A 68,331-nucleotide genomic window follows, 5' to 3' on the forward strand; every position below is an offset into this window, starting at 1 on the left:
AAAATAAAAAACACACATCATTGTTAAATCAATACATTCATCGCTCCGCTAATAAACTAAAATATAATATTACAATATATTATTAAATACTTTTATAAGAAATAAATTTACTTATTCATAAAAATAATATGAAATAATAAATAAAGAGATGAAGTAAAATGTGAACGTAAAATTCATGTTTAGTATTATTTTCTAAACACAAAGTTATAATATGACTTTTTACTACTAATTATTTTAAGTGAACATAAATTTATCTTCTTGACTGTCAAAATGTATGTTTTGCGAATGTTTGTCAAGTTAAACCATTAACAAAAATAAACGAAGAAGTACTTATATTAATGTTTTAGCTAAGGAGTGCGTATATTACAAAGACATTAATTAACTGGATTTTTTTTGAATACGATGAAATTTTAACATTTATTAGGTAGTACAGCTAATAATTAATCAATAAATATTATGACTTAATTAAAATAATAAATTAAAAATTAAATAAGTGTTCTGTTTTTTATATAATATTTAAAATTTTTAAGGAAGCTTAAATTACATTGTAACCGACTAGCCGAGTCAAAAATGTAGATTTAATATGTTTATTTTTTACAAATATTACTATTAATGCCTAATGGATTAAGTTTAGTTGTACTTGTACAATATGAATATATTATGGCTATAAACATAAACTATGGTCTGAATCCCACTATAGTGTGTGCACTAAAAAAGTAAAACGATATTTTATATAGGTAGAGATGAAAATAATAAATATATCGAACCAAGTTTTAAGCAGTGATAAACTTAATGGAAGACATAAATCATTTTGAAGATAAGCTTACACGAAGCCTAAGTCTTATTTCTTGGGGATTTTGTTTTTTGTGAACTTAATGTTAAATATTTGGTTTTTATTATTTTATAGATTTATATTATATTTATTAAAAATAATCAAATAATATAATAATAATAATATTTTAATTTTTTTTTTGAAACGCTATCGAATTAAAGTTTATTTCTACATATTAGTATATAATTTATATCAGTTTTAAAATATAATTATTATGTTATTATGAATACAAATATATGATTTTTGTTTTTATATTTCAATTTATTGGTCGAAGACTTTAATAATAAAATAATGAATAATGATACATGTTTTAATTATTTTCTGAGGTACAATGAACAAACTACGTTAGATTAATTTAAATGGGTTCGAGTTTACCTGCTATTTTAAAGATAATTATTTGTTCAATTTTTGACCTAAACACTAATCTACTCGTGCGTTAGTGAAATATTATTGGGTATTTAATTTTTTTTAGATTCCGAGTGGAGTGATGAATATATTTGTTTAAAAGATTGGAAATTTAGAATAAGGTTATTCTAGTTGTTATTTCTGGAATTAATATAAATTGAGTTTACCTCCACAATAGTTTCTGATGAGCGTTTGAATATTGTATTGGTTTTACAATTATGTGTCAAATGCTTAGCTTTTGCAATTGAATATCTATTTTGGTAGAAAAGTGAACATAGTTGATATTTTGTGGGTCTAAAAGTAAATAATTCCCAGGACTTTTCTTAATATTTGATGAAAAAAAACTTACTCACTACTTCTCCCCTCTTTTCTATATAATATTTACAACCTATTCTGTATAAAACAATAAGTAAATGTGAAAAGTGTAAAAATAATAAACAAGTAAAACTATTGATGAAAGAAGCCACCCATCGGTGACACTTCTTTAATAATATTATAAACAAAACTATTTTATCTAATCATAAAATATAACCATTAACCACTGCATTTTAAATTGTACGAAACTAGTTTATAGGTTGGTCTTTATATATTAATATTTAAAAGGAGTTATTATTCCGGGAATTAATAAACACACATGTTGATAAATATTTTGTATTTTTTGTTATTCATATAATTTAAATATTTATATAAACAAAGAATAACCTTGGGATCAACTTTAACATATTAAGTTGAACTTTAATATCTTCTATAATATTACTTAAAGATGATATTATTGTTTGAAAAAAGAGCGTCGAAATAAAATAAAAACGGGTAAGTAGATGTCGCTCTATATTGTACAGTAGGTTACAAGTGAGTCACTGCAATAGATGGTGTTAAATTTGAATTCAATGATACAAAACCATTGTATATAAAAAACAATTCTGAACGATGACGATTGCCCACAATATTACTAATTAGGCATATTTTATGATATTATTGTGATTAAAGTAATTCATTTTAGTATTAGGCATTAGTCTACAACTACAGTAGGTTAAATTCATTTTTGCCGAAAAAATACATTTGAAAATGTCATTGCGTGTATAAAATACAAAAATATACTTTAAAAGTTTCATATACTCAGGAATAATATTTTTAAACTACAACAAAATAACTAAAATCGATATTCTTGGCTTTAATATGTAATTTCGTCCAAATTTGAGTTTAAAATGTCTGTAAAAAATAACTGCGTTTATATACTTTTTAGATTTGTTGGTTAGGTACAGTATATGATATATTTATGATCATCTTTATTTTAAATGTTCAATCCTTAGCTATAAAAATAGAAGAATTTTTAATTTTTTAATTACAATAATTGAGCGTATCAAGCGTATTAACCATACTAACTATAATTCCTACAATAGCTAATAGCCATTGTTGCCGGACTCAAGTAAAATATAAAAAAAATATACAAAAGTACTATAAACTATTATTTTTTAAAAAGATTATTATTACATAACGAATTGAATTCATTTTAATGATATTTGTTTAATATAAATTTAAATAATTTAATTTTACGGGGTGCCACCATAGGGTGACTTCCCCTCACGCCGATCAAACCACATCCCATTTACTTATTGTAACTTGTAAATACAGATTGTAAATATAAATTTTTGTTCAATAAAAAAAAAATAATTAATTTAGTAGACAGTCACAAAATTATTCATAATTAAATAATACCTGAGACTAATGTATAAAAAATATTGTATTAATATGAATATTCCGATAAATTATGTATTATAATTATACAGCAATCAAATCCCATAATTTTCCAATAATATTATATTTAAATTTTAACATATTATAATATTATATACCTTTTATTAGTCATTCTATTATCATCATCAAAGTTAAACTCATATTTTATAACGGATATATTATCTTACCATCCATTCAAATAATATTTTTTTAATTTTTTTTTTTTTTTATTGGGTAACCCGCGGCAACATAGGCCATTTGGTGTGGGAGAGGGCACTGTAGGTTTTTAAATTGGGTAGGTTGGTACACGTGTGTGTTATGTTTGGCAGAATTTCTAATGGGGCATCCGTAAGTTTCTGCCGTGCCCCGGGTGGGGGGATGGCGGCACTATTTTTTTAATTATCGACATAGGTATCGTTAAATAATATAAAACGATAATGTTTGAATGATAACATTCTGTGTTAAAAATGTATTATGAAAATATGATCAGGATGTATTATAATATTATGTATATTTTCTCAAATAATTTATAAAACATTTTTTTTTTTTTTTATAAATAGTATATTAAGTTAATATAGGTATTAAGTTTGGTTTTGATTTTAAGAGCTATTCAAAAAAAGAATAAACCTATTATAATGTTTTGAACATTTATTTTATTTTATTTTATTTATAGAAACGCGCAAGAACCAGGTAAAAAGGTTACATAATACATATAAGTATATACCATAATATAATATTACAATATAACAATATGACAATTATATAACAACAAGAATATAATATTATGTGCTAAACAAAATAATATATTAAAGAATTGACCTCTTCGTCAATAATTAATAATTTATTAAATGCAAGTAAACCGGCCACTCAAAATATTTTTTACGCACAATAATCAAAATAAATAATACATTTCTTGATTTACTATGTGTAGTATATTTATTTTAGTGTTATTCTAGTTGAACTATATTATAGGTACTAATATGATTAAGTGGTTTTTAGTTTAAAAATAAATTAATAATACTAAATTATAAATTATTATTCAAATAAAAATATCAGTCTTCGTCAAAATAAACTTTCATGATGATGCTTTAGTGTCTCACTTTACACAATATCAAATTCTAATTTTGATACAAAGGACATTATTGAAGTGGAAAGATAGGTATTGGGATACCCAATTAGCCTTTGAAGTGTATGGTAAAAGTAATTGAAACCATTTAGTTGAATAATGATTAAATTAAAATATAGATAATGACACAGGTATCCAATTTTAAGTTTAAAATAATACAATTATAATTATTAGGTACCTATTAAAAAAAAAAATAATTAATTGATATATTTTTTTATATAGTATACAGTAAACACATAATTATAATTTTTATAATCAGTCGTTTATTAATTATAACATATTATTTATTACAAAATGAGAATTAATAAGAAATATTATACTTCATATAAATCAATACAAAAATTAAAAATCAATTACCTTTTTGAGTTCTCCCATCACAGGTCTGTGTTAGTTAAACAATTTTAAATACCTATGAGATAACGGGAAAACAGTAGGAATAAAATATAGTTAAAAAATGAAAAGCAATAAATCTAATTTTAACTTGTATGTAATCTTCACAATATTTCAAAGTTTCAGACTACTCAAAATAATATTTTATTTTTTTGTATATAAATTATAAATGTATATGAATTATCGGTATATTATAATATTTTACAACTAGGTAGACTATATACTTTAATATAATGCACCTAAGCTATCTAATTTTTAAATATTTCAATGCTACATTCATTAATTACGAAAAATTCTGTAGTCGGCTATCAAGTATAATATGAGTTGTATGGTATTTAATTAAATCTTTCATCCTTCAAGTCTTCAGAGAACTTGTCTGTAATAATTAACTTAAAATTCTACACAACGTAATAGGTAATAGCTGAGGGTAGGTAGGTATGTCCTGTCTTACATTTTATCTCCATTACTTATCTCTGAATAGTCGTAGTTGAAAAATCTTTCTCCGGGAAATTACTGATATAATTAAGAAAAAAAAGGCAAAATGATTTACATACAAGTGAACAAGCATAGACTTAAAAATTAAAATATTGTAAGTGCAGAAGTAAAAATTTATCTTAATTAATAACGTTTTTTGAATAATGCATACACTTCATGGTTAAAAGCACGCTAATAAAATTACACTGAAATTGATTTATTTTTAAATGGAACTTTTGCGTTATAATTTACTTAATAATGTAAATACTTTTATCAGTAAAACAAAATACTTTTTTAATGAGGTGTCGCATTTTTATTAATGTAATTTATCCAAAATGATAATTCAAATAATTATTTTCATTTGGCATTAATTGGATCTTGATATTATTTGATTAGACAAATGTGTTAAAGACGTAGGTACATATTTCTAATTTCTAAATATATTTATATTTTTAAGTAAACAATTTTTTTTCTATAAATAAAACTTATAATATAAATCGTATTAAATGTTTTGATTTAAAAAAAATAAAACCAATGTTTTCAATCGAAGTACATTTAAAGAGACTAACAGAGTAAAAGGTGTATCATAGACTGAAAGTATGTGTTACTCCTTGACATGATTCTATGTTTTTAATACGAAATATTAAGACTTATTAATCAATACCATTTGATGCAACTAGTAATTTACTTGTAAATATGAATGAATATAGTATAAAATATATAAATAGGCAAATAAACCAAATGCTATTAAAGTTTGACTGTATATCTAAAACAAAAACATAAAAATATTATAGACCATTTCTTAGTCCATGGTGCGACGAGACAATAAAGATCTCCCAAATTTTCGTTTGTGTATTAATTTGTTTTATAAAAATATATAGGGAAAGAGTTATATTCGCATGTTTTAAAAGTTATAAATATCTAAATTTGAATTTACTAGGGGAAATTTGAGGGGAGACCTGAATTTCGTTTTGTTTTTTGAGTGATGGGATGAGGGTTAAACTATGTTGAGATTGTTTTGTTGCATGTTTTTATTATTTAAAATTCATTATTTTATAAGATATTAAATTATCATTTGAAGGTATGAATTTCCAAAAATGGCTGGTGAACATTTTTTTATTAAAAAAATATTATATAGGAATAAGTAACTTATTTATATACTCAATATTGGTATATTATTAAGGTATTGGCCATTGAGGTTACACTTAGTTGTGTAGATGGTGCTTATAGAAAGTTTTCTCGTTAAATATTTTAATGGTTGATACTATGGCAAAATTGTGTGTCAATCAAATAAATATTCTAAAATGAATCCCTATCAACAATTCAAACTATTATACCACTCATTCCATATTAATGCCATTGAGGGTAAAATTTAAAATTAGTATAAGTGGCCTGAAATATCTGTTATCTCGGTATAAGCATTTTAAAGCTACACCACCCCTAAAACTACACCCTGGCTATATATTTAAGGCGTTATAAGCTATATATTTGGCATCTTAATGTTTGTTATAACAATATTATGATGTCTTCATTCGATAACATACAGTTATCTAAATTTACGATGTTTATATTATACATTTGTACCTATATATTAACAGGTATTGCCAGAGTATATAACTGTACAGTGTATATATTAATATATTATGCATTATTGCATATATCTACGAACAGTGTCGTCTGCCATTGGCCAATCATTCAAATATATTTTTAATTATAATATTCTGCTAGGTGATAAAATCACAAAATCATTCGTACTGTAATGATAAATAATAGGTATTAGTGATAAATGATAATTTAAGAGTAGGTACAGGGAAAAAAACAGAAAAGTCACTTCTTTTAATTATTCAGTAAACCATAAAACACATTTCATACAAACTTTAATTGTTAATTAACATAACAAATTTAACCAATTCAACATCGGGTGAACTTATACATTTTATTTTTAATTGTGAATATTGCAAGATATAAAATAATGTAAGTAATAAATGTTATAATAAAATTATAAAACAATGCTATAGCAAATACTACAGTAAAAGTTCAAATAATAGAACTTTTTAATTAGGTTTAAATTTGCAGTTTGAAACATCAATAATTGTTTAGGAGGTTTTACATATTGTATACACGGAATTATATTCTATGGACTAGACTTGAATGCTCGAGGTATTATGTCTATGTTATGTTTAGTCTGACTTTCAACTGTTATGGTTGAAGTGCTCTCTACAAATATCGTTAATAAACTATAGATATTAACTTCTATAATATGACTGCTGAACCATTGTAATTATTCCAATATACAGACTTCATAAACAAATTAACTTATTTAAATTATTATGAACTGTTATAGGTTTGGTTAAATTGTAAATCAATAATTATTAACTAATAAAATACATTAGTTTTATTACATTTATATATTTTTTTTAAAATTGTAATAATTATTATCAACTGCTGTTTGAAGTTAAATTATATAAGCTTAGCTTATGTAGGTACCAAAATAATCAACATTTTTAAATACTAAATATTTTAGTATTATTAAACATTGGGTAGACTTCAATAATCTATACTAAATTATTAACACTAATAAATAAACGCATAGTATTTTTTCAAAGATATTTATTTAAGGGATGAACATTTTTTTTTTTTGATTTGAAAATAATAAATATTATGAAAATGTTTTCATATTTTACGAACTTATATAAACATGGGCATAACCTATTTTGTTCATATTAACCAGTAACCAGATATTAGAGAAGCTTTGGTGCATTAGTTATCGTAGTAGGTATTAAGTTTTATAGTGCCTACTTACAAGTCCTTTTTCTACTTTTAAATTACAAGGCATAATTCATCATAGCCACTAGGCAATTTTGAATTTATTATTATATATTATTATACTTTATTAAAATCTATATGCTTTTTAAAAATACGGTAGATAAAATAAATGTATTATTATTAAAATCAAATATAAATGTAAATCCATTACATTCTTAGCATCACTCAGAATCTTAAAAAAGTAACCAGTATTAGGAATCATAAACATTTTGCGGACCAATCAAAAATGTATAAAGAACGTTTTCAGTGTTATGAAGCAACTAGTTAGTAGAAAAATGATGGTCATATTTTAGAAAAACCTAACATTTCAGTAGGTCAGAGAAAAATATATTAATAAGTGTTGAGTGTCTCCACATTGGGCATCATTGTCATATGTCATTGCTTTGACAAATAATATAGGGATTGATCTTGGAGTGTAACACTTAATAAGGAGGTATTTTCTTGTAATACACATGAGTCATGAATTATGGTATAGAAAAAATAATTACCTCTTAAGTCTTAGTAAATTATGATCTTCGCTTCGATGTTATCCTTATGAAAGATTGCATTTTCAAGGGTTCCGTGGTAACGATGCTCGTTATATAGTCTATTAAAAATTGATTACAACACATTTATTTATATTATAACAGTATATGGTATATGAATGACTCTAAACAGTGTTAAATTTAAATTGGTTTCATGATTTTTTGGGAAATCTATTCAGAGATTAAATGTTTTATATGGCTTTAAACAATCTGCGTTTCTGCTGATATCGAATAAGTAATTGAAACGCAATAACTAAATAAATTACTACCGGGTAATGATTCTTAAAAACTACACTGCGTTATTGACTTTTATAACTTTTTTATCTTTTGATTTTCATCAGTATTTTTGGAAGGCGCTATTGAAAGTGTGAGTGAACTATAATTCGATTTGTAGATTGTGGAGAAAAGTAATAGTTTAATAAATATTTCTTTGTTTCTTCATTATATCTGATGTACCATATAAGTCATAACTATTGTAGGCGAAAGATTGTATTATAATTATTGGTGTCCTTGAAAAATTTAATATAATATATATTATATAAAGTGGTGTAGCCGTGTAGGTATATCATATTATAACAGTGTTAGTTGTATAGTGTAATATGATACATATTTTACTTAATGTGATAATATGTGTTATTATAATATGAATATTATTAAAAAAATAAATAAATATTTATTTTTATTATCATAATATATTTTATAACATTTACTTGATATAGATTATAGACAATAATAGACATATTATAGTATAAGTAAGTATTTTAACAATATAAATATTTATTCCGTAAAAATATTGTATTATTATTATTTGAAGCAGGTGAAGGATGTTAATATTTAAAAAAATAAATAAAGAAGTATTAAATAATTTCTTATTAGAATATAGTAATTAAAATATTTTAAATATTTTCGTTCGTAGGTACCTTTTTAAGTCAATTAAAAATAAGATTATGCCAACCATGTTATAATTAAAATTTACTTATGACCATTTTCCTGGAACATAGGTAGTATGTATAGTATGTTCAATATTCATAGATACAATAAAAATGTATTGTTAACAGTATTTCAAAAAGTATAAAATGAACATTTTGTAACTATAACGATTATTATTGCGTACATGTTTTATTATTCTCTATTTGTGTTTGAACAAAGTGGTAACAATAATAATTTTTGGCGAAAAGTCGCAGATGTTTAGTGCGACAGCCTACAACTTTTTGTCATTCAGCTTCAGAATTATTGTACATCAAAACCACATTTCCCAACAAATCCCCGGCCAAAATCCTACTCTGAAACTTGTGTCACTACTATTCTGCAAAAACCTATACTCAATTTAAACCTCACGTTATATTATCAGCTTTTTTCATATTGCCTGAACCAACAATACCGTCACAATGTGTGACAATGAATATTTTTGCTTTTAAAATATTCCATATATATGATTACATATAGATACAAAGCAGACAGACAGACAGTGGGAAATAATCTATTTGGAATGGCTTGCAGAACATTATAAATGCTTAAAAATATGTACATTTTTTAGGGTAATCAATAAAATATAAGAATATTCAGTCCTTGGTGATAATCAAATAACTTAAAATATAATTTAAAAGAAAAACCTTTTGAGAAGATCAAAGAAAAAAAAATATTATAGTTCCTTCTGAAATTCTGATAACATATTTTATAGTACAAAAAATACATAAATCTTCAACTTCGAAAAAGTTTTCTGGTAGCAAATTGAATCTAGCTTGTACCATTGGATGGATAAATTGCACAGAGTTTTTAAAAATAATCAGGTGAAAAAAACTATTACGAAAAAACTGTAACATTTTCGAGTTCTCAATTTTAGACAACATCGGTACCTGTAGTTTTTTTGTGGCAACTTAATAACTTTTAAGCTATTACTTATAGACAACCGTTGAAACTATACATTTTCACAAAAAAAATGTATATTGTTCAACTTTTTATGTTTTTATTTGACATATGTATATAATACAATTTTTGTTTGTGAGTAAAAAAGACTCTAAATATAATACAAGTCCTCACAGTTTTTTTTATAAGTGTCTGAGTTTTAAATTTTTTTGTGTTTGGTCATAACAGCAAATTATTCTATAAACATTTTTTACTGACAGACCATCACCGCTCAGAATTTTCTTTATTATGCAATTGAATTTAAATTTGACACAAGTCATAACAGTGCACACACCTACCTATACTATATAACAGATGGACTTCCGTGGTTTTTATAATCATATTATATTCATGATATGGGATAAAATTAAAGTTGATCGGTATGAATATAATATAAACCAAATACTGTATGTTGACCACAAGCCTGGAGTATGGGGGTGGGCAGTGGGGGGGGGGGGCGTGGTCTTTATCCCCGAAATATATTTTTTTAAAGCGTTCAAAACAGTTTTCAAAAAAAACAAATTAATTTTAGTGGGTATAGTATGTAATTTATTAATAATTATAAAATAAAAATGCTCTTAATTTAATATCACAAAAAATATTACTAAATGGTAATACATTTCAAATTGATATTCTAATAATTGAAAACAATATGATGTATGATACTATGATGAAGTCACAGATTTCTATATAGAAGTCAGTGGATAGTGTGGATGGGATTTGTACGCATAGCTGATAATGTTAATCATCTATGATTGTACGTGGTAATAATTTAAATTAGACATTTTTGATATATGCGCATGAGGTAATATCTAAAATTGTGTGTCCAATCCATGTTTTTATTATCTATGGAGGTATCTTAATTAACCTAACGCTAAAAATAGAATAACTGCAGCGTTTTCGGGCAATCATAATGGTTGAAGGGTAGTTACAGACGGAGTGGAGTTATTTGTACACTAACCTCTAACGCATTATTACATAATAATTTATTTATCAATCTTAAATATATATTTTTTGTATATTACAAAATTATACAATAATATACAATCGTTAAAATGTAGTGGTAAAATTATTTTGAAGCTAAAGTCCAGAGGAGGGCCCACTAAATGTATGTTGTCCCGGGGCCCAATCGATCCTCAATCCAGGCTTGGTTTACTAACATATTTAACAATTTACAAGAATTTTAAGTAAGATCGTAACAAAATAATAATGGCATGTGAGTACGTTAAAAAGTTTAAAAATTAAAACCACTATAATCAATCATAAGTTGTGAGTACCGTGGTTAAAATTACATTTAAAGAGAAGACATTCATTGTAGGCACGTGATTTAAATTAAAATATTTGTGGTAGGTATTGTTGTTCGTTGTTTTGTGTATAGGATGTCAACGCAATATTTTCTCTCTCAGACCTACGCGCTACATAGATAAAACATTTTCACCTAAAGTGGTTTTTATGATTTCGGAGTAATCTTATAGTAAAATCATATAATATTACAAAAATTATAGAGGATAATATTTTTGAGTGTTTGACATATCGGATTTATATTTTATTATTAATTGACTTAGTATTCGACTTTCAAAATACAATTTTTGGAAATTGAAATGATGTTTAAATTGTTTTGAGATAATTGAATAATTAGACAAACCCTCAAAAATAATATTCTCTACAATTTTTGTAATGGATGATTTTACTCTTATGATTATTCAAAGACATAAAAAAAATTATTCCGCGTAAATGCGATTTGTCTACGCTGCGCATGATCCAACGTGAGCCATCCTCTTATTCCTACTAATATTTGAAAATATAATTATTAATAATTATTATTAATTAGAGGAGCTTCTGAGCCTTTTTGAGCCCCTGAAGCCTTTATTATAGACAACATTTTTAGGTATTAACGATTGCTAAGAAAAAAAACTATATACGCGCTCTGGTGGATTATATTGCAATTACTCCGACGAGGTAACAACTAACAGAGCGGAGCGTAACGCGCGTCGCTCCGTAAATTGTCCTGCTGTAAATGTATAGTATTGCAGTTATTACTTAGGTAGTAGTATATATCTAATAAGTTATTACTATCAACGATAATATTATGTATGTAAATATAAGTAAGTTTGCATTTCTTTTTGTTTTATTTCAGTCTTACGTAAAGTTTTAAATTGTATGACTTTCTTGTACATAATTAACATAATGACAACTGCAACTTAGTTGTTAACTAAATCACTAGTATAATATTAAACTACCAATTTCTAATCGATATTATGTAGCTAAAGGTAACCAAATAGTTGCAGTGTACGCTGATAGATAAAAAAAAAAACATTCGATTCGATTCACAATAAATCTTTATTATGAAAGTTAAAATAATTTGGATTAAATGGCAAATCCTTGGAATTGGTATCATATGCGATGGACCTCAAATGATTAAGTATAATAAATAATAATGTATTCCACTCCTATTTTGGTTACTTCTAAAGTCTCACAAGGTGGCCATTTATCACCTAACTTATTTTTAATTTTCATTAATGATTTAGTTCTGCTTTCCGTAACTGTAATTACTATTACTATTTGTAGATGACCTAAAATTATTTTAAAAACTAACTAGACAATATTGTAATTTAATTCAACATAATATTTATAATGAGATTCTGAATAAGACTTGTTTTCTACCTTAACACATTACCACATATTTTGTCATAAAACAAAATATTATTGTGTGAAATTCGTAACGTAACAGAACTATCATGCTAAACTCTCCAAAACGGTAATAGTCGCGCCATCTGCCGTTCACACTAATCAGCACCACTGCTGTGTATTGTCATTATTGTTGTTACTTATATTTTTTGTACATAATAGTAATATTGGTTGATTAGCACCACGCACTAAGATAATATATTATATTGTATCCGTTTCCCGTAAATTGGGTTGGCGATAGTAGGTAAAATACCTAGGCGCGGATTGAGCCGGCGGGCTACCGGACACAACCCGGTAGGTCGTTAAGAATTCGAAAAATTAGGCTCGAAGAAATTTTCAATCAGTTATTTGGCCCGATCTAGGCGGACAGCCCGGTAAGTAATTTCTTCCCATCCGGCGCAGAAAATACCTACTAGTAATATTATAGTATTCAGTACCCAATATTATTTAGAATACTTTTGAAATACTTTTCCCAAAAGAATTTTATTGCCGTAATAATACTTTTTATTTACAATAATTGTATTTAAAGTCATTAAATCATATATTATGTTTTTTTCCGGAAAAAATAATACAATTGGTTTAATATTTAAAACAAAAACTAAAAAGTGTTTTAAATATCTTTTTCAGAATACTATTTCTTATCACTGAAATCTCCCGTCATCCGTCAACGAGTGTAGCTCAATTTTGTGGCATTTGGAGAAAGAAGACTGCAGATAAGTCATATTGTTCCTGCCGCAACGAAGTTTTAAGAAATAAGAATACAAATTATTAAATTAATAATAATAATTGTTTTATAATTTCACGGAATAGCTTTACACACTCACACACACACACACACATACCCACACACACCGCACCGGCTATGTCAATATAATATTTTAACATGGCGCCTGTGATTTGGTTCTATACCGTACGTTGACTTTGGAAGGAACCGAGCACAAACGAAGGGAAGCACAAACCAGCACAAACCAGCACAAACGAAAGCCCCGGGTTTAAACTCAAAATGTTGAATGGGCGGTGCCGGGGACATTGACCTCGTACGTTGTCTTGTGGACACCGGCGCAGTGTGTGCTAAATTATTATTATATTATAACATTTTTCTGTGTGTTGCAATAATAGTAAAAGTTTTATTGTTATATTTTTTGTGCCATCGCAGTGGCCATACGCGATTAGCCAGTTTCTGTTAATTTACTTATATTGTTTTACTAATGTGGGCCATTTATTATATAACAAATTATTGTTAGAGTGTGTGCTAATCGCCACTATATCACTGTTTTACCTTTGAATCAAATGTGCCCGAATGTCTACACTTATTTTTTATTCTTCGTATGATCAAACCGTTACTGTGTGAATCATATTGTATTATTTATTTATTTTATATTACTGTTTATATTATTATAGATATAGGAACAGCTGGCCAAACTGCAGTCCACAAATGTGAGTTTTTATTATTATTATTTACTTTTTATATTATTGAGCCAGAAGGGCCGTGTATTGGTTTGGTATACAAGCTTACAGCTTCCTTTATAATATATTAGATTATGAGCGGAGTGAGGAAGCTAGTAAATTTACAATGGTGTTTATTTTTTTAATTTTGTTTTATATCCTGTAGGTATACAAAATATCTACCAGAAGGAGTGCTTTGATTTCAACATATAGTACCTTATCTTTTAGCAAATTGGATCAAGATGGTACTTTAGAAAGGTCATTTTTCGATTTTCTCAATAGTTATTTAATGCCAGTAGAAGACCCGCTATAAATGGGATTTTAATTTCTAACGTTTTGTTTATAAAAACGAATAAAAAATAATAATACCTATTATAACATAAATTCAACTTACAGTATATAATAAATATTAACAATATCCAGACTTACCATCCGTCTCCGCTCAGAATCGTTTTTCTTATAGAATGATATTATATCATTGAATTCAAGTTTAATACAATTCTTTATACTTTAACTCACTTTTAACCTACTGTACAGCAGAGCGACATCCACTTATCTGCATTTTTTCAATTGTTTTTGATAAAAAATGTATGCTGGGTAAAAAATATTAAAATGTAGTCAAGCTATCTGTTTACATAAAACTCACGCAAGTCTGTACCAGAATTAAAACTCTATACCCTTAAGGGCGAGTTTCATCATGTAGAGTTAATGTCAGACTAGGCTGAATACTCAAAGTTACTACTTATAATAGAAATCTTTACTCCCAGATTTTAACCACATTATTTCTGAGTGATAACAAGCTAACTCTTAGTTATAACCACGATACTGTAAAATGTAAATGGATATTACGTAAAAATGTGTTATTTTTCTTTGACATATTATATTTCTGTACTATACTTATACATTTTTTTAATTTGTATTCTGCTGGGCTGTATTTATTATGATTATTTTGTGGAGCTACCAGAACCATCTTGTCTAGTATTGTAAATCAAAAATAAAAAGGGCTATTAAGATTGTGTATTTGACATAAATGTTGATGTGTTATTTAAATTAATTTTATTAAAATTAAAAATTGGTTTTGTGTAAAAATGTCCTTTATATTTTTTTCTTTACGCTTATTAAAACTACTGAAAATTTCTATTTTTACCTCTCTAATGTACCAATGATTCACTTTCCTATCAGATAATATGTTGAAATAAAAAATAGGAGCATTTTTACTGTCCCAAAAGTTGACGATAAACAGAAAAAAACACACACATCATTGTAAAATCAATACATTATTTTGCTACGCTCAGAATCTAATAAGTTATTTTTTAATTAAAATGTTGATTTATATCGTGCATACAAAATTATGTTATTTAAAAATATATGTTATACTTGTTATTATAATTGTGGCCTTTGGAAAATATTTATTTAGCACGAATAGGTACCTTCAAAGAGCGTTACTTATTCCCTATCACACCGTTTACAAGTTCCGGCAACCTTAAGAGTACACACTAAACCCACAATAGGTTCATTTTGGTTAGAATATATATATATATTATATTGACAATAAATAAATATTCAATTCAAACATATTTACATATGCCTGAATAGATAACTTTGATCTTCACAACTTGGCTAAAGGGCCCCAAGTGACTCTTACGGATTATTGCAGGAAGAAGGCCAAAATGCAAACAGATCCTAGAAGTAACCTCATACAAAATCTTCTGGTCATTGTTGACACTGAAATTTTACTAATAATAACTTCTGGCATATTGATTTCCTAGTAAATATCAAACGTGGGAACTCAATGCATTGTTATATTTTTATATTTTACTCTTCATATTATATTTAATTTACAACATATCTAATTAAAAGCAATGAATGTATTAGCTGGCTAACAAGTATAAATCTAATATTAAAACTTCGCAGTTGTATAAATAGGAAAAAATATTCATGCTTCATGCTGCTGTTGAGAATACCTAGTTTCATATTTTTTTTAACTATAGCTGATCTTACACGGCATTTTCCTAGACAAATTAAATGCTCGTTATTTACACATTATTTACACTAGGTACTCCTTTAAATGTAATCCTCACAGATTTTTAACATGGATATTTAATTTGTTTAACAAAAGTAAAATATAGGTCTGCAATTATATTCAATCATATTATGATATGTGTCCCAATGTCCCACGAGGAAGTGACCGGCCAGCATCATAACTTTTTATATTTTTTTTATTTGTGAGGAATTGAACTTCAACAATACCAAACCTACCGGACATTTGCTTATGTATCTTCAAAACTTTTCAATTTTATACCGTAATTTTTTTTTTTCATTTTAAAGATATTTTATTGTGCTATGACTTTTAAGCTAAATTACACAATGCTCAGAAAAAACCAGAAATGTAAAAATTATTTTTATATAAGAAAGAAAAAAGTTGTCAACTTGAAAGGAAATTACGTATAGGTAATACTCCAAATAATGCCGTATTAACCATAGTCATTATATTTAATTTATTATTCTACAGAATAACACCTAGAATACCTTAAACATTTTTTTTTCGTATCTTCCATAATTTTTGATAAACGTGAATGACTTTCGTGACTGTAATTATTATTGTCAATGGACAATTACTGGACAACGAGCTTAGATGAGGCCGTACTCACAAAGAGGTTCAATTTACGAAAACAACTTTTTTAAGGTAAGTATTCTAAGTATTAGTCCGTAGAAAAATATAATACAATTAAAAATAAGGCGTTATTCAAAGTCATACGCGATTTCTTTTCAATAATGATAATTTTTAACATTTTTTTTTACTTTTCAAATATAATAAAAATGATTTGTACGTTCCTGGTTTTGTCTGGTTATTGAGTTATTAGTAGTCCCCTCAACTTTTACTTCGCAAGTCGAAACCACAATATCTGTTTGTTATCCGTATATTACATTTCAATTAAAATATGGAGACTGTCTATATTTAAGATTTTATGTCTTCAGAATATTAACTTCATAAAACTCTGTTAATGGTAAACTACTCCAAAATGTATAATTTCGATGGTTCGATTGTTCTCTGGATTCAAACGTTTGCTGTTGAGTAATCTTAACGAACCTGAAAGGATCTGCTGGATTCTTAGAAACTGGTAACCAAATTTCCGAATTTCCTATATCTGGCGCTCTATAAAAAGTAAACGAAAAATATTGTTGATTACTAATTAATAATTATAAATGACTACTGACACCTGTAATATAAAATAATACATTTCGATACGTTCAAAGGCTAAAATTAGTTTAGAAACTGATATCAGATTTCAATAATATTCTTAACAATGATATTGTTAAGACACGGGTGGTCCAACCTTTTATAGTCGGTGGGTAAATTTACACTTTCATAAATACACTGAGGACCGTCAGAAGAAAAAAAAATTTCTCACCACGAGAATTCGGATTTGCTGTGGCTAATACAAATACGATACCTAAATACGTACGAAACGAGCTGAACTTAACCATGGTTATTATGGACGTTGCTCATTACACGTATACCTACGTTTTATAATACTTTTTAGTTTTTTTTAAAAAGTTATCTAGGGGTAGGGGGCCAAAAAAAGACATCGAGGACCGCATGCAGCCCGCAAGTTGGACCACCCTGGATTTGATAATAAAAGTCAAATAATTACCCATTTTTAATAAAGGTTGCCCAAATATTAACCATAGTTTTGATCATCTTTGTATCTTCTTCATTGTCGTGAACAGAGAAACCATTCATGTTTAGTAAATATATGATTTCATCACAATGAGTTACGTCTAATTGTGTATTATTTACAATGAATTAATAATTCTTTGTTACACATATAAATTAAAAATTTGTAAACATTCTAAAGTATGTAACTTACTTGATCCACGGGAATATGATTTTGGATCGAAACTAGCTATAACAGAATAATTACCACTGTATCCAAATTCATGAAAATATACAGGCGCTGTATTCTTTGCAGCAATATGCTGAGCTGCTTTACTCACAGCATATCCAAATGTTCTATCTGAAATCATCTGAAGAATGTTGATATTAGATTATTATTTAATACACATAAAAACTCTTAAAAATCAAATTTACATTAACAAAAAAATACAAATTAAGCAAAAATTATATATATAAGAAGTTAAGAAATTCTAAAAAGACAAAACTAAACGAAATTAGAAAATATTCATAATTATTATTAACAAAATTATTTAAATGCATATTCTGTCAGTCATATATCGTCAGTATAACTTTTTGTTCGTGTTGATAAAATATATAAATATTGATATTATTTGTTCTTAAAGGTACTAAATATTTTTCGGTTCAATGGTAAAAACAATAACATTTATAATTTAAAGCCTACGTTATTTTTGTTCATTAACAATAATATAGGACATAACAACGGTAAAAAAATACAATATTAATCCAAATTGTTGTTAGAATCAACTACGTGCATGTAAAAACCAACCACTAACATTGCGTTCGGAAAATTACCCAACTACGGGTACTTATTTTACAAATTATAAGGCATTAAAAATAATAACAAAATATGCTTTAACCCATGGCTTAAATATACAAGGTTATTGCAATAGTACTCCCACTACATTAAGGAATTAAAATGGCAAAATAAGGGGACGACTTATACGGGCTATACTATGATATATAAACAATAGAGACAATAACCTCGTATATTTAAGCCATGCTTTAACACTCAATATGCAAAAATGAATACATGCTAATAAATATTAATGTAAAACAAATTTTGATTAGATTAGATTCCTTTTTTCAAGGAATAAAAATCTCGTGAATTGAATATTTGTCAATTTGTTATGAGGTGGTACAACTGGTATAGATACTAAGTTTATTTAAAACAGTTAATTATTTGGAATATTAAAATTATTTAAATAACAAATATAAATACAAAAATAACGATTTTAAAAGGGGTGAGACAGTGGGTGTCACCCTGCTGTACAGTCGGTTACAAGTGGGTTACTGTAATGGATGGTGTTGAATTTGAATTCAATGATATAATATCATTGTATAAGAAAAACGATTCTCAGCGAAGATGGTCAGACAGCCTATGATATTCCTATAAGTATATTTGTTGATATCATTGTGGATAAAGTAATTTATAACTAACCTATTTACGTGGAACTTTTTTTTAAATTTTTAATCCTTAGCTATAAAAGTTGAATGTTTTATACATTTTTAACTACAAAATAATTTGTAAATTTTCAATTTGATAAAATTCGTCAAAATTATTTGAACTTCAAATAGTTATAAAAAAAAACATGCCTATGTATTTTGAATATTTTTATCTGCTATTGTAACAATATATCAGGAGCCTATTTTTAATTTTCCACGCTTTTTACCGTTCAAATAAAATTTTATTGACATTCATTGAAAAAAAACTAATAAAATTGGAAACTGAAAATATCTGTAAACTGTTCAAAAAAAATCAAAATATTTTGAAGATTTTATCATGTATAGAAAATGCTAACATAAACAACCGGTAAAAAATTTCATGTATATACGGTCATTTGTTTTAGAATCTCACCAAAATCCAAAATAATTTTTATCGAAAACCGATTTTGAGTAAAAAAAAATTCCCATGCTTTCTTTAATTTGTTTTTTTGTTTTTCACGGCGATTTTGAAAAGTTCTAGGAACTTTAATTTTGACTTCCCCAATGCACCAACTAGATTCACTTTTCCATCGATCAAGATACTGAAGTTAAAAATCGAAGCATTATTATTTATTTCGGCTACTTATCATGTACGCAGACACAAAAAAAACCCCACATCATTACATTCATCGCTCCGTTCAGAATCTAATATGTATTTATCTATTATGTACTTATTATAATGTAAACGTACTTCTACAAAATTACTTATAGTTTCTTTTGATATTATTTTGTCACTAAAGTAAAATTCTCTTATATCTTGGGCAATTTTGGATCTCAAATTCTCGTTTGAAATCGTGTAATTATAATCAAGAAGATGTGGTAAATATTCATTCCAATTATTGTTTAGTTCATCAATACCATTTTCGTAGATAATATATAAAGCAGTACTAAGACCCTCATCTTGGGTAACACTCATGAGTACTGGAATGTCATATGGAACGAGTTTTTCTGGAATATCAGGTAAGAATTTTTCATCTCCTTCTACTTCAATGGTTGGACCAAACGGTGAAAAAGGATTATATTTCCATGGCTAAAACATTATTAATAAAATCAAATTTGAGGAAATATAAATTTATTATTTGATTATCAACAAAATATTTACCATAAAGTTTATAAATGATTTTGTAATTGACGTTCCTAGTCTAGAACGAAGGCATTCAACAATATTCACGGAATTGTTTGTTGGACATCCCAGCATGTTTGCAACGTGCTTTGTTTTTTGAGCAACGTTTTCAGCATACGACCAGTGACAGAATGCACTTCCACTTTGAAGAATTACTCGATTAAATAATCCTGTAAATGTAAAAATATTAATACCTAAACCATAGTTATAACATAAAAATAATTTGTAAACAATTACAAATTAAAAATTAACTATAAAAAATCATATTTTTTTCTGAACTACTAAACACCCATATTAACCAATATAAATCAGAATAATAACGGTTATTGACACTAAAACGATTGTTTAAAATGTTATTCTGATGTTAGAATGCCCGAATACATGCAGCAGTGAAGCACCCAAAACTCGAAACCCAAATAAATTATTCTGGTGCAAAGCCCTAAATTAAAATGTATGGCTATTGCAGTGCAGTATATTATATTAAATATATTTAGTTGTTATTCACTATTAGATAATCAAAACTTTATCTAAACATAGTAAACTACATCAATATAATATTATTATATTAAACATACCTACTTATTTTACTATTAAAAATACAAGAGATGTTAAGTGAAGTCAGCTGTGCGTGTATTTTCAAATAAGGATATAACTACAAAATTACCGGTTTGGAAAATTGGTTGTGTTGGTAATAACTTAACTCTGCAACTCAATTCTTTGGCCACATATTATCACGTGTACGGATTACGTAAAGTATAATTTAATTTTTAAATGATTTAATTAATATTGTAGATTACACATTGGCACAAACCTTTAGACATTGGTGAAATCAAATGGTAATGAACAGAACTTGCACCAGCCGACAAACCAGTGATTGTGACATTTTTGGGGTTACCACCAAACGCAACTATGTTTTGTTGTATCCACTTCAATGCTGCTACTTGGTCTTTCATTCCGTTATTTCCAGGCAAAACGCTATCGCCGGTGGAAGCAAATCCTAATATACCCAAACGGTAATTTATCGATACATAAACGAAATCGTTGATGTCCAAAAGATATTGTGGACCATATGATATGCCTTGGCCACTAATGAACGAGCCACCGTGTATGTGCACCACTACATTCATTAAATAACCAGACGTATTCCCGTCTGGTAGCTGTTTAATTAATGAAAATTTAAAATTGTTATATATATTGCTATGTCGTTCTAGGGTGATTGGATATTTACTATAATCAGAGTACCTATAGTTTTAAGAACAATGATAAATCATCGCATAAATAACACTATAAGTGATTATTAGTGTTTATGTAATTTTTAAGTGTTGTCATTAAACATTTTCAGTGTCTTAAATGTAAATAATCATAAAAAGAAACGGTGTAGGTATATATTCATAAATAATAATAAATAATTTATTATTTATCTATTTAAATGTCAATTACCTTTGGCGTATAAACGTTGAGATATAAACAATCTTCCTGACCAACAATTTCATAATTTGATTCATAATCTGGTCCTAAACAGGCACTTCCAGGAATGGTGGCGTTCCATATGCCCAACCAAGGCTTTATGGGCTGTGGTTCCTGCGAAAAAAATACTCAATTTATTTTGAATTTCAATTGTTTTAAAATATAGAAATTATTATTAACATACTTTAAATCGATAGTTTTGAACTGGAGGACTTGCATATGGTATGCCTAAGAATGAGTAAATTTTTCGACCATTATAGGTATACTCAAATCCACCTGCAATTTCTCCAGAGTTTACATGCACTTTAGGCGTATTAGATGCTGAATATGTCAAAAAGCATCCGATAAATAAAAACAAGTTTAATGAAATTCTATACGTTTTATTCATTGTTAATGTAAATGAATGCTGAAAGATTGATTTTTAAATATGTATTCTTAATGATAATAGTATAATATGCATATTGAATTTAGTTCATAGCTGTGTATATATATTCATTACAATTAAAATCTGAAAATAATAATTAATTTGATTAGGTATAATAGATATTAAATATGTAATAATTATCATAATAATATATACTGTATGTACACGGATTGTATAATTGTATGGTATCACTGTATTCACTACTGTTGACGCCTATACATTATATATTACATAGGCGTTAACAAGGAAGACAACATCAAAATAGCTGTTAATAGCGTACTATCGCAATCACAATAATTAACGCACAAGGTATATTACATAATATTATAATGAATCCCGATAGCTTATCGCTTAACCACACGGCGCACACACACACAAACAAAAATACAATGATAATATTATTATATTATACGAAAACAATTGTCTAAAATGTCTACAAAATATTCAGTACGTACTAAAACGTTCCATTATGCGTTGTTTTTGTGCGGATTTTTATATACAGTCAAGAAAATACTATTAGATTTTAGTTTACATCGTGTTCTGTCCTATAGCAAGCAATATATTGTCTGTGCAGAAATAATAAATTATTTAAATTGTATTATACAATTAATGTGTTCTACCTAATACCGAGAAAATAATTAATTCACTTACTATGTATAAGATATTGTAAAATTATGTATACCTATATTATTATATAATTATGTATCAATTGTTGAATAGTGAGCTCTGCCTTAGCAGTATTTAAGCGGCGTAAATATTCAAATTGTAATTTTTTTTTCAATGTGATGATTAGTAGCTGATGTATGGTGGCAAGGACCCCAATGAATGTCAACCAAAGAAGAAAAATGGTCTCATTCCATGGCCCAATTAATTGAAAATTACCAAATGCCAGAATAACGACAGTTCAAAATTGCATTATTTGCGTGTGACACTATCTACAACGTTCTTCATGCCTATTCCAATTGGAATACCCTAGTATGGTCTGTTGCTTGGATCTTACGTTTTATAAAATACAAAGATCGTGTCAAGGCCACCGTCCATTTGCAGTGTGTGGAGTAGATTTTGAAGGATCAATGATAACAAAGAGTGATCTTTGTCGCATAACTGGTTCAAAGGCATGGATAGCAGTCTTCGTATGCTTCTCAGCTAGAGCAACCAACTTGAAACCCGTAGAGGATCAGTTAAGCAGTGCCTTCATGGCTTTTTTAAGCCGCTTCATGGCGCGCAGAGGAAAGTTTAGCAAAATATACAGTGATAATGGCACTAATTTTGTTGGTGTACAAAAAATAACTTACAAGCTATATGACAGGTATCGATGAAAAAATGGTGAATAGAGCTATTGAGTGGAAATGTAATCCACCAGCGTCTCCACACTTCAGAGGTCTGTGGGAAAGTGCTGTCAGGACTATGAAATTGCACGCACGATGAAGGAAACACGTTTAACGTTGGGAGAACTAAATACCCTATTGTGCAAAGTAGAAGCATGTATAAATTCAAGTATATTAACAGTAATCTATTGAATTTGTATGTGCTAACGGCAACACATTCCTTAGGCTAACCTAGTAGATCGCACTGAAAGATCTCAAAATGGATTACGCCGGTGGAAGTATGTACAGTATCTTATGCAGAGTTTTTGGAAAATATGGGAAAACGAATACCTTTCTAAGTGTCAGGTTCGTGAAAAATGGGTTACAAACATCAGTCCTTTGGAAATGGGGTTTCCAAAATCACATGAAGTGATGGTAAAGGGAGAATGCACACACACCCTACAAGATGGAAGCTAGGGAGAATAACAGATCTACATACTGGAAAGGACAAAATCATACGAGTTAGGTTAACCTAACCTAACCTAAACTAACCTACGAGTCACTACGGTGCGAACAGCTTATGATACTGAAATGCGTAGATCAACTGTCAAACTATGTCGCCTTCCAATACAAAAAGAAGACATGGCTGTTGAAAAGGAATACTTTTCAACCGGGGGAGGATGTGGATTCTTATACATAAACAATATAGTCAACAATGAAGATAACATCAAAATAGCTATTAATTATATTAGATACCACACAACGTACTACCGCAATCACAATAATCAATGCACAAGGTATATATTATATTATAATATTATAATGAGTCCTAATAGCATATCGCTTAACCACACACACAAATATCATGATAATATTATTATATTATACGAAAACGATTGTCTAATGTCTACAAAATATTCAGTACGTACTAAAACGTTTTAATACGCGTATTGTCTTTGCTCTGTGCAGATTTTTATATAGGTACAGTCAAAAAATTACTATTAGATTTTATTTGACATTGTATTCATGACGTGATTTATACAAATATTGTTTAACCCATATTATATGTGTTATGTGAAATTATTATTGAAATAAGAAGTAGCTGCTGGCCAGTCAGTCTGTGAGTACTTATAATTATTTATCTATTGTAAATCAGGCTATTTTATTATTATATTATATTAAATTGCAAATAATATGTTGTATATCAGCCCATATTATTATTATTTTATTGTTATTTGTAATTTTTGTACACCAGAATACCAGACCATATCATTATAATTATTTAATTGTTATTTTCAAATCTGTTGTAAATCAGGCCATATTATCGTAATATAAAACCAATCTTTATATATTCAACTGTCATAAAAAAAAATAGCTTTATTTACTAAATCTTCTTCTTAATTATTTTTATTAATTAACCCATGGCAACTTAGGCCATTGGGTGGTTTTTAACTGTGGGGGAGGGTACTGTAGGTTTTTTTTTGTAAACACGTGTGTTTTAATTTGGCAGAATTTCAAATTGGGCACCCGTAGGTTTCTGCCATGCCCGGTCGGGGGATGGCGGCCTCTCTCTCCAGACAGATGTCTGCCCGGAGAAAAGTGCCACCCGTGACCGAAATTCAAACCGGCGACGGTGCGCATTGCAACCGACGCCTTAGTCCACTCGGCCACTCAGCACATGTATAACATACAATTATAATTAAAAACTGTATATTATTTACAAAAATTGAATTAACATTAATTTTAAAATCAATCTTTCAGCATTCGTCTCCATTAAACATGATAAAGACGTGTGGAATTTCATTAAACTTGTTTTTATTTATCGGATGCTTTTTGACAAGTTCAGCATCTAATACGCCTCAAGTACATGTAAACTCTGGAGAAATTGCAGGTAGACTTCAATATACCTATAATGGTCGACAAATTTATTCCTTCTTAGGCATACCATATGCAAGTCCTCCAGTTCAAAACTATCGATTTAAAATATGTTAAGAATAATTTTTATATTTGAAGACAATTGAAATTCAAAATAAATTGAATATTCTTTTCGCAGGAACCACAACCTATAAAACCTTGGTTAGGCATATGGAACGCCACCATTCCTGGAATTAACTGTTTAGGACCAGATTTAGGGTAAGACATTGGATCTGGTTATAAAATTATTGGTCAAGAAGATTGTTCATTTCTCAACGTGTATACGCCAAAGGTGATTGAAAAATTCATATATATTGTATATAGATAAATCATCTTAAAGGATATAATTTTCTGTAGTTATTATATATTTTGCCATTAAGGCTAAAAAACCCATTCTATCTAAATATGAAATTGATGAACAACTTATAACTATTATATCTTAGAGGAAAAGTGTATAAATGAGGTTTATATAAGTATACTAAACAAAATATAGTCGATTGAATTGGACAAGAAAACATTTTAAATTATTTTAACAGAAGCAAAACAGAAACGATATTTTGATAAATTATTCGTAGATATTTGTAGGTAGTCGGGTTCCATCGAAATGACACATTACAAGTACACAATTGTGTACACATTAATATTTGGTATCCCGGGTGGGCCGTAAGAGTAAGCAAGCAACGGCTAACAATTAGCAGCTATTTTGTCATATAAATAAATTATGAAAGCTGACTATACGTACTTTAAACAAGTGCAATCATATATAATTCCATATCGTTCAATTTTAAAATTTATTTAGCAACCTTTATATTTTGGTAAGTACTCATTTTTTAATATTGGATTCTATAAATCTATATGAAATACTCATATTTTGACATTTTTTAATATAAGCTAGTATGCATTTACTATTTTAATTGAACCACAGTTATAAAATCTTAATACATACAATCGTAGTTATACAATTTTAACTAATGGACATACAAATGGACGTACATAACAGGGATTATAATATAAGAAGCTCTAAACTTTTATTTAGAAACCTAAAAGTGTATTGCTGAGGCTTATAGAATCAAATAATACTTGACAGATTTTCACGATTCAAGGAAGGTTTTAATATAATATTATTTTAGTTTAATGACTATTATCAAATAGGTTTAAAATCATCACCACATACCTATTAATTTATTTCTACTTGCAATTGGTTCGTGTTAGGAAAAAATTAGTTATTACTATCAGCCGGTCTCGGCTTTATTCACCACTGGCAACATAGGACACTCCAGCTATGACTACCTATATAAATTTAAAACAATTTTAAAATCTAAACCTATAGGCAGTCACAACTTCCAAATTATTTTCAAAATTGTTAAACACTCATGATATAAGCTTTGTTTACTAATTGTGTTACTTATGTGGTGATTTATATCTCTTAAACTCTATATCCTAATGATAGTTAATACTCTAGTTCCCAAATTTATCATTGAAATGCACATAAAATGTAATTTAATTCTTTAACAGCTTCCACAAGAGAATACGCCAGGTAAGTTAATGAACGTAGTGGTGCACATACATGGTGGCGGGTTCGTTGGTGGCGAAGGCATATCATATGGTCCAGAATATTTTTTGAACACCAACAATTTCGTTTATGTAACGATGAATTACCGTTTGGGCGTATTAGGATTTGCCTCCACCGGCGATAGTGTTTTGCCTGGAAATAACGGAATGAAAGACCAAGTAGCAGCATTGAAGTGGATACAACAAAACATAGTTGTGTTTGTTGGTAACCCAAACAAAGTCACAATCACTGGCTTGTCGTCTGGTGCAAGTTCTGTTCATTACCATTTGATTTCACCAATATCTAAAGGTATGAGTAAATGTGTAATCTACAATGATATTTGAAACAACTAAAAATTAAATTATACTTTATTGTAATCCGTACAAATAAAATGTGACCATAGAAATTTAAATTGTAAAGTTAAATTATTATTTGCACAAGGCACAAACACTTTTGTTTTGTATATATTTTTATATTATTACATAAATATTGTTTTATAAATGTTTTATAAATATTTACATATTTAATAAAGCACATCCATTTTCAATTTAATCATTCATACTCAATATAGCTTTTAAAAATATTATTAAAAATAATATAATAATATTCTCAATACATATAATTACTTATAATATATAGATAGAAATGAGCTATTATTCATAGTATACATATAAAATTAAATAAAACTCGTTTTTAAATATTATACATTTCAAGTGAACTTTTTTGTCGTTGAATGAAATATTAATTTGTTTTCATAAAATCAATAAAATTGTATAAAATAACTTTTTTTATTCTTGAAAATTATAACGCAGTTGAAAATTCCGGGGTGCCACTAACAATATAATATTCGCTGGCGTGACTAACGTCGGGCTGGGTAATTAATAGTTAATAAACCCTGGCTATCGATACATTTTAATTGAATTCATCTTAAATTATTTATATTTTGTCATAAATATTTAATATACAGTCCGACTATCAAATCTCAAGGGGAATAAAAATAAATCGACTTATATAGTTTTGAGTTAGGTGTATAGATTCATCAAATACAACTTATACATATAGCACAACATTTAAGTTATAATAGTTTTCCAATTTATTATGATTCTAGAAATAATGGGTTCAATATTTTATTTGATTTAATTTTACTTACATACCAACATCTTAATTCGAATCCAACACTAGTTTGTTGCAATGGGTGATTGATCAGAACAATTTATACACTTAATATGTAATCTATAAACCACTGAAAATGGTATATTTTAATAATTATTTATTTAGTTAAACGTTAATATTATCCTACTTTTTTACGAGAAACTAGGTTAGTTTAAACTACCATTGGATATGAGTAATATGACCTCCATTATTAACTACTCACACCCTTAAGAAAAGGCAACTCTTGGTTTTCGTCTTACAAGTGCTTAAAATACCAAATTAATGTTTAAAAGTTCACGTTCAACTTCGTTAGATTAAGTATTAAAAAGATCTAGCTTATTGGTAAACTTAAATATGACAATATTGTCTATGTTTTTCAATATTTTAATTTTAGGACAAAGGATGGCGATTTTTAAAATATAATTAATATACATCCACTTTTATATTATAATTATGGTTTGTAAATATTTTTACTTTTTAAGGTTTATTTAATCGTGCAATTCTTCAAAGTGGGAAGTGCATTTTTTCATTGGTCGTACCTATACTGAAAACGTTGATCAAAAAACAAAGTATATTGCAAACATACTGGGATGTCCAACAAATAATTCCGTGGAAATCGTCGAATGACTTCGTTCTAGACCAGGAAAGGACATTGCCCAATCTATTATAAGCTTCATGGTAAATATTTGGTTGATTATTAAATAATGAATATAATATTTTCTTAAATTGTATTTTAATTATAATGTATATAGCCATGGAAATTTAGTCCTTTTACACCGTTTGGTCCTACTGTTGAAGTAGCTGGAGATGAAAAATTCTTACCTGATATCCCAGAAAAACTCGTTCCATATGACATTCCAGTACTGATTATTGTAGGCCAAGACGAGGGTCTTGTTATGGCAATATTTATTGGCTTAGAAAATGGTTTTAATGAACTGAACAATAATTGGAATGAATATTTACCACATCTTCTTGATTATAATTACACGATTTCAAATGTATTTATTGTTTAATTATTATAAATATATATATATTAAATTATAATCCATTATATTAACTATATTTATATTGTGATTTATTTTTTAGTGTAGTAAGTAGTAATATAATTCATATTCACAGGTTTTAATTCAAAAAGAAATCGAAAAACTATTTTTATAACACAATTTTATATAGACGTGCAGTTTAATAAAAGCACCTATACTAAAACATTTATGAAGAAATAATTGTTTAGTTAAAGATTAGACTTTTTGAAAATAAAATATTAAAACATATATGTCACAATCTATATTAAAATTATAAGCTTACCTATACAATATACAAATACGGTTCAATTGGAAAGTGATAAATCAATCTATTTTTATTTGCTGTGCAATTTTATGTAACAAATTTAAACATATTATCAACCAAGAGTGAAACCAGTACGTATAAATAATTATTTATAATAAATAATTAGTAACAATAAATAGCTAAAGACTATTATCACCTACTGAAATAAAAAAATTGAATATCTACAAGTTCTAGTCGATTTCACATAATTAATGTAATTAAAAAGTTCTGTATAATATTTGTTATTTTATATTAATCATAGACACTGAGAGATTCAAACCTACTTATGAATCAGGCTAATATTGCCACTAGATTTTATCAAATAAGCTGCACCATTATTTGATAGAAAAATATGAACAAAAAGCCCAGATTAAGATATATTTATTTTATACTTACCCAAACAATATTATATCTCAAATTAATACTGTAATAGTGTAATCCACGGTCTTAGAAGATAAGGTCGGACAACTTCCCACCCTCCCGCCTATTACAATATTTCCGCTTAATGAGGCAAAAACATTTCCCAAGTTGACGCAAAAGCGCTGCCGGCTAGACTTATTTTGAGGTTAAAAACAATATTTATATGGCATTCGGGTTTATTTTTATAGACTATATTATTATATTATTTTCTCCGACCATATAAACTAGTTGGTTTATTATAAACTAGCTAGTTTATACGGTCGAAGGTTATTTTAAACTTGTATAATACCATAACGGCATAACCTCAAAAATAGTCTGCAGGGCAGTGCTCAATTGTACAGCGGCTAAATTTTGAAATGGATTTGCCTCACTAAGCGGAATGCTGATAATGTATAGTTGTCCGACCTTATCTTCTAAGACCATGCTGTAATCTGTAACAATAATAACATTATTTTTATCTCTCGATTTAATACGATTAACAAAGTTATTAATAAGAAACCACTCATACAGTCATTCTTATATGGAAAATTCCCAGTAACAAAAGCTTCGATCACTACATAATATTGTTGGGTTCAACCAACAATAACACACATATAATAACTGAAAACTCAATCACGTATGGAAACTTTGAAATAAACTGCAACATTCCAGATGAAATATATAGTCGTCTCTCCACTCTCTCTCCGATTTGGTCGAAATACTTATCAGTTCCATCAACGTCTGAAAAGTCATAAAAGTCGACGAGATAACATTTCTAAAACACATAAAGAGCGTGTAGGTATACGGTATATAAATTAAGTATATACATTTTAAGTTATTTTAGTGATACAAACCTTTTGTTTAACGTTTTTTTTTTGTTCTTTAACTTAAAAATAGTGGTGTACATTTTGATATTAATACCAGCTTTTTTAATCGGCAGCATTTAGCTGTATGGTAGTTTTCATTATATTAAATCATACAATATTTCCACATTTTGATTTAGTGCAGTATATTACATATTTACATTGTGTTTAGATAAAAAATGATAATACTTATTGCCATGAATTGAGTAATGGTACTTAAAATTAATATAAAAAAAATTAATAACGGCCTCAAACTTAACTATGACAGTTTTCTACATTTATTTTATGGTCACTAGTAATAAAAATATATAAAACTGTAAGCCACCGCAAACAAAACAATGGCAGTTTTAAATATTAAAAATATGTTTAAAATATGTTGATTTAACACAAAGTAATAATGTACCGATATTTAAAATGTGGTAGTATTTTGTTCATTTATAACCATAAAAACAAAACAATTATATACCTATATTACCTATTGATCTTCGCAAATTTTTTTTCAGCTTACCCTATTGATTAAAGAAAAATAAACTACTATAATAGAATATAGAAATAGAAATCTATAGTAAAATATCATTAGAAATATACGCTCACTAGTTACTACACTCGGAATCGGTTTTCGTCGTATACAATGATTCATAGATAGATATCTTGAATTAAAATTGAACACATTAAATTCAACGAGTGACTTACTCAATGACGAGGTGATAAGTAAACTTAATAGCTACTTGCTGTAGATCTTAGCGACTATCATGGTTTTGTTTTAAATATACTATATAGTGTATATACAATATACATATACACTATTATATTATATATAATATATATGTATGTATATATGTAACTGTGTAAGTACAAATATGTGAATTATTGTGTGTGATAATTGTTATTCACCAATAAACGATGGCAGCAGGAGAGTAATATTGTGCAAACAGACCCTCCTCTGCTGTCGGTTCAAAACGAAAAAAAAAAATAAAAAAGTAAAAATGATGAGTGATGACGCATAATTAGACATTGTGTCATTATAAACTGAAGTTTCAATAAAATACGTTTTCATTGTGAACCAACGATAGTTTATTTTTATAACACTTTAAATACTGCATTTTCTGGTGGCATTGTTGAGTGACTGTCCTTAAACGCAACCTCCTGTTAATAACCATGTATCAAATTTACTCATTGTATAGACTGTAAATAAATATTATTAATAAAAAAATATACATAATATATTGAATAAACAATAGTAATTGCTCATTATAATTCAACAATGGTTTTTATATATCATCTGTTCAATGATGAGGCATTTATTTATCACTTGATACCTACTATACAGCGGAGCGGTTTCCAATATTTTTTCTATTAATATTACTCTTATATTATGTAATATTTTTTACTACCTATGTATTTTCGTTTCGTGTATGTAGTTTTATCAGATATCTAATATATAAAATTCTCGTGTCACAATGTTAGTTACCATACTCCTCTGAAACGGCTTGACCGATTTTTATGAAATTCTATATGCATATTCAGTAGGTCTGAGAATCAGCTACTATCTATTTTTCATACCCCTAAGTGATAAGGGTTGTCCAGAAAAAAATAAAAATAATAATAGTGTATTATATATTGGTTGCTATTAGTTAATCGGGCATATGTTTGTGGATTTGTATTATTATTTTTTCTCAAAATATATACACAAAAAAGAATGTTTGTGTGTAGATTAGACCTCTGGGAAGAAGATAGGCTAATTTAAAAAGGATTAAATTTGGTTTTTCTTATTCATCGGACTTTAGTACGGTCAGGTTAGGTTAGGATTTTGTATTAAGTGTATGTCAGCGCACTATTAAAACAAATGTTTTCTCTCTTTGACCCACGCGCAACATAGACAAAACGCATTTGCGCAGAATCGTTTTTTCTATGTTTTCAAGTAATCTTAGAGTAAAATCACCAATTACAAAAAAGATAGAGAATAATATTTTTGAGGGAATGTCATATCGATTTTATATTTTATTATAATTTATAGAAAACAAATTTATTTAAAAACATTTAAACTTAAAATTTCCGTTAACAACACAAAACAATTCAAAATATTTTGATAATTTTATGATGTATAGAAAATGCTAATATAAAAATTTAGTGAAAATGTAATGTATTTACGGTCATTTAAAATTTCCGTTAACAACACAAAACAATTCAAAATATTTTGATAATTTTATGATGTATAGAAAATGCTAATATAAAAATTTAGTGAAAATGTAATGTATTTACGGTCATTTGTTTTGAAGTTACATCAAAAACCAAAATCTATTTTGTCAAAAATTGATTTTGTGTGAAAATTCTCGTTTTTCTTTAATTTTTTTTTGTTTTTTCAAGCGCTTTTGAAAACTATTGGGAATTTGAATGTTGACCTTCTTATTGTACCAACTAGATTCACTTTTCCATTGGAAAAGATATTGAAGTTGAAAACATGAGCATTATATCGACTATTTACCTATCGTGTACACACACACAGATATCATTGTACTCATCATTGTAAAATCAATACGCTCCGTAAATCATATCGCTCCGCTAATAATCTAAATTAAATGTAATTATGTAACTTTTAATTCAAACTTAACTTACATTTTTCCATATTATTAACTTAATGAGTTTAAAATATTAGTTAACTTGCCCAGCCTTGGACGTTGGACCTAGTATATTAATGTCACATTGTAATATTGTTGAACTGTAACGGTAATGCTTATAGGTGTGAAGGTTCATAAACAAAAAATGTAATAGTTATAATACGATGAATAATTATTTAAAAATATGAAGGATTTTTACTATAGCTATACCTATATATTTAATGTTGTAGGTCATAACTTATATAATTATCATTTTTTATAAGGTTAGATTTCTTATGGTTTTAATTTTTAAATGCAGTTTACTGTAAATTATTTTAGATTCTGAGCGAAGCGATGGATGTATTGATTTTACAATGATGTGCGTTTTTTTTAGATTCTGAGTGGAACGATGAATGTATTGATTTTACAATGATGTGTGTTTTTTTTATTTTATTTTTGTGTTTGTTATCACCTTTTAGGACATTAAAAGTGCTTGGATTTTCTTCAACAGTAACTTTTCTGATAGGAAAGTGAATCTAGTTGGTACTTTGGGGGTAATAGTACCTACAATATATTATTATTTATTATAATAAATTACAATCACAATGCATAGGTATACTGCTAACACCTTGATAAAATATACGTACCTAACTATCTTATGAAGGTTTAGTTTTATCTTTTACACAATATTGGATAAAGTAAACATCATCACACTTTTGTAACGTTACGTTAATACTTAATAATTGTAATCCCTTGACAGTGATTACACGTAAGTAGGTGAAATAATAATAATTTGTTGATCGCATACAAATTGCGGCCACGTCGTACGTGCTTAATCCGCAATAAGCGAACACTAGCACATGGCGCACATCATATTATTATTATTGTTATTACTATTATTAGAAGTGGTTTTAATCATCTTATAAGCGTAGACATTATGCAATGGCGTATCACTGGCGCATAATGACACATAACTATTAATTCGATTAATTCGAACAAAAACGAAAAACAGCGTCGCCATAGATTGCAGTGACAATAGTCAGTTGTAGGTCTCTTGCATAAAAACAATGTAAGACGTGTATCGACACTCTTAATGCCGCCGCGATTGCAGGTGTTGTGGATTTAGAATTTAAACCACTGTGCACAACATAATATTTTATCCGGATTTGTCAATGGACGCATAATGTCGAAGCCGCGTCGTCATTGTGTATCTGTTTGTTCTGAAAACAATGAAACTGCAGCGCTGCGAACACAATTATCGGTGAGACGAAAATAATGCACTCAAAACAGCAGACGCAAAGCAACGACCTACACCTGAGGCACAGTATTGAAAAGATTAATTTGATAAAAAATCGAACAAAAAAGGGAAAATAGTGTCGTCATAGCTGATTGCAGTAATAAGGCTGTAGTTGTAGGTATTTTCTACAAGCAATGTATACAGTGTACACTATACGTGTAACGACACTCGTATACCATCACGATATTGCAGCAGAATTTGAATGAAAATTCAATTTTGGAAGGCGGTGTTGGAGGGAAATGTTTAGATTCATGAGTAAAATATTTTAATTACAAATTCAATTCATTACCATTTATTTATAAATAATGCATAATATATTGGAATAAAATGTGCTCATTGTATTAAATATTTAAGTACATATTATACTTCACGTTAGAACTTTATGTATCAAATTGCTACACAAAATATACAAGTACTACGTAGAATTTATAAAAAAAATCAAACATATTTAAACAATTTTTTTGTTTTTGGCGGGGGGTCACGGCATAACAATATTAAAATAACAAAGCTCGCAAAACAACATTCACAAGTCGCAACTCTAAACTCTATATATTTATGAAAGTGCAATTTATGAAGTTTGCACGGCGAATTATCATCTGGCCTGCCACACAGTTATTATTGTATATTATTATAGTTATTATTGTGCATGCGGAAAAGGCCATCGCCGCTAATGCCACTTGAGCGACGGTCTGATTAAGCAGGGTCGTAGTATCATCATTGTACGCGGCCACGTGTCCGGGCGAAGAGGATAGCGCGTCACGCGACGGTGTATAATTGTGCAATATCGTATCACTGGCGTCTGGTACAATTTATATATTATAACACTAAGCACTAGGTATCTAGAAATACTAGATTATTTTTACCCCGAAATAACTATCAATTGTTTTAGCCTACCGGTCCAATTTTAAGCAGCCCAACGATATTTTTTCGGTAGCTCGCCTGATCAAGCCGGGCCCTAGGTACAAGACAGGAAAAGATTAATTCGATAGAATCGATAAAATCGAACAAAAGCGAAAAAAAACGTTGCAGTAGCTGGTCTTTTCTACAAACAAACACACAAACAATGTATACGTGCAACGACACTCGTAATGTGGCCTCGATTGCAACAGCTGTGGATTTAAAATTTAAACCGACACGCACAAGTGCACTACATTCGTTCGGATTTGTTCGTAGATCACGTGGCGCCCATCAGTCGGCATAAACAAAATAAATAATAATTACATAACAAAGCGCTCAACTGATCTCCGTCGTATTTTCTGTTTGTTTTAACGCGACAATCGTGTGACAACTTACAGCAACGCCAAACACGAACACGGGACGAATGTTCACAAAACGGCAGTGTCCAAGTTGCAACTCGCAACGTTACACCGCAGCGGTGGCGGTTTACGATTGTTTTTTTTTTACGCCGAGTTATCGAATCGATAGTCACGCACAGCTATCGCGTACCGTGAGCAACATTAATATCGTGCGCGCTAAAAAGGCCGTCGCCGATAGAGCCGCTTGAGCGACGATCGGGTTAGCCAGACGCGTTTAGGTAGTGCCCCAATGTCGTCGTTCGTGGCCACGTGTGCTATTCCTATAATATCGGTGTTTTGAATCGTTTGAAAAGGTTGAGTCTTTACCGTATTATTGAATGCGTTCAAATCCATATGATAGTTCGCTGTTGGCAACTCGTGTATTTGGTTAAGTGTGCAATACGATTAAAAGTTTGAACAATTTTTTTTACCAACTCCCGAAAGTTTAACTTTTTGAACTTAATCCGTTCGATAAAACATAATCGGTTCACCAGTAGAGCGCAAACGGCCAAACGGTCAGTGCTTTTCAAAATAATATTCTCTCCATCGGCGTGTGCGTGCATCTTCTCCATATACACGCACATTTACGTGTCGTAGTATATATATCGAATACGACAAAGCAATATCGCCGTCACACGTCTGCACGTGAAGTCGGCGCGATGAGACCGACAGCCGCCTCCGCCGCCGCGTGTTTGGCTGCCGTAGTCGTGGTCGCGTTCGCGTTCGCCGTGGACGCAGCCGACCTGGACCTGGTGCTGCTGCACGCCAATGACATGCACAGCCGATTCGACGAAACGGATCTGCACTGCAACGAGTGCCGCGAAGACGACGCTTCGCTGGGCCACTGTTACGGCGGCTTCGCCCGGGTCGCCCAGTTCGTGCGCAACGAACGGCGGTTGGCCAACGAGAGCGGCTGGCCATCGCTGTTCCTGGTGGCCGGAGACACGTTCCAGGGCACGCCGTACTACTCGCTGTTCCACTGGCAGCCCGTCGTCGACTTCATCAATCAGCTCCGTCCGGACGTCATGGTCACTATATTCATTATTATTATTGTTTATTTATTTTATTTATTCAACGGGCGTGAAGTCCGATATAACACAATAACGCTTAGCAATAAATTTTACATAAAATAATACAAAGCATAACATAGTTAAGAATAATAATTGTAAACATTTAAGGAATACCAAATGTCCAAATACATTTGAATCGCTATATAGTAACAGAGATGGCGGTAATAATAATAATTATAGTCGTACGTCCGGGGTACGCAGGGGCAGACACTTTTTTAGATGGAATATACCCAAAGGCCCAAAATAGTCCTTTTTAGAAGAATAATAATAAAAAATGTGTAGGTATGTTCGATATTACAGTTTAAATATGTGCAAAAATCATGAAATAATATTATCCTATATGTTATCCTAATATTGTCGAATAAAAATCAATAATGATAAATTTTTACTATCATAAAATGTTTAATACAATGGTGTGAGCATTCATTTTGTTAAGGAGCACTTTTTATCATAGCTGCATATCTTACGAAAAAGTCTGCGCAATATATATATATAATACAAATTTTAAAATAGCTTAGGTGCTCATTCCCTAAACGCATCATTTGTGTTAGTGGAATGAGAATGAAGTTTAAAATTTCTTTGGGAAAAGAGAGAGGGAGCATTCAAACATTCACCCATTAATTTGTGTATAAACACCAATATTGCGCATTACCTATATACTTTTAAAGTATATAGTAAGTATACAGTAATCACCGTTTATTGGGCTCACGGTTAATTTACTTATTGTTCTATTGGATTCAAACGGGCTGGTCTCAACTCTCAATTCTTACATAATATCACTCATATACTGCGGGCTTAATGTGTATTTGTAGAGTATATTTTATTTCCAATATTATGGTATATTATAATTTGACAATTAACATTGTTTTCTCAAGTCATCACATCAAAAAGTATAAAAGTTTTTGAAAATATTTTTTTACATGACTTTAATAGTCATTAAGAATTATTTTTGAAAAAAAATTCCATTTTATATTGTTATACATTTTCATTTTTATTTTCCCTTCGTAAATTACAACATACATATGAAATACATAAATACATACATAATAATAAATACTTATAAGTACATAGCTGAATTTAATATTTTTATGACAGTGTATATGCATATATTTTTATCCTCGGACCTACAATCTACGTATACACCAATTCTTCTTATAATCGCATTTTTTAAGCTTAAAATTTAAATTTAAAACTTGCCAATTATCTATCATAGTATATTCAATGTCTTCTCGCAACTGTAGTACATCACAAAATGCTGTATTGCGGACTTCCTCATAAATTATGTTCCCATTTAGTTTCCCATTTCATAGACCAGTGGTCCCCAAATCATATTATTCTACTATACAACTTTTTTATATAATCCTTGAATCATTTAATTAAAAAAAAAAGTTTAAGTTTTAGTTTGTTTATAGTAAATTTTAATTTTTTTTTTGTTATTGTCTACTACACTAACGATTTACAAATTACAACTTTTCCAAATACAAGTTACAAATGAAAAAAGGTAATGGAGTTGGAGTGTAGTAAGAAAAACAATATAATAATATTAAAAACACAGTTCAAGTGGAAACTGTGAAATAACATTTTCTTAAAATAAAAAAAGTAATATCCGATATACCAATAAACCCTCTCAGGCGCATGTTAGTATACTCTAATACTACATGATAATACCACCAATACCTATACTTCGTTTTGAATAATTAAATGCTCAACTATTATAAGCTCGAGCTAGAAACACTTAGACATTATTTATCAGTTATCGAAAATTCAAGTTAGTTTTAAATTACATGGATATTTCTCAATAGCGTTGCGTTATATTAACCAATTATTATACGCATTCCGATTATTTCGTGCTTTCGACTTCGATACGTTTTCATAAGTAACATAGTTTGAAGTTATATAAATATTTTATGCGACTTACGCATCAACAAATATATATTGAACTATTTTATTTTTTTAATTGCATATTCATTTATAATACACAGAACCGTGTCCCCCATCAAAATAATATTGTATTATATTATGAAATTGATTTAATAGGCTATATTTTGTTTAAAAAACTTGTAGTGTATCATCGAACTAAAATTCAGGATGTAAATAATATTATGAACTAGGCACTGTAACTACAATAGATATACCAAAATAAGATAAAATTACTTTATTTAAATAAAAATTAGGGAGGTACCTACGATAAAAAAGTATAAAAGGTACATTATTTTAGAGGTAGTACACTTGAAAGCAGTATATTAATAATAATTAATAACTTTAGTTATAATGTATTAAAATAAACATTTGAAATATTTTTGAACAATTTTTTTAATATTCTTTAACTACCTAGTAGCTAAGACCTAGCTGTAAAAATATACCTTACTAAATTCATTAAAAATAAATAATACATTTCATTTTCATTTCAGACTTTAGGGAATCACGAGTTTGACGACGGTGTCGATACTCTTGTGTCTTACTTAGATGGAATAAAAACTATACCAACAGTAGTATCGAACTTGAACACGAAGGCAGAACCAAACTTGGACAAATATCTGTTGCCATCAATTGTATTTACAATAAATTCAACTAAAGTGGGAATCGTTGGATATTTAACAACAGACACGCCGGTAACCATTACTTTATTTACAATTATTGTTTATTAGGAAGTAAATTATCAATAATATTCTTTTATAACTTATATACCTATAATGTTTATTATTATATAGGTACCTACTCGTTTTAACTTTCCTTTATTCAATCATTTATTCATCGTAAAACATATTATAATATATATATTTTTTCAAATCCAGTTAGTTCTCTATAGTTTTATATATAGGTTATGAATTAATTTACTTATGTGTTTTATAATATAGGTACCTACATTCGATTATAGAGGATAAACGTTTAATTATAAATCGAGGTAATTGCCTGGGACGTACGTCTTTCAGCTGATAACTATTAACTATACTTAAGAAAGATATTGTGTAGTCACAGTTGTTTTATAGTAATTTAGCTAAAATACGTATCTGATCATAATTTATAAACTGCGTCATAAGCATAATTCTGATAATAATGCCTTATTCTTGTCACATTTTGGTTCGGTGTCTTTACTCATTATATTTGAATGTGTTGTAGTTACTCAACGAATAAGTAATTACTAATTACTTCGAGCATCAGAATCAGGCATACAAAATTAACACATTCATACATAATAAACAAAGACACCGGACCAAAATTTGACTTCTGCTCATACTCGTCCATATTGTTGTCTGACTAATATTTAATGATACTGCATATTATATAAAGGTACCCACAATATTAAGATGTCGCAAAATATGGGACAATAAATGGTGTGGTAGGAAAATATTCATTAAAATTTGTAACTTTTGTTTGAAATAAAAGGAGATAGCTCAAGAAATAAAATATTTATAGATACACGTTATGTGTGTTACGAGTATTAAAATAAAAGATAAAAAAGCTGTGAACTAGGTTAGATGTCAAATGTAACTTTTAGTGTAACTCAAAACGAATAACCATTTGAATTGTCTCCAAATATTTATAAAAAAATCTTCACTCGGTCAAAAAGCTTAAAGTTATTTTATCATAATTCTAAAATATACCTACGTGGGTAAGTACTTTACATTTTTGGCGTATAATATTATATTTTAAACGCACAATTACATTTTCAAATACAATTTTTTCAGAAAACTTAATTCAATCTACCACGTATTAGTAAAATACGTAAAATTACGTAATAGTAAAATAAATTACTTGAATAGCAATATAAATATTAAATATATCATAAAATTTACTTTATAATTATAGGCTGACAGACCACCTTTCCTCAGAATCGTGTATCGTAATCAATGATTTATCATTGAATTCAAATTTAACACATACATTTCTCTGACTTATTCAATGCGATGTACATTTGACCACTTTTCCCCAGTATAAACTATTAAGTACTGAACATTTTCAATTTTGACCTACAAAATTAGTAACTAAATCCAATTTGCTACCTGGAAATAGTTTTATTTAAATTAATAGTTTTAATAGTTTTTACTAAAAAAATCGTCTTAAGATAAAAAAATAAAAATAAAGATGAACAAGCATCATTCACTCCGCTCAGAATCTAATAGTGGAGTAATAAAGAAATTTAAGGCATTAAAAAATTAAGGGATTTTTTCAGTATTTGCCGAGGTTAAGCAGGTATACCATATAATAATATATATGCCACATGGTAAATTATAAATGCAATTGGTATGCTAATATGCTATACTGATCCATTTGACTACCTTAAAGGCACTCCATTAAAAAGTCTGTATTTCTCTCACGGTTTCAACTTCTTCAATACTGAAGCTATTTCCTCTAACAATGTCAATTTAAAACCATTCTAAACTTCTTCCCCCATATTTGTTTTAAAATTTAAAAATGTATGTAGTTAATATTTAATCTGTTCTTTCTCTGTATACAACGGCTGAAATATAATAATTGTTGTTAAACTCTTTTTTAATATCTAAATAAAAAAGGCTCCTATACTCGGTAATCACTATACATAACACTCAAATGTCTATAAGTAGGTTGGTACATTAAACGATTCTGATTATCATCATACTTAACATTATTTTAGTCCATATCCAGCACCGGGAAAGTTGAATTTTTTGACGAAGTCGAGTCTTTGAAGAAGGAAACAAAAAAACTACGAGACGATGGCGTTAACATAATTATTGGTCTCGGACATAGTGGCATTGAAAAAGATAAAATAATTGCCAAGGAAGTGGAAGACATTGATATAATTGTTGGTGGACATTCACATACGTTCCTGTACTCCGGTAAGCATACCATGTATATTCTTATTTAAATAATGAATTAACTATTTAAACCTAAATTTATGTTTTTTCATGGTATGTTTATCAATGTTACTTTTTATCAGTTTATATTAAAAATTTAAACATATAATATACTAGCAGACCCAGTGCACTTAGTTGTCCATTAAAAATGTCAACTCAATATGATTCAAACTTTGTTCAATTCTTTATTTAATATTTTTGTAATGGTGTTTATTCTTAAAAAATGTTCATCGGCCATCTTTAATCTCAAAATGCTTGTGCAAGTACCACTTTAAAATGCGATTTTTGGAAAATGATTTCTTAGTACACACTTATAGAAGGTACTGTGAATTTTCAAGCTTCAAGCTATCACTGTTTAGGCTCTACGTCGATCAGTCAGTGAGTCAGTCAGGACACATTCGACTATAATGGTATACTAACTGAATATCCCGGCTTCGCCCGTGGGCAATTTGCAATTTTTTTTTGTGAAAAATCCTATATAGTAAATACGCACTATATAGGACGTGTATCTTGCTTTTAGTGTTCTCAGTTTTATTGTACGGCAGTGTACCTCAGTTCACGGACAAATCAGCGTCAGCTGTATAGGTACCTATAGGTTTGTGTAATAACTCGGCATGGATGGGCAACCGCCAATCGTAGATTGGATTTAGCACATGGTATATATTTAAACTACTGTAATAACGTAGAAATAAGATAAAATAAAAATACGACTCCTGTCGATAGTTATATTAAAATATTAAAATTAGAGTAGTAAAATTACGCTATTACCTTCCTCCAGGTGTTCGGAGGGCTCTCGAGATCGTGTATTCGAGAATTAGATCAAATACACCGTACAATATAATTTTATGGAAAAAAAAGCACATAGAATGTATTAACTGCAATCAACATAAAATATTATATTATATGCCTTACCTGATTCGCAGTTGCTTGTAGATAATATTGTAGGAGTCTTAGGTTTTAGATAAAACAAAGTAATACTTCAAATACACAAATTGAATTAAAGAACGCACTGATTATTGCTCGCATAAGGAGTCCAGTTGTCGCTCGTTGAAATCGGTTTCTTTGGGACTTGAGAGGTTGTTACTCTGGTGGTTGGTGCTCATGCACTGGTTTAAGGGACGACGCGAAGATGCTGACCAGAGAGTGGTGGGCGGCTTTATCAAAAAGTTATCGTGAGCCTGGGAACTAGATTATTCTTTGGCGTCAGCATAAAGTCACACACATCCTACGTAATACCGTTATAAGTGCGTGCCGATATCTTAATTGTCGTTGTTAATGGTTTTATTTGATGCGACCGATTTCTACAAACGACAGTCTGGCCGTTGTTTATTATTCTGTACAATTTTAGTTTATTATAATGGTGTGTGAGCATATAATTACACTACATACGTATACACTCTCTAAACTTTTCTGACATTTCTAAAAACAAAATATCTCAGATTTCCCTGTGTGCCGTTTGTGGGAAATCCTATATAGTAGGTATATACGCTATGTAAGTGAACACAGTGTGAATGTATTTCATCCGCGACTTGCGTGACATACGCGACTTGCCCATTTAGGTCGAATTAAAAACAAAACTAAATATACTGACGCCGATTTTTCTGTGAACTGAGGTACACAAAAGTCTAAAACTGAGATACGCTCTAAGCGAAAATATTAAATACTATAAAGGTAGGATTTAATATTGAATTTAGCACTTTGTATATATATCTTAATGTGGTTTAAACTACTTACTTTCTAAACTTTTCTAACATCTTTAAAAACAATCTCTGAGATTTTCGGCAGATTTAATTAAGTAGTTTTTTAGTTTATAAGGTACACACATACATTTTTTGGTTTTAAGATATAGTTACTTTATTCAAGGCCATACACGAGACAATTTAATGCATGCTTGTACGTTGTATCTGATCTGCCCACGTAAACAACTGCAACCATGTATAAACAAAAACAAATTTCAATTTCCACCATGAATCTCAAGCTCCTTGTTTGACCACCTCATTAAAATGCATGTTTCGGAAAATCCTTTCTTAATGCACATCTAGAGCATAAGACATTCCAAATTTCAGCTTCATACATTTTGTAGTTTTTGAGATATATAGCGACGAATGAGTGAGTGAATGGCATTTGGATTATAAATATATTATAGGTATATATTTAATATTTTTATTAAAAAATAAAATCCAAAGCAACGGATAAATATTTTTACATACACGATATAATTTTTATAGATTTTGAGCGGAGCGAGGAAGCTAGTGGTTTTACAATGGTATTTATTTATTTTTTTTTTTATCCTGTATACAAAACTTTTACTTGAAGGAGTGCTTCGATTTCAACATATAGTATCTTATCTTTTAGAAAATTGGATCAAGATGGTAATAATTATTTAAGGCCACGGGAAAAACCACCGACAAATTACAAAAAACCGCCAAAAAATTAAATTTCTAACGCTTTGTTTAGCATCATAGAAACGAATAAAAAATGACAATATTATAATATCAACTCAACTTACAGGCTATAATAAATAATAACAAGGGGGACGGAGTGGCCGAGCGGACTAAGGCGTCGGCTGCGACGCATTTTTCTTCGGACAAGTCACGGTGTCCGGAGAACAAGTGCCGCCATCCCCCACCCGGGCATGGCAGATACGTACGGGTGCCCACTTGAAAATCTGCCAAAAACTACACACACGTGTTTACCAACCAACACAAGCAAACAGCTAATGGCCATAGTTGCCGGGCTTAATGATCAATTAAAAAAAAAAAAAAAAAATAACAATATAAAATATCCAGACTGAAAAACCGTCTCCGCTCAGAATCGTTTTTCTTATACAATGGTATTATATTAGTTCAAGTTTAATTCAATCCATTATACATTGACCAAGTTGTAACCTACTGTACAGCAGAGCAACATCCACTTACCAGCTTTTTTTTTTTTTGTTTCTGTGTATATAAATCCTTAGCAACGGATAAACATTATTATTATTCTTTTTAGTGCACTTTTAGTACATACCTACATTTTATGACAGTGTCAAAAAATTCCGCTTCAAGCATTTTTTCACGTCGCATCGAAAGATTGTCTAGGTAAAGACCTTTATCCGAGGTCTAATCTATCTCTGTACCAAATTTTATCAAATTCAGTTCAGTGGCTTAGGCATGAAAGCTTTACATACTTACATAAGACAGACATAGTTACTTTCGCATTTATAATATTATAGGGATAATAGGAATAGGAAAGTAGTGATAGGGATTAGTAGGGAAGTAGGGATATAACCATCCCGCTGCAGGGCGTTGCCCATTAAACTCGCTTGTGATTATGTGAGCAGTAATTACCCCGCGAGGTGTGTATAGGTATAATTTCTAACTCTAAAGTTTCAAAGTTATACCAAGTTAATTATAATATAGATATCTATGATTATAACGTCACATCGACATAGATGCGTACACGTCTCCAACATAGGGCCACTTGAAGAAAACCATTTTATAAAGTTTATTTTTCTGAAAAATTTGATCTTTCTACATTTTATTTTCATTAATCTCATGGTTTTTAATAACTTTTTTAGTTTATAGTTAAAACAGCAAAAAACAGGGAGACGAATCCACCTCTACAGCTAATGGGTATAATTGTATAACCTCACAGGATATCCTGTATATAGATATTAATTTTTTATAATAAATATTACAAATTGAAAATTATCATATTATAGTATAACCTTATATTATACTTATACCTATAGACTATAATAGCTATACTCTCTGCTGAGTCTACTGTCTAGTAGAAAAATGTGTGTAGATTGTGATGAAAATTATTTTATTTTTTTTTTATTCCTTATTATAAATTTATTTTTCAGGCACTCCACCTAGCATTGAAAAACCATATGGACCATATCCACTATACGTAACAAATGTTAAAAATAAGAAAGTGCCAATATTACAGGCATACGCAAATACCAAATACGTTGGCAAAGTTGTTTTAAAATTTAATTCTAATGGTGACTTAGTTAGTATCGATGGTAAACCAACATTATTGAATCATGAAGCTAAACAAGGTTATAGTTCTATTTATGCATATAGATATACATAAAAAAAATATTTCTATAACTTTAAACTTAAATTAGTATATTCTAATATGACGTAGATCCAGAAATGTTGACTGTGGTCGATCGATGGAAACCAAAAGTAACTAATATTACAAATGTTACAATCGGTCGTACGGCTGTCGAGTTGATAAACACTTGTCATCAAATGGAATGCAACATAGGCAACCTGATAGCTGATTCTTTCGTTTACTATGTGAGTAATTTTGAACTTGAAGTTACAATTTCCTTAACAATTAATTGGCTTATAGAACATTCTGAAAAAAGAAAATTACAATGGGTATTGGACTGATGCTCCTATTGGGATCGTTCAAGCTGGTGGCATTCGGACAACAATCAACGAAACTGATCACGATGGTAACAATATTATTTATGTAACATTATACACTTTATTCTGAATTGTAAAATTATTTTTAATTCATTTTTATTGCAATTATGGTATTTTACAATAGCTTAAACTAATCATAAATTATTATATGTACCTAAAAGTTTCAAATGGTTTATTATATGTATCAAGGCCGAAAACATAAATATCAATGCTATTACTATTTAATTACTTTTCTTAGTACTTGAATGAAAACCAATGAAAGAGTTACTTGAATGTTTTTTTTTTGTTACAAATTCTATCATTAATAATTTTTATTTCATATTATTTATAGTTAATTGGTTTTGTTTAAATCAATGTTAACAGTAATAAATAGCTAATAAGTACTAATTAAAATATGAATTATATAATATTTTATAGTTGTATATTATATGATATATATTATATATTTTTCGATTATCTTTCAAGGATATTAAAATACCAATGCTACAGATTATGGTAAAATTAATGATTTATTTTTTTCAAACCAGGTTACATCACATTAGGCCAGTTAATCAATGTCATGCCGTTTCAAAATATCCTGATGAAAGTTACTATTTCTGGTAGCAGCCTATTAGAAGCATTTGAACAAAGCGTTTACGACTTTGTAGAGGATTATGGTGGATCTAAACTTTTACAAGTATCCGGTAAATTACAATTTTTAACATTAATTTAGATATTTTTGACATTCACAAAGTATTCAGTCTACTTCTACATCAGTAAGATCAAAATTTCAATACCACACTAACGTGTTATATAATTTTTGGGTAATATTAATTTATATGTATTTGGTATGTCGTATTATGTAATATAGTAAAATTAGATAATATATCTTATACTATTAACTAAATTAGGTACTTATATAATAAATGTTTATTATCATTTATCAGCTATCAGTGTTAGTACCTAAATAAGAAAAAAATCATAACTTATTATAACGAATTGATTCTACTAATAAATGCTATTTTTTTAGTTATTATCAATATACAAAAGTAATTACTATATTATAATATGGTTTTTGATAAAAAAAATTATTTTTCAGGCGTTCTGGTCGAGTATGATTTAACAAAGAGTCCCGGTAACCGAGTCTCTTCACTATCACTCCGATGTGGTGATTGTAACGTTCCTAAATTTGAACCTCTACAATTAAATGCTAACTACACAATAGTGATGAACAATTATTTGGCTGAAGGTGGAGATAATTTTAAAATATTTCAAAAAACATTAAAGAAAAATCAAGCATTAGGTTTGTAAATTATTGTGTATTATTATTTATTAATTTTATTCTGTAGCAGTAAATAATAAAAATATTTGTTATTATTATTATTTATTTTATTGTCTCATACGCCCAATGTAATTATAGACTTAAACTAAATGTATAACATATTAACACTAAAGCTAAGAGGAAACAAAAAACCGCATAGTGTTTAAAACTATTTATTCAAGCATATTAAAATATTATTCAAACTCGAGGATAATATTATTGTCAAGTTTCAAATACAGTGAAAGTTAAAAATATGTTAAGTTAGATTTATTTGACATTATTATTTTTATTTTATTTTTTGACATTAAACTTTTGACTATATGAATCATAAAATACATTACATAAGTAAAACTTTATACATTTTTAAAAATGTAGACAATTAATAAGATTTTAATTAACATTTTTTTCTTTTACTTTATTTTTATTTTCACAATTACCAAAATATCTTAAGTATATATTTTGTTGTTTTTTAGATATTCAAGATTTCAATGCAACAGCTATGTATATGAAATCGATAAGTCCTATAACAAATGGAATAGAGGGCAGAATCAGCTTTATATCCAAAGGCAATGAAAAGTCATCTGGATCTAACATAAATTTACAGAATTATCAATTTATATTAATTTCATTAATTATTACAGTATTGTTTTTTAACATTTAAGACTTTAATATAAAACTATACAAAAATAATGATTAATTTAGTAAATTATAATTTTATCTTACAGATAATATTATCTTGAAAACATTATATAATTTTGGTAAGCACTGGTCATTAAAACCAATATTTATAACGTACATATCTTATTTTTCTAATTTGAATAGTACATATTATATGCTTATTGCTTACAATGTCAAAATCAGTTTTGTATAATAAAATGGTGCCGTATATCAATCAAAATAGACATTTAATCGTACACATTCAGTTGCGTGCGGACATAATTACATAAATATCTCGACTGACTCGATCAGACAACGGAGAAAAAACCGATTACGTTATAATCGTTGAATTTCGCGTAAACGAGAATAATACGGTGAAATGCATTCTATTTTTATAGCACTATCGTAAATGACTATGTTAAACATTTTCGTTAAATAATATTATGAAATGTTTGTTCATTCTGTACTATTCTGTCGTTCGAGAAGTTTATGTCAAAAACTATTCATTTAACTCCATAAACCATAGGTAAGTATTTATATGATAAAATTAGTTAGAGTTTATAACATTAAAATTATTTATTAACAAAACATTAAACATTAAAAGCTCGGTCGTCGTACGGCGCGGCGAAAAACAACAGTTGTTGTGGTCCAACAGTACAAATGTTCAATTGGTTTCCAATCTTGAAAGTGTGCTATTGTTCAACACAATATCACACGCTGACTCTATTGATCACCATTGATTTTATAATATATTATAGTATTCATATTATTTATAGTATATTATAAAATCAATGCTATTAGTCATTACCTATATATTATTATATATTAACCGAGATCCTGGGGATAGAAACATATCTATATGCTAAATGGTTGATAGATTTATATGGTCATCTTAGATCAGTTCTTATTTTCTTTAGACTTAAAGCGTTTATGGAAAAAATTTAAATACTTCAGTTTTAATACTATTATTAATATTTTTCAAGAGTATATTAAAACATTAATTTACTATACATTTTAATAATTTATCTGTGTGAAATAGTACATGTAATTTTAGTATATACCTAATCTAGAAAAAACAATTAATAAATTTGATTAAGGCAGCCTTGACAGTTTTACATTAAATGTATGTAGCCTCTTGACAAAAAAAAATTGAGAAGCACTGTACTAGATTATACTGTAAAATATCTAAATATAATGTATAACTAGCTGTCCCGGTAAACGATCATGTTTGTAATGTTGTATTTCAATTTAAAAACTTCATATACATTTTTCACTGTTTATTTTTCTAACATAATTTGTAGTTATTTATGTAGTAAGAAATATAAAAACAACATTTTTGACAAAGGTTGGTTACTCAATACACAGTCAAATATTAGCCAAATATATCATAACGCATTATGTCAAAACAAGAATGATATTCACTTGCAAAAGAAAAAAATGAGCAAGTTGCTAAAAACAAGAAAACACCAAAAAAAACTAAACAATTTTTCAAAATTAGTTTGAAGTTTATAAGATAACTATTATTGAATAATATTATAATATAAATAATATACCTAATCATATAATAAAATATGTAAAATATTTTAAACATGTTTTTAGAGTTTTTTATGAGCACTAGAAAATAATACATCAATCTACCAGCTTACTATTAAAATTAGGAGCAGAATCATAATATTTTTAATTTAATTTAAAGATTTTAAGAAGGATGCAAATTTCCAAAGAAGTGACTAAATCCACATCATATTTTATAGTTGATGTCTACTCTATCTATATCCGTGTTTCCTTCCAAGGTGATTGATAAGGTGTCATCACTCTGGGCCCCTATACGGGTCGTATACACCACGGATATAGATACTATGGTTGCACAACGAGCAATAATATAACGGCGCCAAATGTTCTTATCAAGTTACATATATACATACATAGTATCCATACAAAAAAAGTCGCGTCATACTAGCGCTTCACAGTGGTAACCAGGTTTGGTTAACGTAACCTAGTAGTGGTTGTAGAGGGAGCTAGTAAAACGCGACTTTTTGACGAATAACAGTTATCAACAATGATAAACGGCAATACGGCGTAATGACGTCATGGACAGTGGGACATTTTTCCTGCTATGATCCATTCGTTGAAAATTTGATTGAAAATTTTACTACAGACAGTCGTCACCACCGGGAGCGCTGTATGTCCTAAAGAGACCGATGAATGAACAGTTTAGTTCACCAAAACTATAGAAAATTGAAAATATATCATGATTTACGGAATAAAATTCAAAATTTTTCATTGCATAATTAATTCTATGTTCTAAATTATTTATATGCATGTATTTAAATACTTTCTTTTAATCAAAAACAATTATTAATATTATTAAATATTGTCATTTTTAAATTTCCTATTAAAAAAAAAAATATATAAAAACTGTGAGAGTTAATTCACTAAATTATCATACATAATGCTTTCAAAGTGTTACAATTAACAAATAATAATTATTAATTATTAATTAATATATGGATTTTAAATACAATTCATAATATGTTGATATTGAGGTTAATACTAGTATTCATATTACCTATGTGTTACCAAAATGCATATATTTTGAATACCTTTTTATAAGCATTTATTACTCAGTTGTACCTATCACCATTGATTTTATAATATATTCATAGTATTTATAGTATTACTATTACCTATATATTATTATATATTATTAACAGAGATCCTGGGGATAGAAACATATCTATATGCTAAATGGTTGATAGATTTATATGGTCATCCTAGATCAGTGCTCTTTTTCTTTAGACTTTAAGCGTTTATGGAAAAAGTTTAAATGCTTAAATTTTAATACTATTATTAATATTTTTCAAAAGTATATTAAAACATTAATTTATTATACATTATAATAATTTATCTGTGTGAAAAAGTACATGTAATTTTAGTATATACCTAATCTAGAAAAAACCATTAATAATTTTGATTAAGTGAGCCTTGACAGTTTTACATTAAATTTAGGGAGCCTCTTGACAAAAAAAAATTGAGAATAACTGTACTAGATTATACTGTAAAATATCTAAATATATAATATAACTAGCGGTCCCAGTAAACAATCATGTTTGTAATGTTGCATTTCAATTTAAAAACTTCATATACATTTTTCACTGTTTAAAATTACATTTATTTTTATTTTTTCGAACACATCGTTTAAAAAATTATTAATTAATATATAATTTATTGGTATAGTATTAAATTAATTAATGAAATAAAACAAACACACCTACTATAATTATTAGTAATAATAATATATCTATGTATAAATTATTAAAATACAAAACGAACAAACGAAAAACGATTCTGAACAAAGACATCGTTAACTAATAAATAATATTGAGATTAAAGTAATTTATTTTACTATTAGACATTAGCACCTACAATAGTAGGTTAAAGTCATTTTTTCCCAAATAATAACATTTGAAAGTGTCATCGTGTCTATAAATTATAATAATATACTCTAAAAGTTTCATAAATCCACGAATACTTACTATTTTTAAATTACAACAAAATAACTAAAATCGTTATTTTTGGTTTTAATATGTAATTTCGTCCAAATTTTAACTTATAATATCTGTAAAAAGTAACTGTGTTTATAATAGATTATTATTATTTAGATTTTTCGGTTACAATATGAACCAGGGGCGGACTGGGCCGGCGGGATACTGGGAACTTTCGCGGTGGGCCGCTACTCAAAAATGATTTATTATTGCTATATATTTATAATTATTATTAATATAGAAGATCGGTATAAATCGGTAGAAAATCGGTATAAATATGAATTATAAATATTTTTTATTTTCATACCATGACGCGTGTGTGAAAAATTGTTTATATTAAGTGTTTAAGACGTTAGATTTCAGGTTCGGCTGATTGTGCACCTCCCTCACTCTTCAGCATCAATGCATCAGAAATTATTATTTATAATTAGGCCACGGATTTAAATATAAACTGCATTTTCTGAATTTTCTAAACATTGCTTTCCAAGCAAAGAATTCGTTTCATATATTATCAACGAATTGAAAAATGAAATAAGAACATTTATATGGGTTGAAGTCAATATTATAAAAACTTATTAAAAAAAAATTAAATACAATTAAATAAAGGTAATTTTTTTAAATTATATTTCTATTTTTTTACGTACCCATTATGTTCGATACTATAACTTCGGTCTTCAGTTAACACTTGCCAATATGGAATTACTGTGGAAGTTTTTTATTTTAAAATATTAAATAGCATCTGATTGACTGATGTGCTATAATGAAACTCAAAATATAACGAATACACTACCTATACACCTATCTAAATTCTATTTTATATTCGTTTAAATTGGACTTTTAATTTTTCTGGACATTTTATTAAGCTACGAATTTATTTAGTTATTTTGTTATTAAGGTAATACATATTAATTAATAGGTATTTCTTAAAATTTTTTTATTATTTTGTTCGAAACATTATTTTTAAATATTGGGATCAATAAAACTATTTTTATTCAATTACTATTTTATATCAATTAGAATTTGTTAATAAACCAAGTAATAAATGAATGGTTACCAAGTAAAAAAACCGTTATCTACATTATAAGTTTGAATTCAATTTTCCGCATTTGCATCTAGTAGAAACAAATAAATGTTTTTTTGAAGACAATGTAAAAATATCCATCATCCATCGGTTAGGACCATATTATATATATTTTCTATGATTAGGACGGTGAGGTTATAATTATAAATAATCTATGGCAAATGACAATCGTCTGAGACGAACAGCGATTTCAATACGTACTCACATATTTCGTTCCATTCTGGTTATTGAACTATTTGAACTAGGTGCCTATTGGCTATTTTTATAAATGCCATTAATCTCAATACTTCCAGACTGAACTTTTGGATCAGATATATGAAGACGCGCGCTGCATTTTCCTTGGCGGAGATGCACAGCTCTGACACTAGACAATATTATATACACTCGAAGGGAACGCGTTTCGCCGGAAGAATAAATAATTACGTAAGTTTTGTCCTTCTACTCTGTTGAAGCGGTAGACCTAATGTAAATATTTATTGTCAGACAAACTTATATAACCGCTAGACGTAGAGTAATTTTTAAAACCCAGTTGTTATAGGTGTGCAAAAATTATGAAAAATACCTTAAATTATAATACTTTGCCTACAACTGTTAATTTATTGTTATAGTAGAATAATTTTTAAAATTTGAAATCAATGATTAGGCAATGCTTTTATAAGTAGGAAGGTAGGTTTTTATACCTACCTAATAAAATAAGAAAATACATAATGATTAATGTTATTTAATATAATTTGTAAGTACATAGCAGATCACTTGGCAGATACCTACCACTTGGTGACGATTATTTTTGTCTTATACGTTCTTCGTAATTCCGTTCCGTCACGATAGTTTTAGTTTTCGTAAATGTGAAACATGCATTTTCTATGCATACGGGATACGGGCATTAAACATTTGGGTTATAAGAGAACACCTCAAACGTACGTTTTTTTTTGGGGGGGGGGGGGGGGTTACGGGATATACCTAAGGGAAATTTTCTTCAAATTTTCACATTTCACTATTTTATATTGTGATATTATTTGTGCCTAGGTTAAGTTTCTGTTTTAGAATCGATCGATAGGTTACCTAGGTATATCACATTCTTTAAATTGAATTCTGGTAGTCGAGTATTGGACAAGTACCTACGTAATTTATAATTCGTATCGTAATTTAATTACTAAAAAAATATATTTTCCCCAACAGTGTCACCGGCAGGAGAATACATTATAGAATGTCTATAAACTTGTGGTCTAGTATATGGTTAAAATTGGCATGCGACCATCAACCGGGGGCTTGTTCTGGACAATTTAAATGATCTAATAAGGTTCATCTCATTATTTGAATTAAATTAATTTTTAACCAATTGTTGTGTTAATCAATTTTTTTATTTATTTCATTCGACACACTCGTCTCAGTTTTCTAGTACCTCTAGATTTCTCACGAAATTCATATCGATCATCTCACAGCTTTCATATTCAAAACCAAAAAAATATGTATTTTTAGCTTATTTCAATATTTTTCATCGAACACCAGAATATATTACAGATCATAAAGATTATATTATATCATATATTTCAAACTAAACAAGCCAGTGCCATCTAAAATTTTTTTTGCCCGCCGGCGCCCACATCTTCTTTTCAATTTTTTTTTTATGAATTTATCTTTAGGTAATGAAATTGTATACATTTTTTAAACATTGGCAACCTGGTGCCCTATGAAAAATCCTTCTTTAATGAACTAAATATTTTGAATAGTTTTTTCTCTTTAAGATTCTAGACGTTTTAGGTTGAACTTTGTAATGTGTATTCCTACAATAATATTTGTTTTTAATTTTTTTATTTGTTTTCTAAAATGCATTTGCCTGCGGGCGCCCACACCATCCTTCAATTTTTTTTCATGATTTTAACATTTGCCAATTTTTTTAAATATTGATAACTTGGTGCCATACGAATAATCCATCTTTAATGAACTAATTTTTTTTTTCTTTTTGATTCTGGGCATTTTAGTTTGTACTTTGTAATGTGTATTCCTGCAGTAACTTTTTTTCCACATTTTTTTTGGTTATCTAAATATATTTAATAGTTTTTTCTGTTTAAGATTCTGGACATTTTAGTTTGAAGTTTGGAATGTGTATTCACACAATATAATTAATTTCAATTTTTTTTTGTTTTCTAAAATGCATTTGCCTTCGGGCGCTCACACCATCCCTCAATTTTTTTTTAGTCATGATGTGACTAGTTGAAATTTTTGTATTTACTTTTTGAACATTGATAACATGGTGCACTTTGAATAATCCATCATTAATGAACTAAATATTTTGAATAGTTTTTTTTCTGTTTAAGATTCTGGACATTTTAGTTTGAAGTTTGTAATGTGTATTCACACAATATAATTAATTTAAATTGTTTTTTGTTTTCTAAAATGCATTTGCCTGCGGGCGCCCACACCCTCCTTCAATTTTTTTTTAGTAATGTGACTAGTTGAATTTTTTGTATAGACTTGAACATTGATAACTTCGTACCCTATGAATAATCCTTCTTTAATGAACTATATATTTCTATTAGTTTTTTTCTGTTTAAGATTCTGGACGTTTTAGTTTGTACTTTGTAATGTGTATTCCTGCAGTAACTTTTTTTCCACATTTTTTTTTGGTTTTCTAAAATGCATTTGCCTGCGGGCGCCAACACCCTCTTTCAATTTTAGATTCTGAGCGAAGCGATGAATGTATTGATTTTACAATGATGTGTGTTTTTTTTATTTTATTTTTTTATTTTTATTTTTTATTTTATTTTTTATTTTTGTATCTGTCGTCACCTTTTAGGATAGTAAAAGTCCTTGGATTTTCTTCAACAGTAACTTTTCTGATAGGAAAGTGAATCTAGTTGATACTTTGAGAGGTCAAAAAAAGAATTAATTTTGCATCATCAATTTTAAAACGTTGATTTACCTAGATTAAAAAAAAAATTAATTTGTTATACTTAAGCTCGGTAAACTTTAAGCGTTGTACGGGTGCGTAAGACACCGAAAATCTTGAACTTCGTAAGGCTATACCATAAAAACCAATGATTTCCCTGTAGTAGAGTTTTGAACAAGTACCTACATAGGTAATTTATAATAATTCCTATTGTTTTTTAATTAGGTACCAAAAAAATATAACTTCTCAAACATTGTGTCTATTGGCACTGGTGGGAGAATGTATTAGAATGTCTATAAACTTGCGGACCAGTTTGTATAGTTAAATTTGGCATGCAAACTATAATTGAAATAGAAAACCAGAATAGGTGTATTGCAGATGATAAAGATTTCTGTAAAATAACATACGATTTATCAATATACCGTTTAGGTACTGAGTATAATACTATAATATATAAGTTCTATGGATTTATCATAGTAAATAATATATTTTATAATATCTATGGCAATCGTTAATTGTCGAAATTCGTCGGCGACGGTTAACAATTCTAATAATTTCAGCAAATACTATTGTATTATAAATATAATATATTGTATATTTTGATTTCAGTGAACAAAAAAATAATATGCCACCAATATAAACGGACAGTTTGTTAAACCGTACATATTATAATGTAAGTTTTAACACAAACTCGCAAATTTCATTATGATCAGGTTATTTTCATAAAATATTTCGATACTTTCAAGTTTCAGCTCATCGGAGTGAGATGATTAGATAAAGATGGATGAAGATAGCTGTTTCTTCGGCGATGGCGGCACTCTAGCTACGTTTCACCGGAAGAGTAGATGTTTACGAGTAAGTTTGTTTTCATATTATTACCTACTATTTTACATTTACTTTTTAGACTTAAATTAAATATTTATTGCCACGGACAATCTGTTAACTGGGAGACGTAGAAGCATTTATACGTTTACTCCCAAAAGTGCAATGTATAAAATACGCGAGCCCGAACCGTCCAAACCCGTCTTCGTTTCTCCACGCCAAGTTTAATACACGTACCTTTTTGCATATACTATACGTCGGGTATTAACTTAGATTTGCGCTAAGTATTTAAAACAATATAATATTATTAATATTTATATTTTATATACATTATACACCTCATATATTTTATTAGCATACTTACACCTTTTTTAGTACAGTTTATACCCTCTTATAGAAATAGGTACCTATTAAATATTTTGAAATTATATATTATAACCATACACTTTAATATAAATTCGTTGTTATCAAGACTCATCGTCTTAAAACGTAGGTACTCTTTTAGCAAGGGAGCTTCGATCCACAAAAATTAAAATTGAGGGGATTGGCGGTTGTATATACTTCATAAATCTTTTTCGATTGAAATCGTGTAAATAATTTAATTAAACAATCGGGTATCACTAGTATCAATTGTATTATATTACGTGCAACGGTATAAGATCACCGGAACAAGATGGCAGAATGAAAATCGATTAAATAAAATATGAAATAATGTTGCAGTAGAAGATGGAAACTTCAGTTTATTCTAATTTATAATCCGAGTATTGTAATAACTATTAAATTCATCATTGAACGATTATTCAGTGGTCACTTGGGGATAAATTCCAAAAGTATAAATGTAAATTAAATTAAGAATCATTAAAAACAATTTTGTGAAAGGAACAACATTATTTCTAATATTAATGTCTTAATTATTATTAACAAATAAATACAAATACTGGATATTTTAATAGCTTTTAACTAATAACATTCAGTGTAAATAGTTTCTGATCGACGTACCTATATGTAAGTAACTTCTATAAAATGATTATTCACGAAAAAAAATCCTAACAATGTAATGCAAAGATTCTCATAAATTGATCTTAACAGCAGCCTAAAAACAGCAAAAATACATTTGTACAACATTTATATTTTATGCATCACACCTACCAAATTGAAATGTTGACAACATTTTAATTCCCTATTATGGTGTAGGTACCTACTAATACAAACAATAAATTATTATTCGAAAACACAATTATTATTATATATTAAAATACTAAATACCTACAATGAAACTAAAAATAAACAAATTATTGCGTCATACTGAGTGCCTTTGGTATATTATATATGAAAATAGAATCTTTATTACGAATTCTTATCGATTACACCGACACAAAAAATATACCTAATTATAAAAATTAAAAAATTAAACAACACACATTATTGTAAAATCAATACAGTCATTCGATCGATCCGCTCAAAATCTAAAATCTAAAATACATCCGATACAATTAAACTTAACATATATTAGGTAAATCATTATTATACATTTTGTGCTCGGCAGTATTGGGAGAAAATGTTAGACTTGGAATTTTACAAATCTAGTTGCAGGTATTAAAGTCGGTACTGTACATTTGACTGTATACCTTTATGTTAACTCATGGTTAACTCTATAAACCAGAAATCACATTTTTATTTAATGATTTATTAAAAAAACAATATGCTTTTATAAAAATATGCTTGTGCTTCTAATATCTATTCACCACCTTAATCAATACCTAGTTAAATCAATATGAAAACGAAAATAATAATTTAAATAATATATTTTATTATTATAATTTAAATTATAAATATTAAATTGTAAACTATTTTGGTTATATTGTCATATAAAATTTCAATGAACAAATTGTTCCTTAACACGGAACTCTTTGACATAAAAAGTTGTGTTATATTATATCTATGGATTCATCATATTGACGTAATATAATATCTACCTATCATGTATATTCTATGGCAATTCTCAAAGTCGTTGCAGAAGACACAGTCGATTAAAAATTCTAAAATGTCAATTAACAAAACAGACATGAACAGAACAAAAAACATACTGCGTTCCGTATGGTTTTATTTTTTATAAATCAAAATAGTTTTAGTTCTGTATCTGGAGCATTTTCACATCGGCATCGCAGTGAACACACGTCACGGATTCAGTCGAAAGAGTCGATATTAAAAGTAAATTTGTTTTCATATTCTTTCGGGGCTTAAATATTTACTTTTAAGATTTAAAATAAATATTTAATGTCACGAAAAATGTGCTATCCAAGTAACGCACTACGCATATTTTAGACCCGAGCTGGAAATGTATAAAATACGCGAGATCGAATAATACAAACGCCGCACAGTGTTCCAAAAAGGATTTTTAGCAGGACAAAATGATTTCTTTTTCGGATGCTTAGTTTATTTTTTAACTTAGTTTTTGCAGTGTGCATCCATAAAGTCCGTAAACAAATTTCTGAAGTCTTATGATAAATTTTTTTTTAATTAAACAAATGTTTAGGTATTTGTCTTAATGATAAAACTAAACTATTAAGTTAAAACATAAAGTATGTTTTTTTGTCATTTGGTTTTATTGAGAGTTATAATAATTGTTCTCTAATTCTAAAGTTTATATTAATATAAAATTATACAATTATAATAGGTTCTATATATTGTATTAAGTATTGTGCTGAAACTTGCCGCAATCAAATTATGTAATAACGTTTAGATGACAAGTTAAGCTAATTGAAAACACTAATTTCAAATTTTTACTATCCACTACTTTTTTTCCGTATCCATTAATAATATAAAATAATATATTTTAACATTTCTATATACATATATATTATTTAAAAACTTAACAAAAAAAAATATACCTTCCACTAGGGTATCCATGATATTAAAGTAAAATAAACGATCTAACTTTATTCAACGAACAACGCTAACCATAAAATAACTATACGCTCAATCAATTTAGCTTGTTTTTAAAAATCTTATTTCCGACTATTAGTGTATTCAGTAGGTACCTAGTACCTACACTATCACAATAGCTATATACTACCTATCCTGACCACCCCGTGTATAGTCGTATAGCTCGGTATAGGTACCTATATAAATAGTGTAAATGTAAATACATACACGAATGCGTTAGGTACCTATTATTATGTCCCTAACATTTATTTTATTTTCTTGAACACAATGTTTCAAAATTTATTAACTAATATATAATTAATTGTCATATTATTTATAAATTATTGAAATACAATTAATACACCTACTATAATTATAAATTAGTAATAAGAATAAATTCGTGGATAAACTATTAAAATACAAACGAATAAACATTAAAGGGTACAATGTATTTCCGGTAGTCGGTTGGGTATAAAACTAATAAATCCTTGAATACAATATTAAAAAATACAAACTTACACATAATAGTTATAATAGGTATAATACAAATTAAACATTCCACATATAATATATAATATCTGTAACGCATTGGTCATAACTCATAAGTATAATATTGTTGAACATTTTACTGAATGCTACGTATTATTACAGAGATGGTATTCGTCATTGAACATTTGCCAACTGGGGTCTGGAAATAATATATCATATTAAGCAGAGGGAAATGAGCAGTTAGCGGTGCAGAGTTTCAAAGACTAAGTTTTATAGCAGATTTCGATTAGGACACGGTGAATGTATTTTCTTATTTTTCAGTATGTTTATTTTTAGTATTATTAATTGATCAGGGGATGTATTGCCCGCAACTTTTAAATTATTTTTACAGTAACTACTGGTATAACACTATGCCAGATATCAATAAAGTTGTAATAAAAATTAGGAAATTGGTCAGGTATGATATTTTTTTAAATAATTATTTTGAGTAGGTAATTCGCTCAATGATATTTAAATATTTTTACCGATAATCAAGTACAATGATTTGTAAGTAACTAGAGACTGAGTGAATAGGAAATGTATGGTATGGCGAAGATAAGGGGAAAGAGGTCAACAGGATTTCAGAATGTTTGACGTATGAAAAGGAAAGACGAAAAAGAAATGTAAGGTTAGGCTAGGCTACTGGAGTGTGTGTAGCAGATATGAGAATGTTAAGTTAGGTGTGTAATGGCCAATAAGGAAGATAGAATAGAAAATTAATTAATTAAAGGTAGTGTAGTGTTGTGTAGTGGCATATATTGTAGTGAAAACAAGAGAGATTGGATTGAGGTAGTTCGGTCACTGTATGATAAGGGTATAGTGAGAGTGAATAAAGAAATTTATAGGTGAATAGAGAGGTGAGAAGATTGAAGAAGAGGTGGATATACAGAATACTGATCTTATGGAGGCGTGAAAAGAGGGTAGCTATACCTGTATAGTTGTGTGAGAAGGGGGAAGAAGAAGTCTGAAAGGTCCCGGTGCCAATTTTTCAAATTTTCGAATTTTCCACAATTCTATAAAATATGAAAATTAAATTTTATATTTTAGTTGCCACCTCAATTATTAGACTTTTCCACTAATCTACTACCCGATAACTATTTAGGGAATTGATAGGGTGTATTTTATCTAAAAAATTACTTTACGGGAATAACTCTCAAGCTTTGTGGAATTGTCGGATTTTGATGACTATTTTTTTTATCTGAAAGAAGAAGACTTCCTACAGCTCGCATCAATCTCTGATTTTGTATTTTATTTCAAATAGTTGTATTAAAAAATTTGTAAAAAAATGCTTTTTATCTTATATTTTTTTTAGATATATTATAAACTTTGAGAATAAAATATTGAAAAACAGAGATCAATGCGGGCTATAGAATATTTCCCTCTAGCAATTCAAAATTTTTGAAATTTCGTTGATTTTACAAAGCGGTATTGTTATTCCCGCAGAGTCTATTTTTGAGGACAAAATGGCATCGGCACCGGGCGCCTGAAGGTAGAATAGTTAGGTTAAAAATGTCGAATACGTAGGTAAGGATCTTGAATTGCAAAGGCCACTCGACTCTTTGGCTGAAACTATACTGGTAACAACCTTGACTTATGGGATAGAATAAAAAGATCGGTGGCCGGTTGTGATGTCAGCGCACAATTTTTTTTCCCACTTTGACACACACTAGGGCTAAAATATCGGAAGGGAGGCTCTAGTCATCACCAGCTGATATTACATGAAAAGTAACCCGTGAGGGCGTTGCCCCCACACCACCATACAAATAATCGTTTGAAAATATAAAAATATAAAAGAATTTTTTTTATTTACTCGAATTTAATTTTTCACAATAATAATATACTGTTTGTACATATATAATATAGTTAAATGTAAATGTAATTAAAATTCAAAAAAAAAATTAAGAATTACAGTTGTATTTTAAAAAAGTTTATTAATATATTAGCAAATATTAAAGATATCAATACGGGACAGTCAATGTTAAAATGTTACGACGTATGATCCTCCAAAAATCGTAGTATTTGGTGGTTGCCTATAAGAGAAATCCTTCGGCGTAGTCAAACAAATGAAAGGACCTATGATATGTTTGAAGGTAGGCCAAACCCATATGTTTTCGGGGGGACAAATGTATCGTGGTTTTTTAATCGAACTATCCCGTATCTATATTTTATCTATAGTATTTCAACCAACAATTAGTCCCCGCTAATGGTCACAGTTGCTGGGCTTTAACACGGTCTTAAAGACTGCAAGCTAGAGTTGTACCAGTATAATTAAAACTTAAATACAGCCAACCTTAATTAATGATTTTTTTACCACAACAAATTATAAAATGTCACAAAATATTATTTTATTAGGGTTTTATGAGGTTTTCAATCCTTATAAGTTGCTGTAAATAGAAAATGTAGAAAACAATAGTTTTAATTTAAAATATGGTTTTGTGTTTTAATATCCTGTTGTGAAATAATTCTCAAGGTTTCCTTCCCACATTTTTTTACATTGTACTAAATCTAATTTTTTCTGCACATATTTACGAAAACTAAAACAAATATCTGACCGTTTTTATTTGTATTTATTTTAGACTTTATAGTTTGTAATTTAAAATTGACTGTAGACCCAGCTTAAACACAATATTATTTTAAATTAAACATTATTTTATGTCCTTCATACATGACTATCACATACTAGAGTCCATGCAGGACCTCTTCCCATTTAACTTTTTGCATCCTTTATCAATTTTATTCATTTTTATACATTTTCTAATACATATATATTACGGTGATACACCTCTGATCATAATAACTGTTCGTTTATTTTAATGTAAACAATACCTAGTTTTTGATTTGTAGTTAAAATGTACTGCGGTATTAAGCTTCCTGTATATTCTTTTGTTTAGTATTATTTCACCCAGGTTCCTTATACAATATTTTTTTTGATTCATTTAACTATATAATTTAAAAACAGACTGGTTACCTATGTCCTTTCACGTTACCATTCAATTTATTTTTTCATTTATTTAACTCAAAGTAATTATTTATAAAAATAATTCAAACTTTTTTTTAACTATTTTAAATGCATTTTTGGTGGGTGCCAACGTTCTTTTAATTTTTTTTTATGAAGCAAACAGTTTTTGATCCTTGTATAGGTTTTTTAAAACTGACAACCAGTTGCCATCTGATTTTTTAAAAAGAAATTTTTTAGACAATTCCTTGATTTTAGCCTGCTTCTATAATTCACGAATCCAGGAATTCCCAGATTTCTAGACAATGTCTTGATTTCGCAAATTTGAAAATATCTAAGAATTTGTCTGAATCGTCTAGAAATCTAAGAAATTGTCCACAAAGCACCTAGGAATTCCCTACGCGATTCCTAGATTCAGGCAATTCCCCGATTTCTAGCCTATTCCTAAATTTGATAAATCTAGGAATTCCAAGATTTCTAGTATATTCCTAGTTTCAAGCAAATTCCTAGATTTTTTCAAATTTGAGAAATCTAGGCATTTCCTAGAAATCTGGGAATTCCTAGATACGTGAATTATAGGAGCAAGCTAAAAATCGAGGAATTGCCTGAATTTAGGAATTGTCTAGATTTCACAAAAATGGGAAATTATCAGAAATCTGGGAATTCCTAGATTCAGATGCCATCTGATTTTTTAAAAAGAATTGGACAGTGTCTAGATTCAGGCAATTCCTCGATTTTAGCCCGCTCCTATCATTCACGAATCTAGGAATTCCCAGATTTCTAGGCAATGCCTAGATTTAGCAAATTTGAAAAATCTAGGAATTTGCCTGAAACTAGGAATCGTCTAGAAATCTAGGAATTCCTAGATTCGTGAAATATAGGAATTCCTAGATTCGTGAAATATAGGAATTCCTAGATTCGTGAATTCCTAGATTTATAAAATTAATTCGTCGAATCTAGGCATTTCCTAGAAATCTGGGAATTCCTAGATTCAGATGCAATCGGATATTAAAAAATTTTTTGTATATTTCCTAGATTCAGATAATTCTTCGATTTTACCTGCTCCTATATTTCACGAATCTAGGAATTCCTAAATTTCACGAATCTAGGAATTCCTATATTTCACGAATCTAGGAATTCCTAGATTTCTAGACGATTCCTAGTTTCAGGCAAATTCCTAGATTTTTCAAATTTGCTAAATCTAGGCATTGCCTAGAAATCTGGGAATTCCTAGATTCGTGAATGATAGGAGCGGGCTAAAATCGAGGAATTGCCTGAATCTAGACACTGTCCAATTCTTTTTAAAAAATCAGATGGCATCTGAATCTAGGAATTCCCAGATTTCTGATAATTTCCCATTTTTGTGAAATCTAGACAATTCCTAAATTCAGGCAATTCCTCGATTTTTAGCTTGCTCCTATAATTCACGTATCTAGGAATTCCCAGATTTCTAGGAAATGCCTAGATTTCTCAAATTTGAAAAAATCTAGGAATTTGCTTGAAACTAGGAATATACTAGAAATCTTGGAATTCCTAGATTTATCAAATTTAGGAATAGGCTAGAAATCGGGGAATTGCCTGAATCTAGGAATCGCGTAGGGAATTCCTAGGTGCTTTGTGGACAATTTCTTAGATTTCTAGACGATTCAGACAAATTCTTAGATATTTTCAAATTTGCGAAATCAAGACATTGTCTAGAAATCTGGGAATTCCTGGATTCGTGAATTATAGAAGCAGGCTAAAATCAAGGAATTGTCTAAAAAATTTCTTTTTAAAAAATCAGATGGCAACTGGTTGTCAGTTTTAAAAAACCTATACAAGGATCAAAAACTGTTTGCTTCATAAAAAAAAATTAAAAGAACGTTGGCACCCACCAAAAATGCATTTAAAATAGTTAAAAAAAAGTTTGAATTATTTTTATAAATAATTACTTTGAGTTAAATAAATGAAAAAATAAATTGAATGGTAACGTGAAAGGACATAGGTAACCAGTCTGTTTTTAAATTATATAGTTAAATGAATCAAAAAAAATATTGTATAAGGAACCTGGGTGAAATAATACTAAACAAAAGAATATACAGGAAGCTTAATACCGCAGTACATTTTAACTACAAATCAAAAACTAGGTATTGTTTACATTAAAATAAACGAACAGTTATTATGATCAGAGGTGTATCACCGTAATATATATGTATTAGAAAATGTATAAAAATGAATAAAATTGATAAAGGATGCAAAAAGTTAAATGGGAAGAGGTCCTGCATGGACTCTAGTATGTGATAGTCATGTATGAAGGACATAAAATAATGTTTAATTTAAAATAATATTGTGTTTAAGCTGGGTCTACAGTCAATTTTAAATTACAAACTATAAAGTCTAAAATAAATACAAATAAAAACGGTCAGATATTTGTTTTAGTTTTCGTAAATATGTGCAGAAAAAATTAGATTTAGTACAATGTAAAAAAATGTGGGAAGGAAACCTTGAGAATTATTTCACAACAGGATATTAAAACACAAAACCATATTTTAAATTAAAACTATTGTTTTCTACATTTTCTATTTACAGCAACTTATAAGGATTGAAAACCTCATAAAACCCTAATAAAATAATATTTTGTGACATTTTATAATTTGTTGTGGTAAAAAAATCATTAATTAAGGTTGGCTGTATTTAAGTTTTAATTATACTGGTACAACTCTAGCTTGCAGTCTTTAAGACCGTGTTAAAGCCCAGCAACTGTGACCATTAGCGGGGACTAATTGTTGGTTGAAATACTATAGATAAAATATAGATACGGGATAGTTCGATTAAAAAACCACGATACATTTGTCCCCCCGAAAACATATGGGTTTGGCCTACCTTCAAACATATCATAGGTCCTTTCATTTGTTTGACTACGCCGAAGGATTTCTCTTATAGGCAACCACCAAATACTACGATTTTTGGAGGATCATACGTCGTAACATTTTAACATTGACTGTCCCGTATTGATATCTTTAATATTTGCTAATATATTAATAAACTTTTTTAAAATACAACTGTAATTCTTAATTTTTTTTTTGAATTTTAATTACATTTACATTTAACTATATTATATATGTACAAACAGTATATTATTATTGTGAAAAATTAAATTCGAGTAAATAAAAAAAATTCTTTTATATTTTTATATTTTCAAACGATTATTTGTATGGTGGTGTGGGGGCAACGCCCTCACGGGTTACTTTTCATGTAATATCAGCTGGTGATGACTAGAGCCTCCCTTCCGATATTTTAGCCCTAGTGTGTGTCAAAGTGGGAAAAAAAATTGTGCGCTGACATCACAACCGGCCACCGATCTTTTTATTCTATCCCATAAGTCAAGGTTGTTACCAGTATAGTTTCAGCCAAAGAGTCGAGTGGCCTTTGCAATTCAAGATCCTTACCTACGTATTCGACATTTTTAACCTAACTATTCTACCTTCAGGCGCCCGGTGCCGATGCCATTTTGTCCTCAAAAATAGACTCTGCGGGAATAACAATACCGCTTTGTAAAATCAACGAAATTTCAAAAATTTTGAATTGCTAGAGGGAAATATTCTATAGCCCGCATTGATCTCTGTTTTTCAATATTTTATTCTCAAAGTTTATAATATATCTAAAAAAAATATAAGATAAAAAGCATTTTTTTACAAATTTTTTAATACAACTATTTGAAATAAAATACAAAATCAGAGATTGATGCGAGCTGTAGGAAGTCTTCTTCTTTCAGATAAAAAAAATAGTCATCAAAATCCGACAATTCCACAAAGCTTGAGAGTTATTCCCGTAAAGTAATTTTTTAGATAAAATACACCCTATCAATTCCCTAAATAGTTATCGGGTAGTAGATTAGTGGAAAAGTCTAATAATTGAGGTGGCAACTAAAATATAAAATTTAATTTTCATATTTTATAGAATTGTGGAAAATTCGAAAATTTGAAAAATTGGCACCGGGACCTTTCAGACTTCTTCTTCCCCCTTCTCACACAACTATACAGGTATAGCTACCCTCTTTTCACGCCTCCATAAGATCAGTATTCTGTATATCCACCTCTTCTTCAATCTTCTCACCTCTCTATTCACCTATAAATTTCTTTATTCACTCTCACTATACCCTTATCATACAGTGACCGAACTACCTCAATCCAATCTCTCTTGTTTTCACTACAATATATGCCACTACACAACACTACACTACCTTTAATTAATTAATTTTCTATTCTATCTTCCTTATTGGCCATTACACACCTAACTTAACATTCTCATATCTGCTACACACACTCCAGTAGCCTAGCCTAACCTTACATTTCTTTTTCGTCTTTCCTTTTCATACGTCAAACATTCTGAAATCCTGTTGACCTCTTTCCCCTTATCTTCGCCATACCATACATTTCCTATTCACTCAGTCTCTAGTTACTTACAAATCATTGTACTTGATTATCGGTAAAAATATTTAAATATCATTGAGCGAATTACCTACTCAAAATAATTATTTAAAAAAATATCATACCTGACCAATTTCCTAATTTTTATTACAACTTTATTGATATCTGGCATAGTGTTATACCAGTAGTTACTGTAAAAATAATTTAAAAGTTGCGGGCAATACATCCCCTGATCAATTAATAATACTAAAAATAAAACATACTGAAAAATAAGAAAATACATTCACCGTGTCCTAATCGAAATCTGCTATAAAACTTAGTCTTTGAAACTCTGCACCGCTAACTGCTCATTTCCCTCTGCTTAATATGATATATTATTTCCAGACCCCAGTTGGCAAATGTTCAATGACGAATACCATCTCTGTAATAATACGTAGCATTCAGTAAAATGTTCAACAATATTATACTTATGAGTTATGACCAATGCGTTACAGATATTATATATTATATGTGGAATGTTTAATTTGTATTATACCTATTATAACTATTATGTGTAAGTTTGTATTTTTTAATATTGTATTCAAGGATTTATTAGTTTTATACCCAACCGACTACCGGAAATACATTGTACCCTTTAATGTTTATTA

General features: G+C 28.6%; 2 protein-coding genes, 1 long non-coding RNA gene and 1 pseudogene across 3 annotated transcripts; 3 read left to right on the forward strand and 1 right to left on the reverse strand.

Moving 5' to 3' along the window:
* Window positions 1-16,304: 16,304 nt before the first annotated feature.
* Window positions 16,305-22,704, reverse strand: LOC132943748 (esterase E4-like). Its single transcript, XM_061012831.1, has 8 exons — window positions 22,307-22,704; window positions 22,096-22,236; window positions 21,467-21,812; window positions 20,635-20,825; window positions 20,224-20,562; window positions 18,223-18,379; window positions 18,007-18,133; window positions 16,305-17,507 (listed from the first exon to the last, which is right to left on the reverse strand). Exons 1-8 carry the CDS (start codon window positions 22,508-22,510, stop codon window positions 17,318-17,320), a joined length of 1,695 nt encoding a protein of 564 aa, XP_060868814.1. The 5' UTR covers window positions 22,511-22,704; the 3' UTR covers window positions 16,305-17,317.
* Window positions 22,705-26,994: 4,290 nt separating this feature from the next.
* Window positions 26,995-29,733, forward strand: LOC132942988 (esterase FE4-like; annotated as a pseudogene).
* A 5,941-nt stretch (window positions 29,734-35,674) lies between these two features.
* Window positions 35,675-48,669, forward strand: LOC132942984 (protein 5NUC-like). The gene is made up of 9 exons (XM_061011725.1): window positions 35,675-37,276; window positions 39,730-39,930; window positions 41,934-42,135; window positions 46,001-46,198; window positions 46,288-46,442; window positions 46,498-46,603; window positions 47,102-47,257; window positions 47,653-47,856; window positions 48,348-48,669. Exons 1-9 carry the CDS (start codon window positions 36,908-36,910, stop codon window positions 48,533-48,535), a joined length of 1,779 nt encoding a protein of 592 aa, XP_060867708.1. The 5' UTR covers window positions 35,675-36,907; the 3' UTR covers window positions 48,536-48,669.
* Window positions 48,670-52,918: 4,249 nt separating this feature from the next.
* On the forward strand, window positions 52,919-60,567 carry LOC132942272 (uncharacterized). Its single transcript, XR_009664266.1, has 4 exons — window positions 52,919-53,577; window positions 56,654-56,717; window positions 56,791-56,899; window positions 60,443-60,567. It is a non-coding gene; the product is annotated as an uncharacterized LOC132942272 (long non-coding RNA).
* The last annotated feature ends 7,764 nt before the right edge of the window (window positions 60,568-68,331 follow it).

Source organism: Metopolophium dirhodum, chromosome 4 (genome assembly GCF_019925205.1).
Source record: "Metopolophium dirhodum isolate CAU chromosome 4, ASM1992520v1, whole genome shotgun sequence".
Classification (NCBI taxonomy): domain Eukaryota; kingdom Metazoa; phylum Arthropoda; class Insecta; order Hemiptera; family Aphididae; genus Metopolophium; species Metopolophium dirhodum.

Excerpts from the sequence above, each read along its gene's own strand:
- LOC132943748 (XM_061012831.1), bottom strand. The coding sequence starts at position 22,510 with ATGAATAAAACGTATAGAATTTCATTAAACTTGTTTTTATTTATCGGA. Across the intron at positions 20,826-21,466 it reads GATTTCACCAATGTCTAAAG|GATTATTTAATCGAGTAATT; the intron begins GTTTGTGCCAAT and ends TTACATTTACAG. Across the intron at positions 20,563-20,634 it reads AATCATTTATAAACTTTATG|CCATGGAAATATAATCCTTT; the intron begins GTAAATATTTTG and ends ATAATGTTTTAG.
- LOC132942984 (XM_061011725.1), top strand. The coding sequence starts at position 36,908 with ATGAGACCGACAGCCGCCTCCGCCGCCGCGTGTTTGGCTGCCGTAGTC. Across the intron at positions 37,277-39,729 it reads AGCTCCGTCCGGACGTCATG|ACTTTAGGGAATCACGAGTT; the intron begins GTCACTATATTC and ends TTTTCATTTCAG. Across the intron at positions 39,931-41,933 it reads ATTTAACAACAGACACGCCG|TCCATATCCAGCACCGGGAA; the intron begins GTAACCATTACT and ends ACATTATTTTAG.